The sequence below is a fragment of the Thalia democratica genome, unplaced genomic scaffold (genome assembly GCF_965202585.1).
Source record: "Thalia democratica unplaced genomic scaffold, ktThaDemo2.hap1.1 HAP1_SCAFFOLD_364, whole genome shotgun sequence".
Lineage (NCBI taxonomy): Eukaryota > Metazoa > Chordata > Thaliacea > Salpida > Salpidae > Thalia > Thalia democratica.
Genome location: NW_028139440.1, coordinates 1 through 72,089, shown reverse-complemented (window position 1 = coordinate 72,089; position 72,089 = coordinate 1). Strand labels below are relative to the sequence as shown.

The following is a 72,089-nucleotide window of genomic DNA, read 5'->3' as shown; positions in this document are numbered from 1 at the left end:
TTAAATTTATAAAAAAACTAAAAATTCACAGGATATCAAAGTTTTACTGATACTTTTAAAATTACATATCATTATAGTACAAAACACAAAAAAAAAATTTTATGTCCATTTCAAGAATTTTTGAAAAACAAAAACAATTTATTTTTTTTTCAAATAAAACTTCTGATGAAACTAATAAAATTGAAACATTATAATTATGAAAAACAAAAACTAAGATTCCTAGTTGATAGTTTAAGTTAATTCAAAATAATTTATGATTTGTTATAAGGATTATAAAAATAAAAGTTATCATTTCTTAAAACCGATACAAGGTCAGTCTGAGTAACCAATAAGAGTTTTAGCAGGGTTGCCACTTTTCATATAAAAGAAAACTTAATGACTTAAAACTGTTCTGAGCCATCTTGAGTTTTTGAATTCTTTTGAAATAGCTTAAATATATATATTTTGAAGTAGATAAAGTTGAAAATTTTAACAAAACTGACTATAAAATATCAGATTAAAACTAAAACAAACAAATCTCATTTGATATTTAGAACAGCGATTCTTAACCTGGGGTAAATTTCCTGTTTTCCGGGAAAATTTTTATCTTTAATCACAAGTTATTAAAGTAAGTGTTTTCAATTTTGTTTTAATTTATAAAATAGAATTAAACTGTTGATTTTTGTGGCTTAAGTAAACTCATTAAATTTTACCATTTTTAACATTTAAAAAGCTTAAACATTCAAAATTCAAGATTTTCTCTTCAAAATTAAACACTATTTTGTATATTAAGAGTAAATTTGTTAAACACCTTTAAATATAGGTAGGTTTTGCAATAGCGTTTTTAAAAGAGGTAACAAATAAAAAAATGTTAAGAACCACTGGAATTTTAAGATGAACACTGAACTGAAATTTTCTATAAATTTCAAATTATGCTGAGATTTTATTAAAAAAATAAACTGGTCTGGGTTATTCTTTTTTTTTCGAACTAGTTTAAGCTAGCCTGAATTATACCACCATTATATTTAATCATGAATTTTTTTAAGAATTCTAGCTGGCCTTAGTTATCCTGTGTGTATGGCTATCAAGCAAAATTTACATTAAACTAGCCTCGGTCATCTTAAGTTTTACAAAATAAATAAAGAGAAAGTCAAAAGCTGAAAAATTATTAAGCTAATCAACCATGACGACTAAAAATTATTATTATTACAATCAGTTAGATTTAATATTAAGAAATATGCTTTTAAAAGAAAAATCTGATTTATAAAAGCATCCGGAAATTTAACAAAAATATTAAAACTAGCTTAAGTTTTGCAAAAAAAAAAACCTTAGTCAAATTGTATTTTCAAGGAAAGTTTTACTGGTGTAAGTGTGTGGCAATCCTGATTCATACTAAAACTAAAACTGGATATTAACTGATTATTAACTGAGTTGATACTTTTATAAGTATAAATATTAATCTGAGTAAAAAAAAACAACAACTGTTTCTTTAAATTAGATTGAGACTATCCTGACTTTTGAGAAAAATAAAAGAAAAATAGTAAGCATAAGTTCAATAACTGAGAAATGTACAGTTAATTAAGAACAAATATCTTAAGATTTTCAAAAGAACTAAACAAATAGAAAACTATAGATAACTTAATAAAAAGTTTTCACATTAGAAACTAGTAAATTCTTCTAGCTGAAACTTTATTTTTAAAAATACTTAACTTACAAGCATAAGATTTGCATAAAACTTCAAAATAACCCAAGACAGCCATAACTTTTTACAAAACTTTCAAAATTTCAAAGTATATTTAGTGTTGGCAACTCTGTATTAAGGTATGCCTATATTTTCTATAGTTTTTATAAGTACTATTTAAACTCTATTTCCATATAAATATACTAATAAAATAACAATTTATAATTAGAAAATATATAATTATAAACAACTTCTATTGTATGAAATAAAATTTGTTACTTTGAATTTATATATTACTAATATGTATTTACAGAGAAAAATTTATGCACTTAAGAAGATTTTAAAAAATTTATTTTTCTTTTATTTTAAATATTTTTTTTCTTTATTGTAAGTATAACACTTGATATTAAGTTAAATTATTAAAGAAACTATTTTCAGTATTATGGAAGAACAGTTACTTAGTATAAAAGTTGTAAAATACTAGTTTATTTTGTTTAAATAAAGTAAAATTGATTTATTAAGCATAATATTGTTATTTAAAATAGTTACTTAAAACAATGAAATAATAAGCTTTAAAATTTAATTCATTTAAATTCCTATCATGATTGTAGGTTGATGAAGGACAAAACTTTCTCCATACTCAACCATGGATAATTAATGTGAGCATCTACATTTTTTTACTTGAAGATAATTACTTAAATAACAGTTGAGTTTTAGCCTCAAGTATTCTTATGATTTTATTTCTTGCAACCTACAAAAAATTTCTGTGTACACTAGTGTGCACCATTGTACATTTTCACGACCACTGGTTTAAGGTTAAAGGTATTTAATTTTCAAACTATTGTTAGATTAAATTAAAAAAAATTAAAGATATTTTATAAATACACCTAATTAATTTCAACTGATTTGTATCATTTCATCATAATTAATACAATTTTAATAAAACTTTTTTATCAGGCTTGTTAACTTTTTCAGACTAAAAAAGCATTAGCTTAAAAATTTATAATTATTTAAAAAATTGCATTAAACCATTATTGAAGATTATAATTAGAGATTGACTTTTCAAATGTAGATCGTATAGCTGAAGAAAGTACTGGATTACACTTATCAACTATAATATTTTATCAAAAAACGATCATCAGAAAAAGTACATTGATTGAATAACAATTTAAAAGCACCATTTTTTCAGTTTTGTTGATACTTTAATACTTGGTATTTAACTGTTCAAAATATAGGTTTAATCGTTTGCTAATAAAAGATCCTAGTGAAGTAACTTCACCGGAATATAAATAAAAACAAATTATACAGTAATCTTCCTTTATTCCACCAACATATGTTTCTGTGTAAGTATGTATGTTTGTATAAGACTTAATAATTACAATTATTATATAGTTTTATAAAAGTCGGATTTAATATTAAGTATTTTACTTATTATTAACTATTATCTGTGAAATTATTTTATCTTAATATAAAACATGTATACATCCACTTTATTCTATGCTTCTATTCTTTCATTACAGTAACTATTTTTTACAGAACCTAGTTGAAGTGTGTTGATTGGTTAACACACAGAGTACATGTTGGTGGAATTAAGGAAGATTACTGTATAATTGTTTTTATTTACTTAGTATTTATCAATTTATCAAGACTATTATCATCATTTTAATTAAAGTTAATTGTTTAGTTAAAAATTTATTTACAGTATAGAAACACAGATAACAAGATCAACTAGATATCATTAAAAAATAAATTACAAAAAGTATGTAGCTTATCTATTGTTGTCATAGAGAATTTAAATATGTAAAGTAGCTTTAACCTTTATTTTTTCATAAACTTGTTTTTTTTATTAAGTGACCATAGAAACTATCTAAAAAAGATCTGATTAAAACAAATATTTTGAAAGTATAGCTTATTTGAAAAATGTTTGAAACACAAAAAGGCCTATTTTAAGTTAGATATTACATTTAGTAAATATTTAACTCCACTTAAGAAAAACATACCTACAAACTAATTGAACCACAAATTAATTTATCTATAAAACATTGTTTCATTCAGAAAATCGACTAAACTCTTAATTCTGTATGTTCCTAAAAATTAAACTAAACATTCATGGAGACATTAAGGCTTAGTTTACAAACTATATTAAAACACTTATGAAAAATTGTAAACAAAACTTCAATAATGAAATGTGTTAAAATTTAATGTTTAATGTGGCTAAGGCTTATTAATAAAAACTAAAGAATCAATTTACCTACTAAATAAAATTGTGAATGCTAATTTTGATTAAAAAAAGATAGCTTAAGTTTACTAAAATGTATTTGTGATTGTGAAGAAAAGTGATGAACATCAGTAAAAAAGCTTAATATACTTTTAACAGTACCATAAAAGAATTTGCTGTTGGATGATTTGAATAATTTGAATAAATAAGGCATGAATGAAAAATTCAGTGAAAACTGACAAATAGTCTAACTACTAAGTTTAGTTAGAATTTTTATTTCAATATAAAAGAGTATCAACTTAAGTTTATAAATAAAGAAAAATAAAATGGACTTCAATAGTTTTAAAATTATCTAATAGTATACAAAACTTATTTAGATAAATTTTAAATTTTAATGTTAATCAAAAATGAAACAATATTAAACTTCAAAAAAAAAATTAAAACTTTTGTTTAAAAAATAGTACTTACTTATTCTAGAATTTTTGATTTACTCTATCAAGTATTAAAACTATGTTAAGATATTTCTATTAAAATGAATATTTTGGTAGAAAATGGTCTTTTTACTCAAATGAAAGACAAAGCAAAGAATGAACTTTTCAATAAACTAAATATAACAAGTTCCTAACAGAACCTTTACAAGTTTTTTTTTTCAGCAGAAGTTGTTAAGTATCTAGGTATATCACAAGGTTTATAAAGTAATTTTATTAAAAATTTTTTTTACAAAATCTCAGAATTTTTTTTTTTATAAAATTAATACATTATCCTAGTAAATGTTTGTTTTGACACCAATTAAAGCTATTTTATTGCAACTAGTGTTTTATATATTACGTTAAAGGTTCAGTACAAACCAATTAAACATTTTAATTCAGGGCTTCCCAAACTAGGTCAAGTGGCTCCCCTGGGTGCCATGAGCAGCAAAGGGGCCACAGTAATGGCCATGAGCAGTAAAAAGACCACAGGGGCCATTAGGTCATAGTTTGAAAATTACACTAGATATTCAAAAGTTGATGATGAACAACAAAAAAAAAGTCTTAGGCGGTTTAGATGGTAAATTTTAGAGAAATCTTGTTGGAGGGGGCCAGAGTTTTTTTATTTTCTTTAAAAGAGGAAAATCTTTGGAAGCCTTGACTTGATTTAAAAAACTCTTCTTACCAAGATTTATAGATAAATATTAAGCTGGTAGAGAAGGATTGTGCGTAAAGAAAAATATAAACTGACAATGCTTCAATAAAATTAAAAGTATTTTTTAAGTTTTTTGTTTTCAACATTGTGTCAACATTTTTAATTGATCTTAAAAAACATTAAATGATTTTGCAGCAAGCATGAAAAAGTAGTTTAAATAATCAAATAAAACGTACAATAAAAAAAATAAAGTAATAAAAATGGTAAACATAAAAATTTAATCAACTTTACAATGCTTGCTACAAAAGTTTGTAATATGTTTTGAGATCTATTAAAAAAGCTGACTCATTCTTTAAAACAGAAAACTTAAAAAAATACCTTAAATTTTATTGAAGCATTTTCACTCTATACTTTTCATCAGGTCCAATCCTTCTCTACCAGCCTAATATTTATCTATAAATCTTGGTAAGAACAGTTTTTTCAAATCAAGGTTTCCCCAATTTTTTCCCTTTAAAAGAGAAGAAAGTAAAAACGCTGTAGCCCCCTCTACAAGATTTCTCAAAAAACTACCAATAATTACGCCTAGGACTTTTTTTTTGTTCTACATCATCAACTCCAGAATATCTAGTGTAAGTTTCAAACTATTAATTCTTGACCCCTTATGGTACCCTTTGCTGCTCATGGCATCCAAATGGACCACTTGGACCAGTTTAGGAAGCCCTGATTTAAATTGTTTAACTGGTTTGTACTGAACCTTCAACATAATATATGAAACACTAGTTGCCATAAAATAGCTTTAATTGGTTTCTAACAAACATTTTCCAACATTATGTACCAATTTTATTTTTGAAAGACAAAAAAAAAAATTCTGAGATTATGTAACAAATTCGTAAAATATAGTTCTTAAAAAATTTACTTTATAAACCTTGTGATAAAATTAAACAGTTAACCATATCCGCTGAAGAAAAAAAAAATTGTAAAGTTTCTGTTAGGAACTTGTTATATTTAGTTTAGTGTAAAGCTTATTCCTTGCTCTGTCTTACAATTGAGTTAAAAGACCATTTTCTACAAAAGTATTCATTTTAATAGAAATATCTTAAAATAGTTTTTAAAATTGGAGAGAGTAAGAGAAAAATTCTAAATTTAGTAAGTACTATTTTTTAAACAAAAATTTTATTTTTTTTCTTTTAAAAGTTTAATATTGTTTCATTCTTGAGCAACATTACAATTCAAAATTTATCTAATTAAGTTTCGTATACTATTAGATAGTTTTTAAACTATCGAAGTCCAATTTATTTTTCTTTATTTATAAACTTTAGTTGATACTCTTTTAGTTTGAAATAAAAATCCTGACTTAACTTAGTAGTTAGATTATTTGTCAGTTTTCACTAAATTTTTCACTCATGCCTTATTTATTCAAATTATTTTCCCAAGTCAACAGCAAATTCTTTTATGGTACTGTTAAAAGTATATTAAGTTTTTTTTACTGATGTTCATCACTTTTCTTCACAATCACAAGTACATTTTATTAAATTTAAGCTATCTTTTTTTAATCAAAATTAGCATTCACATTTTTTTTAAGTTTTTAAATTGATTCTTTAGTGTTTATTAATAAGCCTTAGTCACCTTAAACATTAAATATTAACACATTTAATTATTGCTGTTTTTTCACAAGTTTTTATAAGTGTTATAATATAGTTTGTAAACTAAGCCTTGATGTCTCCGTAAATTTTTATTTTAACTTTTAAAAACATATAGAATTAAGAATTTAGTTAATTTTCTGAGTGAAACAATGTTTTATAGATAAATTAAGTTGTGGTTCAATAAGTTTGTAGGTATGTTTTTGTTAAGTAAAGTTAAAAATTTATTATAATTAGTATCTAACTTAAAAATAGGTCTTTTTGTGTTTCAAACATTTATCAGATAAGCTATACTTTCAAAGTATCTGTTTTGATCAGTTCTTTTTACATAGTTTCTATAAACATTTAATGAAATAAACAAACTTATGAAAAAATAAAGGTTAAAGCAATTTTTCATATTTATACTTTCTATGACAACTATAGATAAGCTACATATTTTTTGTAATTTTATTTTTTAATGATATCTAGTTCATCGTCTTATCTGCGTTTCTATACTTTAAAGAAATTTTTAACTAAACAATTAAACTTCTTGATAAATTGATAAATACTAAGTATTAAAGTATTAACAAAACTGAAAAAATAGTGCTTTTCAATTGTTATACAATCAATGTTACTTTTTCTGAAGATCGTTTTATGATAAAGTATAATAGTTGTTAGGTTTAATCCAGTACTTCCTTTAGCTATCAGATCTACATTTGAAAAGTCAATCTCTAATTATAATCTTCAATATTGGTTTTAAATGCAATTTATTAAATAATTAGAAATTTTAAAGCTAATGCTTTTTTAGTTTGAAAAAGTTAACAAGCTTGATAAAAATGTTTTATTAAAATTGTATAAATTATAATGAAATAATACAAATCTATTGAAATTCATTAGGTGTATTTATTAAAATCTTTAAATTTTTTCAATTTAATCTAACAATAGTTTGAAAATTAAATATCTATAGGCTAAACCAGTGGTGGTCAAAGTGTACAATTGTGCACACTAGTGTACACAGAACATTTTTTTTGGGATGCAGGAAATTTGTAGGTTGCATGAAATTGTTAGGATAAACATAAAAAATAATTTAAAGTTTTTTTTTAAATTTATTTATTTTAAGCGACAAACTTAAATATTTGAGTTATATTCGACTATGGTTTTAATTTGGCTTTTCATAAATTAGCCATTTTAATCATAAGACTATTCTTGTCTAAAACTCAACTGTCATTTAAGTAATTATCTTCAAAATAACTTCATTATTTTATTATTACTTCATTATTAGTAGTTACGATCTCTTCATTTATTTTCTGCAAACCAAAACATATAATAAGTCTGTTCTCGTCTAAAACTCAACTGTGATTCAAGTAAACATCTTTAAGTAAAGAAAATAAATGTGGAATCTCGCATTTATTGTCCATGGTTGAGAATGTAGAAAGTTCTATTGTTCATCAACCTACAATCATGATAGGGAGTTAAATGAACTAAATTTTAAAGCTTAAAATTTTCTTGTTTTAATTAAGTATTTTAAATTATAATATTATACTTAATATATTAAATTTACTGTTTTTCAATTAAATTATTTGACATTTTATACTTTTTACACTAAATAACTATTCATACATGATATTAAAAATAGTTTTTTTAATAATTTAACTTACAGCAAAGTTTAAGAAATTGTTTTTAATTTTTTTAAATGTTTAATAATTTTCTTTAGTTTATAAACTCTTCTCTTCAAATACATCTTAATAATGGCTAAATTCGTAGTAACGAATTTTAATTTTAAACAATTACAATTATTATTGATTATAGATGTCTAATTTTTTAATTTATTTTTATAGAATTTAAAAAATACGCATAAAGTTTATACAAAGTATAGACTTAGATTAATACAGAGTTGCCACACTTTAAGGCTTCTTTAAACTTTTTCAAAGGTTTTGTGAAAAATTTAGGCTGGCTTGGGTTTTTTTGAATTTCTTTTTAAAATATCAGGCTAGTTTATTACCTTTTTTTTAAATAAAATTTAAGCTAGTAAAATTCACTAGTTTCTGACTTAGAAAACTTTTTTGAAGTTATGTATAACTCTCTATATTTTTCGCTTTTTTGATTTTAATGACAATCTTAAGGGATTTATTCTTGATTAATTGTACACTTTTTATTTATTGAACTTATGTTTACTTTTTCATTTTTCCAAAAGTCCGGATAGTCTCAATCTAATTTAAAGAAATATTTGCTGTTTTTTTTTTACTCTGATTAATATTTATACTTATAAAAGCAGTAACTCTGTTAATAATCAGTTAATATCTAGTTTTAGATTTTAGTATGAATTAGGGTTGTTACACACACATACCAGTAAAATTTTTTTTAAAAATACAATTTGACTAAGGATGTCTTTTTTTATTTTTCAAAACTTAAGCTAGTTTTGATATTTTTCTTAAATCTCCGGATACTTTTATGACTCAGATTTTTCTTTGAAAAGTGTTTTTTAATATAAAATCTAACTTTTCCTGTTGTAAAAAAGTAATTTGAGATGTTAAGGGTTGATAGGTTTAAAGTTTTTCAGCTTTTGTCTTTCTCTATTTTTCAAAATCTTAAGATGACCCAGGGTAGTTTGATGTAACTAGAATTAAAAAAAAGAATCATGATGAAATATAATGCTTGCCTTGGTTCAGAATATTTAAAAACTTAAACTAGTTTATAATAAAAAAATAATAATAGCCAAGGAAAAGTTTAAAAAAAAAACTCAGCAAAATTTGACATTTATAGAAAACTTGAGTCCAGTGTTTATCTAAGAGTCCAGTGGTTCTTAACCTTTTTTCATGTTTTACTCCTTTTTAGAAGGCTATCGCCAAATTTACCTATAATACACAAAATAGTGTTGAAATTTGAGGAAAACGATATTGAATTTTTGATGTTTAGGCTTATAAAATGTTAAAAAAGGTAAAACTAATTGAGTTTATTTAACCCAAAAAAATCAACAGTTAAATAATTATTTATAAATTAAACTAGAAATAAAAAACACTAACTTACATAACTTGTGGTTTATAATGAAAATTTACTCTTTAAAACAAGGAACTTTACCCCAGTTTAAGAATCACTGTTCTAAATATTAAATGAGATTTGTTTGTTTTAGTTTTAATGTTCTGATATTTTATAGACAATTTTGTTTACAATCTGAATTTTCATACCTTATCAATTTAAAAAATACATATTTAAGATTTTTTAAAGAATTTCAAATACTCAAGATGGCTCAGAACAGTATTAAGTCATTAAGTTTTCTTTTATATGACAAGTGGCAACCCTGCTAAATTTGTTATTGGTTACTCAGACTTACTTTGTTTTGGTTTTAAGAATTGCACAAATTTTATTTATACTTCTATAACAAATCATAAATTATTTTGAATGTATTTTTGTAGTAATAATTATTGTAGTAAAAAAGTAGTAAAAATTTAATATCCTGTAAAATATGAAATTGATTGTTAGTGATTTTATAAAGTTTATTTTAAAACAATCAAAATTTAATTTCTATTTCAAATGTATCCAAATACTTTATTGATCTTCAAATTTATATTAAACCTAAAAACTTTAAATAAAAATATTTAACTGTTATACAATTCAAGAATTTATGCGAAGTTTTATTCTGTATTTTGAATAATATAATTTAGTTTGAGGTACAGTAACCTCTCGCTTATTTACGCACATTGTGTCCACAGAAAAACTGCGTAAAGATGTGAGAGATCGTAAAGAAACGAGAGGTACCAAATATACTCACTATAATGGCTGTTTTTTAATATTGCTTCTAGTTAAAAGAAGACTGGGCACTTTCCCACTTTTAACCATTTGTTTACTTCATTTATAAATATAAAAACAACAGATAAAACTATACATATATTAAAAAAAAGATTTGAATTTCTATAAAATAATAGTAATACGATTAGAAATATTTTTACTATTTTAATAATAAGTAGAAATTACCTTTATCTTTATTTATATGTGACATTTATATTCTATTCTACTTAGCAAATTCAATTTATAATTAAGCATTTCTTTACAATTATAAAATAGTTTTATTAATATATAGGGCAAGACTGCTGTTTTTTTTCTTTGTGTTTTAAATTCTCATTAATTCATTATACTTTCATTATGAAACACAGTCGGGTTTATTTCAGAATTTTGATTTAATCTCTTATTGTTAACAAAATTCTGATACACTGAGGTATAACTAAATACTTATCAATTAGTAAAGGAACAAAAATTTACAAAGTCTAAAGATATAGTGAGGTGTGATAGCATTCAAAAACATATTTTAATTTAAAAATATACATTAAACCTAATTTGTGCAATATTAAAAAAAAATAAAAATTTTAGTTTATAACTTTTATAGAATTCTGAAATGCATAACTAAACGAGAGTGCGTAACTTCACGAGTGCGTAAAGATCCGAGAGGTTACTGTATTATAAGATTTGAATTAAAACTCAGACTGTTAAGGATATTTTATTAATCAGGTCAAGTTTAGATTTTTTTCTAAACTTAAAGCCTTGTTTTTATTTAAAACCTTTTTTGCCTTAAAAATATTATTAAAATTTGTCTATATTCTTTTTCTATCTGTATTGATTTAAATTTTTCTTTTTTTTTAGTTTATTTCTATTTTATTTTCACTGTTACCACTTACCCTTACCCACGGTCAGTAAGCTATTTATTTATTTTTATATAATGCTATAATATTTTTTCATAATAGTTTTTCTTTTAATTATAATTTCTATTAGTTATCATTTTTATTTTTTCACTATCATTGTTATTCCTAACCCTTACCCCTGGTCAGTAACTTTTTTTTTTCGTTTTGAATATAAATCTTTTTTAGCTTTTGTTTTTAGTTTTATTTTCTTTTTTTATTTATATTTATATTTTTTGTATTTTAGTACTCTCTTGCAAAATGTTTTTCGTGCAAAACTGATCCTTGGTGCAAAATCGTTTTCGTGCAATTTTGGTCCTTCGCGCAATTTCGTGCCCTCGTGCAATTTAGTCCCTACGTGCAATTTTGTTCTCGTTCAATTTAGTGCCCTCGTGCAATTTGGTCTTCGTGCAATGTAGACCCGTTGCCAATTTTAGTGTAAAATACCTACCTAAACTTACTTCTAACTTTAAATGTACTTATTTATATTTCTAATGCAAACTTAAAATATTTAGTAAAATTCTGCACAACTTTTCCACTGCTAAGTCTTAATCTAAATATTTTTAAAATTTCATTTTAGATTAAAAGTAGGTAAAGACAACTAATTCTATAAAAATCAGATTGTCAAACACTAAAACTATTCATAATGACTTTAAGGCTAGTTATATTATATATAACTATTTGTTTCTTAATTTAAAGCAATGTAAAACTTTTTCAAAAACATAATGGTGACATAGGTTTAATATTTTAAATATGAATTCAGATTAGTTTTCATACTTTTGCTTTATCTGTGGCAATTATTAAACTTCAAACAATTTTCTAAGTTTTTCAAAGTTTTTTTTTGATATTTTAGTTGTTTAAGTTGTTTTACATTTAGTTTTATTAACTTTTAACTCATGGAAAACAAAATTGTTTCAAATTTTGGCTAACTTAATGAATTTTAGACTGGCTTTTTACTTCATAAATGAATTATTAATGATATTGAGTTGATTTAGTTTAAAATTTAGTTTATTTATAACCAGTTTTATTAGAAACCTTTATAATTAATGACTTTGATTTTTTGTTTAGATTAGAAGGGACTCGATTTTGACTCAAAGAAGTGGCAACAGTATATATTCAGTTATACTATAAACTTATATACTTAAAATAAAGTAATTTGAGTTAGTTTAGAAAAAAATCTTAGAATATTTTTGGTTGAAATAACTTAATTTTCAACTTTTAATTGTTATAAAAAGAAGATGTGATGGTCTTTTTCGACCTTGAACTTAATAGAGTACATAATATAGTACATTTATTAAAAATAACAACTTAAAGTAATATTTTACTCAAATCAACAAAATACTTTTTTTTTAAATTTAACTGGACTTTGTTCTTTCTTTTTTGTCGAACATCTATGTAAAATACATAAAGTATTAATAAAATGAAGTTGAAATATTTCATGTATGTGTCTAGTTATTAGTGAAACATTTGAGATTATTAGGTATTTATTAGGGTGAGCAGAGATGTGTATATTTAAACTTGTAAAAGGAAATCCATATTAATGCTGTAGAAATAAAATTGCATAAAGAAAGAGAACTGAATGATAAAATTATTATAAATTTCAGCTTCAGTTGATATAGTTGAGGTATTTGATCAGATATATTTGATCTTTCAGTTGATACTAGTTTAATATAGTTGATGTATTTGATTTTTCAGTTGATAATAGTTTGATATAGTTGATATGGCTCTCAGCTTTCAGTTGATGTAGTTTGATTAAATGTTTAAACAAGTTTAGTTAATTGTTTCTAATCGTAAAAATGTATTTTCAAATCAACTAAAAGTGTTTTCGTATTCCTACCCCTAGTCGTTCTTTTAAATTAGATCTTTGTCTGCACATAATTTTTCTCTTAAGTTCAGTGTACACAAACTTTAATATGCTTGACGGTTTAGGATATGTGTAATTAGACTAATTTCTTTTTATTGTTTAGATCAGTGGTCGTCAAGCTTATCAATAAAAGTTCTACTTTCAATTTTTGTTTAGATATTAAACTTGTAATATAAAAGTTTTACAAATGACTTAAAACTAACTTATTATAAACAGTGAGCTAAATATATAGATATATAAAATGTCAACTTTTGAAACCACAACTGGCAACATTAAAGCCTCGAGCGCACCTGGTGTTAAAAAAATAAAAACTACGAACTCTGAGAACCGTGAACTTTGTGAAGAGTTTCTCAGGAACTTCGATGAAAACGAAACTTCCGAAGAAGAAATTGTGAAAAGTTTCAAAAGAAATGCAGTTTCGTGTTTTGATGAAAGTGCATTGAAAATTTTCTCTGATTTTTTTCGTACAGGTAAAGAGTTTTTTACTCTCTGTTAAGTTTTGTGATAGTTTTTTTTGTAGAAATAGAAAATATACTTTTGATAGTTAGCATCTCTATCTACTTTCAATAACTTCTGTTTTTTTTTTTATTAAACTAGTTAAATTAGAAATAACTAAACTTTTGTAGGCAATGCAAAGTTATCCAACGAAAATTTCTTCAAACTTTACAAAGTCGCAAAACTCTTCAATTTTGCCAATGCAAAGCAAAACTTTCTCGACTCATTCAAGATCAATCTGAACATTAATAATGTTTGTTTCTACCATCAGTTTTCCAACATTGCACAAAACAAACAAATTCAAAAGTGCACTTTCGACTTCATAACAAGGTGGTTCTGCTACTTGGCCGAGAATAAAATGCTGGACGGTTTGAGCTTTGATCTCTTTGTGAGGATCTTGTCCAGTTCAGACTTGAATATCACCTCGGAGCTTGAGGTAGCAAAAGCTGTGAACAGTTGGATTGAACACGATCCAAAATCAAGAAGCAAGCTCGCAATAGATACGGTGAAAAAAATTCGTCTGCCTCTGCTCTCAACTGCTGCCTTAAACACATTGTTAGATGCTGAATCATTTTCAAAATGTGCTGAGAGTAAGAGGCTTATACTTAAGGCTATCAGCGATAAAACTATTCTGAGTCTTAACCCGAGCTCTGTGGACTGTCGAGTGAGACATTGCGCTCAGGATAATTTCGAGGTGGCGTTTTGCAGCAATAAGTTCCGTACCTATAGCGTGTTCAAGCTCGATAAGAAAAACTACTCGTCCTTTACTGAGATCGCTTGTAGAGATGAAAATATTGACGTGTCTTCTGTTGAGTTCGTGAACGGGATCATATACTTCTTGGGTTACGATCGCTTTCTTGATAGTTTGTCGGTGTGGTCTTACTCAGTTTTGACTGGATCCTGGGAGCATGTAACGTTTTCCGATGATTCTTTGATAAACTGCGATGATTTTTCAATTTGCAGTTTGGCGGGAAAGATTTACATTTTAGGGGGAAAACTCCGTAAAGCGTCAAGAATCGTCAGGGGCCGTCATCAACCTGACCTATCAGGAACCAACTTTGTCCTTTTTGATCCCAGCACCAAAAGTCTTAGAAAGCTGGAAGACACCAAACACAAGAGGAAGATAGCCGTGTCAACCGTATTCAACGGGAGAATTGTCACCTCAGGAGGTTTCGATCATCCGAGATCCGTTGAAGCGTACGATCACTGCGCAGGTGAGTGGTCACGTGACATGCCCGACATGATGGAGCGAAAACTTTCTCACGCCTTGGTGAGCATCGGGAGCAAAATGTACGTGATCGGTGGAGCGGAAAGTTGCGAGGTTTTTGATCTCTACAGCGGGAAGTTCGCTCTTCTTCAAGCTCCGTGGCCTAAGAGGACATGTTTCATCCCTAAGTGCGTGGTGAATGGCAGCAAGATAATAGTGGTTTCTAACAAATTTGATTTTTTTCGAGTTGTTTTCAAGTTCGTTGTTTTCGATTCAGGCAGATCAAAATGGGAGAAGGAAGTTAGTTTCGAGCAACTCGAGCTGGATAGTAATTGTTATCACTGTGTCAAATATCCCAAACTCAATATTTTTCAGGAAACTTTATAATGTGATTTTTTTTTATGTATTGTAGTGCTAGATAAATTATTGATGAAAATTTCAACTTGGTTATATTTCTTTTGAATAAGTTTGTAAAGCTTAACTCAAAAAAGTATGCAAAAGATATCATTTAAAAAAAAACTTACTAAAAGTATGTAGTTTATTTATATAACAAATAAGGATATGTAAAATAGCTTCTAATTTTTTATTTTACAAACACGTTTTTTTTTGTTATATGTTCATAGAAACTATCTAAAAATGAACTGATCAAACTAGATACTTTAAAAAAGATTTTAACTGAAAAAAGGTTAAAACAATAAATACTAATTTTTTAAGTTAGATACCAATTAAAGTAAATATTATCATTACTTTAGAAAACCATACCGACAGACTTTTTGATTTACAAGTTTAAAAAAATAATGTCTCACGCAATAAGTTTTTTCTATAGCAGCTTTAAATGGAAAATTTATTAAACAATGTAAGTGTCTAATGTCCCGAACAAAACGTTAAAAGGTATCCGTGGTGTGCGACTTGATAACATCAACTAAAAGGTTTTATTGTACACTAGGTCATTGGAACGAATACTTTTGAGTGGTTTTTTCATCGTTTCATAAGATATCAATTTCATTTCAACTTTTGATTTTACAACAATTAAAAGTAATATCAAAATTTCATTGGTTTATGTTTCTTTTTCTAAATAACATAAGGTACGATTTGAAGGGAACCGCTCATTTCCAACAAGCGATTATTTCCCACCTGGTCAAAAACGAGAACCGCTTACCGACCAAGGGTAAGGGTTTGGGGTAATGGTAATAAATAAACAAATTGTAAATAAATAGCTAATAAAAAATAAAGGAACAGATAAAAAATAAGAAAATATTGTGGGGGAATTGATCGGGTGGAAATTTTCGATATACCGATTTCAATTACATAATTTATTGTAACTGACATATACGAAGTGCAGATTGAATTTATAAATTTTATTTTTGAGTGTACAAGTATATTTGCATTCACAAACTTTATGTAACTTAGTAAAGAGTATCAATGCAGACATGACATTATGAATTTTAAATTAGTTTCAATATCAAATATAAATTTTTAATTATTTTGTGCTAAGTGTAAAAATATCACGAGAAAAATATTAAGCTAATGTTCTTTTAAGTTTATTAGATGAAAAGTTAGCAAAAAAGCACGATAAAATATATTTACACATGTTAACTTTCTGCTTAATAAATGTTTTTAGTAGGTAATCTACTTATTTTTTTCAAAATTCGTAAAAATTCTTTTTCAAAACACGCCCCTGGTGTCAAATGAAATACCTAATAATATTAAAGACAGGGAAACCTTTGATCTAATATAGGGTTTCTCTTTTTTTGGAAGGCGCCTAAAAAAAACCAAAAAGTTATGGCACCCTTTAACAAAAATTCTCATTATACTAATGTTGTATAAGACTTTTTTATGCTCCTCACCTTCAACTCGAAAATATCCAGTGTAAGTTTCAAATTATCGCCCCTTTTCATCTTATGGACCCTAAATTTCAAATACAGTCCACTTTCGGAAACTCTGATCAGAGAGTAACTTTACTGAAAGAACCATTAATATATCTGTAAGTTGTATATATTTTATTATTTTTAATTTTATTCTAACATGACTTAAAATAAAAATGTCGGCTGTAGTTGTAAGGTTTTTGAAATGTTTTCATTCATAACATTATGTAAATGAGGAAAAGTGAAATAATACAGCAAAATGTTAAGAAAATCTACACCCTAACCGAATATATAAAAAATATTTCTCAAAAAAATTATATATTTATATAAAATTAAGAACATTAGCCAATCAGAAGCGACCTTAGAACTGCAGCCGCTAAAGTAAGCATTTACTTATGATAGCTTGTTTTGGCAGTTGGATTCTTTATTTCTAATAAAAAATTTATTTATTAAAGTTATATGTTTCACTAGTCTGTTGACTATATATAAAATATTGGCAAAACTTTTTGTTTGAGTTTTTGTAGAAAACTGGAACTTAGAGGTAAAATATAAAACTATATTTTTTCTCTTAAGAGCAATAATTTAAAGTAGTTATTGATTTATAATAGATAGAGTTGATATAGTTTCAAAATTTATCTTCATGTTAACACTAGTAGATGAACTTAGTAAAAATATTTAAAAAACTTTTTAGTAGATACTAAGTTTTTACATTGTATTCCTAAAGCTCAACTTTATTAAAAGAACAGGTGATGTTTTAAACTTTTTTTGTTTCAAAAGTTAATTAGCACAATTATTAATGATAGGTGTTAATACTTATAGGTATTGTTATAAAAACTTAAAACGTATTTTAATCATTAGTTCCTTAAAAATAACTTATTTTACTTATATGTAATGAGAATCATGTGAAACTCAAGTTTTACCTAAACTTTAATTTTTCATTTAAAACAAATAAGTTATATAACTGTGAGAGGTTTTATTTTTACCTTAAAGTTTTACCATATCTCGATAAAGTGACGTTTTCCCCTGTGTTTAATTTGGCTTTTTATAAAATGGCCATTTTGGTCATAAGACTATTCGAGTCTAAAACTCAATTGTCATATTTAAGTTCATAATGTTGCTAAGAAAACATTTTCAAGTAAAGAAAATATGTGGATGCCACATTTATTGTCTATGGTTGAGTATGGAGGAAGTTTTGTTTGTCATCAAACTACAATAATGGTAGGGAATTAAATGGATTAAACTAAAGGGCTAATTTTTTCTTGTTTTTAGTATTTTTTCTCAAATTATTATATTTCAATTATTTAATCAATTTAACTAATTTTAAAAATTTAACTAATATTTTATACCTTTTAAACTAGATAACTATTGTTACATTATAATATAAATAGTTTCTTTAATATTTTTACTTAATATTAATTACTATACTTAAAGCAAAGTTTAATAAATTATTTTCAATAAAGTATGTAAACTCTTATCTACAAATACATCTTGATAATAGCTAATTTTTTTTAACAAACATTAATTTAAATAAGTTAAATTATTAATGACTATTTATTTTTAATGTTTTTTTGTGTTTATACAGAATTTGAATAGTACGTATAAAATTTATACAAAATATAGGTTTAGATTAATACAGAGTTGCCACAAACTAAGGTTTCTTTAAACTTTTTAAAGCTTTTGTGAAAAATTAAGACTGCCTTAGATTTTTCTGAATTTCTTTTTAAAAATATCAGGCTAGTTAGGAAACTTTTCTAAAATAAATTTAATCTAGAGAAATTTACTAGTTTCAGATTTTGAAAACTTATTTTTATAGTTATTTATAACTTTCTATCTGTTCAGTTCTTTTGATTTTAATGAAAATCTTAAGAAATTTATTCTTGATTAACTGTACATTTCTCAGTAATTGAAGTTATGTTTACTGTTTTCTTTTTATCCAAAAGTCAGGATAGTCTCAATCTAATTTAATGAAATATTTGCTGTTTTTTTTACTTAGATTAATATTTATAATTTTAAAAATAGTTACTCTGTTAAAAATCAGTTAATATCCAGTTTAAGGATTTAGTATGAATCAGGGACGCCACAAACTCATACCAGGAAAACTTTCCTTAAAAATACAATTTGGCTAAGGATGTCTTATTTTTTATTGTTCAAAACATAAAATAGTTTTGATATTTTTATTAAATCTCCGGATACTTTTATGACTGAGATTTTTCTTTGAAAAGTGTTTTTAAATATTAAATCTAACTTTCCATATTGTAATAATGATAATTTGAGATATTAAGGAGTGATTAGGTTTATAATTATTTTACTTTTTGCCTTTATTTTTATATAAACTTAAGATTACCCAGGCTAGTTTGATGTAACTCATGCTTGATTGCCATACACTCAAGATAAGTAAAGCTAGTTAGAATAATTTTTTGAACTTTTGATGATAAATTGTAATGATGCTATAGTTCTGGCTTTAAGAAAGGCACAACTTTTATTTATAAAAGGTCATAAACTATTTTTAATTTAACTTAAACTATTCTTTATTCCTTATTCTTAAATTATTTCTTATTACTATAATGTTTTAACTTTATTACTTTTATGAGAAAGTTTATAATATAAGAACTCACAATAATAATTGTTAACTATTTATTTTTAGCAAAAGTTCTTGAAATTGACTTAAAAATAGTTTTATGTTTTGTACTAAAATGATATGTAATTTAGAAAATACCAAGTAAAACTTTAATTAAAATATGAAATTATTTTTTGGTGTTTTAGTTTAAGTTTGTTCTAAAATGGTGAAAATTATTTTTTTGTTTCAAGTGTTTCCAAATTTTTATAGTTCTTCAAATGTTTTAATAACCTAAAAACTAGAATAAAAAACTGTTAGCTTTTATTCATTTTAAGTATTCAAGTGAGTTTTTATTCTGTTATTTGAATAATGTAAGTTAGTTGAGGTATTTTGAGATTCAAATCAAACCTTAGACTGTTAAGGGTATTTTAGTAATCAGGTTAAGTTTAAAATTTTTTATTCTAAATTTTAAGCTAGTTTTTTGAATTTAAAACCTTTTGAGCCTTAATAATAATATTTTCAGGCATATTAGAAATATTTTTATTTTTTTATATATAGCTCAGGATAGTTTAAGAATTTCTGAAAATCTCAGTACTTTTTTCAAATATTTAAATGATATAAGGTTGATTAAGTCTAAATTTTCGTTTATATATAACTAGTTTTGTTAAATAGCTAGATTTTTATTAATTTTGATTTTTTGTTCAGGTTTGAAGGAACTCAGGGCAGTTGTAGTCACTCGAAAGAGTTTATTTTCAACCCAAAGAAGTGTCAACAGTGTACTTTTAGTTATAAACATAAAACTAAGTCATTTAAAACAAACTTATAAAAATCTTTTTTTTTTTTATTTTCATGTCTGAAATAACTTAATTAACAAAATTGTTTAAAATAAAGAAGTGATAATCTTTAACAACCTTGAACTTTATGAAGTAAAAAATTTAGTACATGAAATGAACAATAACAGCTTCAAGTAATATTTTATATAGAGCAACAATGTACATACTTGAAAATTAACTGATATTTGTTTGTTCTTTCTTTTTTGTTCAACATCTATGTTAAATACAGAAAATAATAATAAAATAATGTTAAAGTTAATTGAAAATTTAATGTATGTGTTTAGTTCTTAATAAAACATTTGATAGAATTAGGTATTTATTAGGGTGAGCGGAAATGATTTTATTTAAACTTGAAAAAGGAAAGCCAAATTAATGCTGTAGAAATAAAATTGCATAAAGAAAGAGGACTGATTGATAAAGTTGTTATATATTTAAGCTACAGTTGATATAGTTGAGGTACTTGATTAAATATATTTGATCTTTCAGTTGATGTTAGTTTGATATAATTGATGTATTTGATCAGTATATTGGATCAATATATCAGTCGATATGTTTGATTTTTTAGTTGATATTAGTTTGATATAGTTAATATGGCTCTCAGCTTTCAGTTGATGTAGTTTGATTACATGATTAAAGTTTAGTTAATTGTTTGTAAGAACGTATTTTGAAATCAATTAAAAGTGTTTTCGTATTCCTGCCACTAGAGGCTCTCTTAAATTAGATTTTTGGGTGCACATAATTTTTATTTGCAGTTCAGTGTGCACAGGTTTCTATTAGCTTGATGGTTTAGGCTATGAGTAAATAAAATAAATTAATTTTGATTTTTAGATCATAGGTCGTTAAGCTAATAAATATAATTTCTACTTTCAAAATTTTTTTAGGTATTAAACTTGCAATATAAAAATTTACAAATGACTTAAAACTAACTTATTATCTACAGCAACCTAAAATAAATATATGAAATGTCAATTGTCGTCAAGCTAATCAATATAATTTTTACTTGTATTTTTTATTAAACATCATATATACAGTTTTACAAATGACTTAAAACTAACTTATTATCGACAGTGAACTAAAATATATATATAAAAATGTCAATTTTTGAAAGCACAACTGGCAACATTAATGCCTCGAGCGCTACTAGTGTTGGAGAGATAAAAACCACGAACTCTGAGAACCGTGAACTTTGTGAAGAGTTTTTCAGGAACTTCGATGAAAACGAAAATTCCGAAGACGAAAATGTTGTGAAAAGTTTCAAAAGAAATGCAGTTTTGTGTTTTGATGAAAAAGAATTAAAAAACTTCTCTAAATATTTTTACATACGTAAGAACTTTTTTTAATCGCTCTTAAGTTTCTTGATGTTTATTTAATAATTATAAAAAAGATATTCAATTATTAGCACGCATCTCTAATTAGCTTTATTAATGTATGTTTAATTTAGTTAAACAATAAAAATTTAAATTAACTAAAATTTTCTAGGAAATAAGAAGCTAATCAAAGAAAATATTTTTAAACTTAACAAAGTGGCAAAACTCTTCAATTTCGTCAATGCAAAGCAACATTTGCTCGACTTGTTGAAGATTGACCTGGATATTGATAACGTTTGTTTCTACCATCAGTTTTCCAAAATTGCCTACAACAAGAAAATTCAAAAGTGCACTTTCGACTTCATAACAAGGTGGTTCTGCTACTTAGCCGAGAATAAAATGTTGGACGGTTTGAGCTTTGATCTCCTTGTGAGGATCTCGTCTAGTTCAGACTTGAATATCACCTCGGAGCTTGAGGTAGCAAAAGCTGTGAAAAGTTGGATTGAACACGATCCAAAATCAAGAAGCAAGCTTACAATAGGTCTGGTGAAAACAATTCGTCTACCTCTGCTCTCAACTGCTGCTCTGTATACAATGTTAGATGCTGAAACATTTTCAAAATGTGCTGAGAGTAAGGGGTTTATACTCAAAGCTATCAGCGATAAAACTGTGCAGACTCTTGACCCGAGCTCTGTCGACTGTCGAGTGAGATATTGTGCTCAGGATAATTTTGAGGTGGCAATTTGCGGCAGCAAGTCTGTTGCACCCAGTACACATACCTATCACCTTACTAATGAAAACACTCGTCGTACCTATAGCGTGTTCGAGTTGGAAAATAAGAACTGCTCGTCCTTCACTGAGATCGCTTGTAGAGATGAAAATATTGACGTGTCCTCCGTTGAGTTCGTGAACGGGATCATATACTTCTTGGGTTACGATCGCTCTCTTGATAGTTTGTCGGTGTGGTCTTACTCAGTTTTGACTGGTTCCTGGGAGCATGTAAGGTTTACCGATTCTTTGATAAACTGTGGCAATTTTTTAACGTGCAGTTTGGCGGGAAAGATTTACATTTTAGGTGGAAAATTGTACCGTAAAGCGTCAAGAATCGTCAGGGGCCGTCATCAACGTGACCTATCAGGAACCAACTTTGTCGTCTTTGATCCCAGCACTAAAAGTTTCAGGAAACTGGAAGACACCAAACACTTCAGGAGCGGAGCCGCGTCATCCGTATTCAACGGGAGAATAGTGACGTCAGGAGGATTCGATCATCCGACATCCGTTGAAGCGTACGATCACTGCGCAGGTAAATGGTCACGTGAAATGCCCGACATGATGGAGGGAAAAAGCGGTCACGCCTCGGTGAGCATCGGGAACAAAATGTACGTGATCAGTGGAGCGGAAAGTTTCGAGGTTTTTGATCTCTTCAGCGGGAAGTTTGCTTTTCTTCAAGCTCCGTGGGTTGAGAAGAATTTTTTCTTCTGTCAGTGCGTAGTGATTGGCAGCAAAATAATAGCGGTTTTTAACAAGTTTGATTATGTTGTTTTCGATTCAGAGGGATTAAAATTGGAGAAGGAAGTTAGTTTCAAGCAATACGAGCTGGATACTAATTGTTATCACTGTGTCAAATATCCGAAACTCAATATTTTTTCGGAAAATTTTTAATGTGACTTTTATTTGATGTATTGTAGTGCTAGATAAAGTATTACTAGAATTTCGACTTGGTTTTATTTCTTGTAAATAAGTTTGTGAAGCTTAGCTGAAAAAATTTTGCAAAAGGTATCATTGAAAAAAAAAACTTACTAAAAATATGTAGTTTGTTTATATAGAAAATAAATATATATAAAATATCTTCTAATTTTATATTTTACAAACACTTTTTTTTTCGTTATATGTTTATAGAAACTATCTAAAAAAGTACTGATCAAACTAGATACTTTAAAAATAGACTTTAACTGAAAAAATGTTAAAACAATAAAAACTAATTTTTTAAGTTAGATACCAATTAAAGTAAACATTATCTTTACTTAAGAAAACTATACCGACAGACTTACTAATTCACAAATTAAAAAAAAATAATGTTTCACACAATAAGTGTTTTCTATAGTAGCTTTAAATGTAAAGTTTTTTAAACAATGCAAGTGTCTAATGTCCCGAACAAAACGTTAAAAGGTATCAGTGGTGTGCGACTTGATAACATCAACTAAAATATTTTATTGTACACTAGGTCATTGGAACAAATACTTTTGAGTGGTTTTTTCATCGTTTCATAAGATATTAATTTCATTGCAACTATCAATTTACAACCATTAAAAGTAGTATCATAATTTCATTGGTTTATGTCAACATGCGATCATTTCCCACCTGGTCAAACCAGAGAACCGCTTACTGACTAAGGGTAAGGGTTTGGGGTTACGGTAATACATAAATAATAAATAAATAAATAATAAAAAATAAAGAAACCGATAAAGATATTAAAAAAAAAATTGTGTGGAAATTGTCAGTATACCGATTTGAAATACATAATTAAATGTAACTGACATATACGAAGTGCAGATTGAATTTATAAATTGTATTTTTGAGTGTACAAGTATATAGCATTCACAAACTTTATGTAAATTAATAAAAAGTCTTAATACAGATATGCCATCATAATTTTCAAATTAGTTTCAATATTAAATATAAATTTTAATTATTTTGTGCCAAATGTCAAGATATCACAAGAAAAAAATTAAGCTAATGTTTAACTCTTTTAAGTTCATTAGATGAAAATTTAGCAAAAAAGCACAACAAATCTCTTTACACATATTAACTTACTGCTTAATAAACGTTTTTAGTAGGTAATCTTCTTTTTTTTAATCAGTCATAAAAATTGTATTTTGAAACACGCCCCTGATGTCAAATGAAACACCTAAAAACTTTTAAGACTAGGGAACCTTTGATCTAAGACAGGGTGTCCCTTTTTTTTTTGAAGGCTCCCAAAAAGCTATGGCACCCTTTAACAAAAATTCTCATAATACTTATGTTGTAGAAGACCTTTTTTGCTCCTCACCTTCAACTCGAAAATATCCAGTGTAAGTTTCAAATTATCGCCCCTTTTCATCTTATGGACCCTAAAATTCTAATATAGTCCATTTTCGAAGTTCAGATCAGAGAGTAACTTTACTGAATTGACAATTAACATATCAGTAAGTTGTATATATTTTGTTATTTTTAATTTTATTATAATATGACTTAAAATAAAAGGGTCGGCTGCAGTTGTAAGGATTTTGAAATGTTTTCATTCATTAAGTTATGTAAATGAGGTAAAGTGATATAATACGGCAGAATATTAAAAACATCTACACCCTAACCGATTATATAAAAAAATATTTCCTAAAAATATTATATACTTAATTAAAAATAAGAATATTAGGCAATCAGAAGCGACCTTAGAACTGCAGCCGCTAAAGCAAACTTTTACTTATGATAGTTTGTTTATGCAGTTGGATTATTTATTTGCAATAAAAAATTTTAATTATCAAAGTTATATGTTTCACTAGTCTGTTGACTATATTTAAATTGTTGGCAAAACTTATTGTTTGAATTTTTGTAGAAAATTGGTACTTAGAGGTAAAGTATAAAACTAAATTTTTGTACATAAGAGCGTAAATTTAAAGTAGTTATTGATTTATAATAGATAGGTTTGGAATAAATTCAAAATTTATCTTGATGTTGATTCTAGTAGATGAAATTAGTTAACATATTTTAAATTTTTTTAGTAGATACTAAGTTTTTACAATGTAATCTTAAAACTCTACTTTATTAAAAGTAAAGGTTATGTTTTAAATTTTTTGTGTTTAAAAGTTAAACAGCACAATTACTAAAAAAACGAGTTAGTATTTATTGTTATAAAAACTGAAAATATATTGTAGTCATTAGTTCCTTAAAAATAATTTATTTTACTTATAGGTAATGAGAATCGTGTGAACCTCTTAGTTTTACTTAAATTTTTATTTTATATTTAAAACAAATAAGTCTTACAGCTGTAAGATGATTGAGTTTTACTTTAAAATTTTAACAAATCTCAATTAAGTGACCTTTTCCTGATGTTTAATTTGTGTTTTCATAAATTGGCCATTTTAGTCATAAGACTATTTTCGTCTAAAATTCAATTGTCATATTTCAAGTTCACAATGTTGCTAAGAAAACATTTTCAAGTAAATAAAAAATAAATGTGGAATCTTACATTTATCGTCGATAGTTGATTATGGAGAAAGCCTTGTCCGTCATCATGCTACAATAATGAAGGAAAGTCAAAATTATTAAATTTTAAAGCTTAATGTATTCTTGTTGTAAGCAAATTCTTTTAAAATTATAATCTTATGCTTAATAAATAAATTTTACTAAATTTCAAATAAATTATCTAATTTTTTATACTTTTTACACTAAATAACTATTCTTACATGATACTAAAAATATTGACTTTAATAACTTAAGGGCATAGGGGGTCCACCTTAATTTTACAAATTGATCTTATTTTATAGTTTTATCTGAGCTATCAGATATTTTTAATCGCTTCAAAAAATTCAAAGTAATTTTTGAGATATGAGCGATCAAAGTTGGTGACCTCAATAGGTTCCTAATTAAAGGCGCAAACTAAAAACGCAAAAAAAACCTTTTCATTAAAAATCTATCTCCTTTTTCATTTTTTGAGCAATCTTCTTTAAATTTTTACAGAAAGTGTATTATTAGATTTTATGCAGGGATTTTTTTTAAATTGAAAATAAACATTTTTAATAAAAAAACTACCCATTTTTTTGATTTATAAATCTAAAATATTTATTTTCTTATATTTTTAAAATTCCAGTATTAAGAGTATTTTAAACTATAAAAGAAACGTTTCCTCAAAGTTTGAGGTCTCTAGCTCAATTAATGAAGGAGAAGATAGATTTTTAGTGATTTTTTAAATTTCCGAAAAAATTAACCCCGAAAAATTTTCAGTTCATATGTTTGTATCGGAAAATTTTTATAAAAAATACAATCACTCAAAAGTTAAATAAAATCTTTTAGTTGTATGAAAACTAGCTTGTAGTTTGTACTTGAAGCTTTTAAATAAGATCCAGGGTTATTTTTAGTAAAAAAAAATTCGCATCCCCCTATGCCCTTAACTTAGTATTAAGTATTATACTTACTTATATTCTATTTGAATAAAATTTATTCAAGCACTGACGAGGTCTTTGACCGAAACTTAGTTTGCAAAATAAATTTTTTGAAAGAATAAATATATTACTTCTCCTCCAGCAGTTGAGATCTCTCTATTTGTTTTCTTAAAACCAAAACATATAATATAGTATTATACTTACATCAAAGTTAAACAAACTATGTTCAATTTTAAACAATGTTTTAGAATTTTGCAAAGTATATAAACTCTTATCTACAAATACATCTTAATAATAGATAAATTCATAGCAACATATTTTAATTTTAAACAATTAAAATTATTAATGATTATAGATGTCTAATTTCTTAATGTATTTATATAGAATTTGAATAGTACGTATAAACTTTATACAAAATATAGGCTTGGTTAAAACAGAGTTGCCACACATTAAGACTTCTTTAAACTTTTTAAAGGTTTTGCGAAAAATTTAGGTTGGTTGGGTTTTACTGAGTTTTTTTTTTAATATCAGGCTATTTAGGTACCTTTTCTAAAATCAAATCTAAGCTAGTCTAATTTACTAGTTTCTGATTTTGGAAACTTTTTTCAAAGTTATGTGTAACTTTATATCTCTTCATTTCTTTTGATTTCAAAGAAAATCTTAAGAAAATAATTCTTGATTAACTGTATATTTTTCAGTTATTTAACTTATCTTTACTATTTTCTTATAAAAATCTGAATAGTCTCAATCTAATTTGATGAAACAGTTGTTGTTTTTTTTTACTCAGACTAATGTTTTTACTCTTAAAAGTGGCAACTCTGTTAATATTTAATTCTATGTTTTAGTTTGAATCAGGGTTGCCACACACTCATACCTGTAAAACTTTCATTAAAAATACAATTTGACTAAGGAAAAGATGTCTTTTTTTTATTTACAAAACTTTAGCTAGTTCCTCCAAATGCTTTTATGATTCAGTTTTTTCTTTGAAAAGTGTTTTTTAATATTAAATCTGATTTGATTAATATCTAATTTGATGAAACATTTGCTGTTTTTTTATTCAGATTAACATTTATACTCTTAAAAGTAGTAACTCAGTTAATAATCATTTAATATCCAGTTTAGGTTTAAGTATGAATCAGGGTTGCCACACACTCATACCAGTAAAAGTTTCCTTAAAAACTTGGCCAATGTTTTTGGGATGTCTTTTTTTTTTTTTGCAAAACTTAAGCTAGTTTCAATATTTTTGTTAAATTTGTGGATGATTTCATGACTCAGATTTTTCTTTTAAAAGTATATTTCTTAATATTAAATCTAACTTATTGTAATAATAATAATTTTTAGAGGTCATGGTTGATTAGCTTTATAATTTTTCAGCTTTTGACTTTCTCTTACTTTATTTTGTAAAACTTAAGATGACCGAGGCTAGTTTGATGTCAATTATGCTTAGTTACCATAAACACAGGATAACTAAGGCCAGCTAGAATTCTAAAAATAAGTTCATGATGAAATATAATGCTGGTATAACTCAGGTTAACTCAAAGTAGTTGGAAAAAAAAAACTTAGAATAACTCAGGCCAGTTTAATTTTTTTAATAAAAAATCCAGCATAAACTAAAGTTTACAGAAAACTTTAGTCCAGTGTTTATCTAAAGAGTAAAGTGTTTATCTAAAGGTTCTTAACTTTCTCATGTGTTACTCCTTTTTAGAAGGGCATTGCCAAATTTACTCCTTTTTGAAATATAAGTATAAAATTTACCCATAATGTACAAAATAGTGTTAAATTTTTAGGAAAAAAATCTTGATTTTTGGATGATTAGGCTTATAAAATGTTAAAAACGGTAAAACTTAATGAGTTTATTTAACCCAAAAAAATCAACAGTTAAATATTTATTTATAAATTAAAACAACAATTAAAAACACTAACTTACATAACTTGTGGTTAATAATGAAAATTTACTTTGAAAACAAGGAACTTTACCCCAGATTAAAAATCGCTGTTCTAAATCTTGAATGAGATTTGTTTGTTTTAGTTTTAATGTTCTTACGTTTTATAGCCAATTTTGTTTATAATCTGGATTTAAACACTATCTACATAAAAAATACATATTTAAGATTTTTTAAAGAATTTCAAATAATCAAGATGGCTCAGAACAGTATTAAGTCATTAAGTTTTCTTTATATGACAAGTGGCAACCCTGCTAAAGCTGTTATTGGTTACTCAGACTAATTTGCTTTGGTTTTAAGAAAGCCACAACTTTTATATATATTCCTTATAAAAATTCATAAATTATTTTGAACTAACTTAAACTAACAACTAGGAATCTTAGTTTTTGTTCTTCATAATTTTAATGATTCAATTTTATTAGTTTTATCAGAAGTTTTATTAAAAAAAAATTATTGTTTTTGTTGTGCAAAAATTATTGAAACTGACATAAAAATATTCTTTTGTGTTTTGTACTATAATGAAATGTAATTTAAAACTTCAATTTAAATAAAACTTCAATATCCTGTGAAATATGAAATTAATTTTTATTGTTTTCATAAAGTTTATTTTAAAACAATCAAAATTTACTATCTTTTTCAAATAAATCCAAATATTTTATAATTCTTTAAATTCTTAATAACCTAAACACTTGAAAGAAAAACTGTTAGCTTTTATTCATTTTAAGAATTTATATGTACTTTATTATGTAGTTTAATTAATATAAGATAGTTTGAGGTAGTTTGAGATTTGAATTAAAATTTAGACTGTCAAGGATTTTTTATTAATTAGACTAAGTTCAGATTTTTTTTACTTACAGCTGAGTATTTTGAATTTAAAACGTTTTTTGCCTTAAAGATAATGTTTTAATTTGTTTATATTATGCCTCTCATATATCTATTATATTTTAGGTGTTTGAGCTTCATTAATAATGTCTTCTTTCAGTATTTGGCCCTTACTACTATCTTAGTAAAAAATTATTTTGTCTCAAAAAGTAGCATTGCTGATATTAGTACAAAATAACTTTATTTTAGTTGCAAATTATTTAAATGTCATTTTTACTTAAATTTTCTAGCAACTAGAATTTTATTTAACTTATTTTATTATATTTTGCAACAATTTCAAAATGTTTAAAAACAATAACAAGCTTCAAACAATTACAGGATTATATTTAATTTAGGTAGGTAGCTGTCTAATTTGCATGAGTGTATAAAATTGCAGAGAGGACAAAATTGCAGAAGTGCACAAAATTGCACTAAGATACATTTGCACGAAGACACTTTTGCACGGTTCATTTTGTTTTCTTTTAATGTCTGTCTTAATTTTTTTCTTTTTTTTCTGGTTTATTTATTATTTTTACTTTCACTGTCACCCTTTACTCTCGGTCGGTAAGTTTTTTATTTATTTATTGTTTTTAGATTTTAAATTTAATTTACAATTTTTACTATCACTGTTACCCCTAATCCTTGGTCGGTAGCTTTTTCTTTTTTTTTTATTAGTTTTCATTTAGTTTTTTTTTCTAAATTTTTTTTATTTTTTTGTTCATTTTTCTACTCTTGTGCAAAAATGTTACTCGTTCAAAACTGACCCTTGGTGCAAAATCGTCTTCGTGCAATTTTTTGCCCTCGTGCAAATTTGGCTTTGTTCAATTTTGAGCACTCATGCAATTTTGTTCTCCTTCAATTTAGTTCCTCGTGCAACTTGGTCTTCGTGCATTTGAGACCCGTTCCTAATTTTAGTATATAATACCTCTTCTAATAATTACTTCTAACTTTAAATGTGGTTCACTTAATGCAAACTTGAAAGACTACTTAAAACTCTGCACAACTTTTCCACTGCTAAGTCTTAATCTAATTTTTTTAATATTTTTTTAAGATTAAAAGTAGGTAAGGACAACTAATTCAATAAAAAACAGGATTGTCAAACACTTAACTATCCATAATAACTTTTGGCCAGTTGTATTATATATAAATATATATTTATTAAATTAAAACAATGTAAGAACTTTTTCGAAACACTATGGTTACATAGGTTTTTATTCTTTAAATATGAATTAAGACTAGTTTCCATTATTTTGCTTAATCTGTAGCAATTATTAAACTTAAAGTACTTTTTCTCAGTTGTGTACTTTAAAACTTTTTTTTTTTAGTTGTTTAAGTATAAGTTGTTTTACATTTATTATTAATAACTTTTAATTTATGGCGAAAAAACTTGTTTTAACTTTTGGCTAACTTAATGAATCTCAGACTGGCTTTAACTTCAAGAATGTTTTGAATGATATTTAGTTGATTTAGTTTAATATTTTGTTTGTTTATAACCAGTTTTATTAGAAACCTTGATATTTATTGACTTTGATTATTTGTTTAGATTTGAAGGAACTAACTTTTGACTCAAAGAAGTGGTAACAGTATATATTCAGTTATACTATAAACTTATATAGTTAAAGTAAAGTAATTTCAAATTAATTTAGAAAAAAATGTTAGTACATTTTTATGCTTAAAATAACTTAATTTTCAACTTTTAATTGTTATAAAAAGAAAAAGTGAAAATCTTTTACAACCCTGAACTTAATAGAGTGCAAAATTTAGTACAAGAAATTAACAATAACAGTTTCAAGTAATATTTTACTCAGATCAGCAATATACTTTTTTTTTATTTAACTGGACTTTGTTCTTTCTTTTTCGTTCAACATCGATGTAAAATACAGAAAATATTAATAAATAATGTTAGAGATATTTTATGTATGTGTTTAGTTCTTATTGAAACATTTAGAGTACTAGGTATTTATTAGGGTTAGCAGAGATTAATTAATTTAATTTATATTTAAATTTGTAAAAGGAAACTCATATTAATGCTGTAGAAAAAAAAGGCATAAAGAAAGAGAACTGCATGATAAAATTATTATAAATTTAAGCTACAGTTGATAAATCTGATGTATTTGATCAGTATATCGGATCAATATATCAGTTGATGTATTTGATCTTTTAGTTTATATTAGTTTGATATAGTTGATATGGATCTCAGCTTTCAGTTAATATTAGTTAGATTACATGTTAAATTAAGTTAAGTTAACTGTTTCTGATATTAAGAATGTATTTCAAAATCAATTAAAAGTGTTTACGTATTCCTACCACTAGAGGCTCTCTTAAATTAGATCTTTTGATGCACATAACTTTTATTTGCAGTTCAGTGTGCACAGGTTTCGAAAAGCCTGACGGTTTAGGCTATGTGTAATTAGACTAATTTCTTTTTTTTTTGTTTAGATCAGTGATCGACAAGCTTATCAATATAATACTTTACCTTCAATTTTTTGTTTAGATATTAAAATTGCAATATAAAAGTTTTACAAATGACTTTAAACTAACTTATTATCAACAGTGAACTAAAATAAATATATAAAATGTCAACTTTTGAAAACACAACTGGCAACATTAATGCCTACTAGTGTTGGAGAGATAAGACCAACGAACTCTGAGAAACGTGAACTTTGTGAAGAGTTTCTCAGGAACTTCGATGAAAACGAAAATTCCGAAGACGAAAATGTTGTGAAAAGTTTCAAAAGAAATGCAGTTTTGGGTTTTGATGAAAATGCATTGAAAAGTTTCTCTGATTTTTTTCGTATAGGTAAAAAGTTTTTTCTATTCTCTTTTAATTATATGATGGTTTTTTCGTAAAAATAAAGAATATACTTTTAATAGTTAGCATCTCTATCTAGTTTAATTAACTTCTGTTTTTTTTTAATAAACTAATAAAATTAGAATTAAATAAACTTTTGTAGGTAATATGAAGTTATCAAACGAAAATTTCTTTAAACTTTACAAAATGGCAAAACTACTCAATTTCGACATTGCCAAGCAACATTTGCTCGACTCGTTCAAGATTGACCTGAATATTGACAACGTTTGTTTCTGCCATCAGTTTTCCAACGAAACTCAAAACAAACAAATTCAAAAGTGCACTTTCGACTTCATAACAAGGTGGTTCTGCTATTTTTCCGAGAACAAAATGCTGGACGGTTTGAGTTTTGATCTCTATGTGAGGATCTTGTCCAGTTCAGACTTGAATATCACCTCGGAGCTTGAGGTAGCAAAAGCTGTGAACAATTGGATAGAACACGATCCAAAATCAAGAAGCAAGCTTACATTAGGTTTGGTGAAAACAATTCGTCTACCTCTGCTATCAACTGCTGCTTTAAACACATTGTTAGATGCTGAAACATTTTCAAAATGTGCTGAGAGTAAGCGGGTTATATTCAAAGCTATCAGCGATAAAACTATTCAGAACCTTGACCCGAGCTTTGTGGACTGTCGAGTTAGACATTGTGCTCAGGATAGTTTTGAGGTAGCAATTTGCGGCACTAAGAACCGTAACTATCACGTGTTCAAGTTGGAAAATGAGAACTGCTCCTTCGTCACTGAGATCGCACGTTTTGATGAAAATATCGACGTGTCCTCAGTTGAGTTCGTGAACGGGATCATATACTTCTTGGGTTACGAATATTTTCTTAACAATGTATCGGTGCTGTCTTACTCAGTTTTGACTGGATCCTGGGAGGAATTGAAGTTTCCCGATTGTTCGTTAAACTGCAGCGATTTTTCAACCTGCAGTTTGGCGGGTAAAATATACATTTTGGCGGGAAACGCGCTACGTAACGTATCAGGAACCAACTTTTTCGTTTTTGATCCCAGCACTGAAAGTTTCAAGAAGCTGAAACATACCGAACGTTCCAGGAAGGAAGCCGCATCATCCGTATTCAACGGGAGAATAGTGACGTCAGGAGGATTTGATCATCCGACATCCGTTGAAGCGTACGATCACTGCGCAGATGAATGGTCACGTGACATGCCCGACATGCTGGTGGGAAAAAGAAGTCACGCTTCGGTGAGCATCGGAAACAAAATGTACGTGATCAGCAAAGTAGAATGTTGCGAGATTTTTGATCTCTTCAGCGGGAAGTTTTCTCTTCTTCAAGCTCCTCAACTTAAGGAGAAAGTTTTTAGCTGTCACTACGTAGTAATTGGTAGCAAAATAATAGCGTTTGCTGGCAGCTATGAATATGAATGTGTTGTTTTTGATCCGGAGAAATCAGAATGGGAGAAGAAAGTAAGACTATGTTTCAGGCAAATTGGACTTTCTGGTAGTTACCACTTTGTAAAATATCCAAAATATATTTGTCCTTCGTTTTTTTACCATGTTAAATAAACTTACTGCTGAAATTAGCAAAGGTCTAACATTGTTGCCCTTAATGTTTCTTACGTTATTTAAATCAATAAAGTTACATTTTTTTTGAAGTTTGACATGTCCTGGACATGACTTTAAACTTTATTCTGGTGTATGACTCAATAACCGAAAGGTTTTTTCGTACACCAGATCCTTGGACCAAGTGTTTGAGCGTTTTTTGTTTTCGTTCAATAAACATCTTGAATAGCGCCATACAGCTTTTCAAACTTCAACTAACTGTGGAAACTTTTTCTACAATTGACTACATATAAAAAGTTAATTACTATTTTTACTCTGTAAAAATAGTGTTACAAAATATAATTATAGCTTTTAAACAAAGGATAATGTTATTTAAAAAAACAATGTTGGAACCCCTAATAAACTAACTAAAAATTTATTTTCTTCATTTATCAAGATATTACTAGTATTTGATAAATTAGAAGAACAATATAAAATAACTTTATATAAACATAAATGTAAAAGACGTTTGGGAATCTGTTCAATTACAACTCTATTTTTAATTGCTGTTTTACTAAAATTAGCAAAAGTTTGCTTAACTCAAATTTTTTTTTTACAATAACCGAGTTTTAGCAAAACTTTAGTAAATGGCATTGAAACTTTTGAAATAAAATTTTACTATTTAAATTGAAAAAAGTGAATAATGATTATTTGTACAAGTATAATAGATTTGTTAACTTTATGTAACTTTGTTAATAGTATTAGTACAAAAAGCTCCCACAAGTTATAAATTCATTATGACATCACATATAAATTCTATTTTTAACTCAGTTTCCGCTTTTAGCAAGTGTAACAACAGCAAGTTACAAAATTTTAGCTTTTTTTGATTTCTTATAACTTAATTATTTAAAATTTTACTAAAAAGTATAACAAAATCTAAAATTAAGTTTCTGCTTTATAAACGTTTTTAGTAAGTAATCTACTTTTTTTTTCAAGAGTCGTAAAAGTTGTTTTTTAAAACACGCCCCTGATGTAAAATAAAAAACCTAATAACTTTTAAGACTAGGGAATCTTTGATCAATTACAGGGTCTCCCTTTATTTTTGAAGGCTCCCTTAAAGAAACCAAAAAGCTATGGCCCCCTTCAACATATTTTTTCAAAATACTTATGTTAAATACACCTAACATCTTTTTTTCTGGTCTTTATCATCAACTCCACAATACCTAGTGTTAGGTTTAAATTATGGCCTTGCGGCTCCCTTTCACAGCTTACGAACCTCTAACTTTCTGAAGTTTTACCAAAATATCTAGTATAAGTTACAAAACTACTCTTAAACACGCCAAGACCTACTTTTGCTTTTTACCACCAAACTCAGAATAACTAGTGTAAGTTTCAAAATATTGCCACCTTTGAGCTTATAGTCCCCTAAATTCTCTAGGAAACCCTGATCTAAGAGTTACATTACTGAAAGAACAATACCAAAAAGTTTAATGAGGATATTATTTTAAACATGATTTTAAAGAAAGCTTATACTTATGGTTTCTAATTTGTGCTGTTGGTTTCTTAATTGGCAAATTTTTTATTTATTTATAAAAGTTATACGTTTCACTAGTCTGTTGATTAAATTTTAGCATGTTTTATATTTGAATTTTTGTAAAAAATTGGTATTCAGAGGTAATAAATAATATTAAGTTATTGTATTTTACAGCTGAAATTAAAAGTTGCAATTGATTTATAATAGATAGGTTCGGTATAATTTCAAAACTTTTCCTCTTTTAATGTTGACACTAGTAGATGAATCTAGCTATAAATTATTTAGAAAAAAACAAGTTTTTATAATTTAAATTTTAAATTTAGTTTGTTTAAAAATGTGGTAACGTTTTAATTATATTTTATTTCAAAAGTAAAACAGAAATTAATAAAACTAGCTATTATTGATATGTATTCTCAAAAAGGTTTTGAAAATGACTTAATTAGTAGTTCCTTAAAAATAATTCATATTACTTACAGGTTAAAATAAGTGAATATCATGACTGATTTATACTGTTAGTTTTATTTACAATTAAAACAAATAAGTTATACAGCTGTAAAAGGTTTTACAGTTTTACCATATCCAGGGTTCGTGCGTGAATTTTTTTTTTCATTTAGCCTGACTGAGACCAATTTAGCCTGACATTCATTCAAAGTAAGGAAAATTCCCTTTAGAAGTCATTTTAGGTATTGGCAGGTCTTGATTAGTACTGTTGTAGTCTCCGACTTCAACCAGCTTTATTTGGAAAATATTTTGAGCTTTAACAATCTGCAAAAAACAACTCATAGCTTTATTACAATTCAATAAAATAAGACTGAATTGTCAAAAAGGTGATTGACCTCCCTAAGCCCTTAACATAACAAATTCAGTGGTAAGTTTTAAAATAAGTGTTATATCTAATCTATTACTAGTGTAAAAATTTAATATATATTACTAAACACCATTGTTCAATTTAATTAAGCACTAAGTAAACCATTATAACCAGAAGATTTATAATAAAACGACGTGCATTGACGTGTTTTATTAAAATTTAAAATGAAACGCTTACACGAGTATTAAAATAAGTAAAACATGTTTATTTTTGACTAATTCTTAATATTGATACATAATTATAAGTCCTAAACTCTAAAAAAATATAGTGATTGTTGACGTCGTTTCCGATTTAAAAAGCTTATACTTAAGTAAAAAAAAACATTTAATGTTTTGTTCCTGTAAAGAAAAAAGAATCGTAACTAAAATTTGTACTCCCACAAAACTTAGTACTTATATCTTAAAGCTAGGTTTTAGTGTTGTGAATATCTCTAATGACTTTAAACAAACAGTAAAATATATGAATAAACTGCTAAGAATTTTAATTTAAAAAGTATTTAGTATAAAGCCTTTAAATTAGAAATTAAAACAGTTCAACCAGCTAAGCTCTGAAAAACATAGCTGTTGTAAACAAATTCAAACAAAGATCTAAGTTGTTTAACTAAACTGTAATGTTTAAACTATATTTTTTTATGAATTTTCATAATTATGACGTATAAAATCTACTCAAAATAAAAAAATTAAGATTCTTAAAAATTTTTAGAGATTCAACAAAAGATATTAAGCATTTATTTTTACAAATACTGACTGATTTTGTCTTTAATAACTAAATCATTATTTAGAAATAAATTCACATTTTAACAGGGTTGGTGCGCGAAATTTTTTTCATTTAGCCTGACTGAGATCAATTTAGCCTAACAACTTTTCAAAGTGAAAAAAATACCCTTTAGAAGTCCTTTTAGGTATTGGTGGGTCTTGATTAGTACTTTTGTAGTCTCCGACTTCAACCAGCTTTATCTCAAAATATTCTCAGTTTTAAAAATCTGCAAAATGCAACTCATAGCTTAGTTACAACTCAATAAAATAAGACTAAATTGTCAAAAAGGTGATTGACCCTCCCCTAAGCCCTTAACATAAAAAAATCGGTGATAAGTTGTAAAATAAGTGTTATATCTAATCTACTACTAGTGTAAAAATTTAATACATTTTACTAAATACAATTGTTCAATTTAATTAAGCACTAAGTAAAAACATTATAACCAGAAGATTTATAATAAAACGACGTGCATTGTCGTGTTTATTAAAGTTTAAAATTAAACGCTTACACGAGTACTAAAATAAGTAAAAATGTTCTTTATAGTATTTTGACTAATACTTAAAATTGATACATAATTGTAAATCCTAAACTCTAAATAAATACAGTGATTGTTTACGTCATATCAGATTTAAAAAGCTTAAACTTAAATTAAAAAAAAACCTTTAATGTTTTGTTCTTGTAAAGAAAAATGAATTGTACCTAAAATTTGTACACCCACAAAACTTAATACTTATATCTTAAAGCTAGGTTTTAGTCTTATGAATATCTCTAATAACTTTAAACAAACAGTAAAATATATGAATAAATTGCTAAGAGTTTTAATCTAAAAAGTATTTAGTATAAAGATTTAAATTAGAAATTAAAACAGTTCAACAAACTAGGCTATGAAATACATAGCTGATATAAACGAGTTCAAACAAAGATCTAAATTGTTTAACTAAACTGTAACGTTTAAACTGAACTTTTTTTATGAATTTTTAAAATTATGATGTAAATAATCTACTCAAAACAAAATAATGAAGACTCCAAAATTTTTTTTAGAGATTCAACAAAAGATATTAAGCATTTATTTATACAAATATTGACTGATTTTGTCTTTTAACACTAAATCTTTATATAGAAATAAATTCACATCTCAATTTGTTCTAAAAAAAATTCTCAATTATTTTTAATCAAAAATTTTCAAGCATTTGAACTAAGAAAAACTGAGATTCTCAAATTATAAAATGAAAAACTGATTAAACCTGACGTTTTTTAACTGTTTTAAAAAAAACTGATTTAGACTGATTTAGCCTGACGCGCACGAACCCTGTTTTAATTTGATCTTTAAAAGTTTTCTCAATTTTTTTTAATTAAAGATTTTCAAGCATTTGAACTCAGAAAAACTGAGATTCTCAAATTTTTGAATAAAAAACTGATTTAGCCTGACGTTTTTCAAGTTTTTTCAAAAGAACTGATTTAGCCTGACGCGCACGAACCCTGCATATCTCAAAAAAGTTTTGGTTAATGCTTTTTCTCTATATCAAAAGTGTTTCAGTTTATTGTTATATAAATGATGATATTAAGAATATGTTTTATTATAAATAATATAAATGACTTGATAAATATTCTCTAAAAATTTACTTTTATTACTTACTGGTAAAAAGAACTGAGAAAAAATAAAAATATAAAACTAATAAATATTAAAAAGTAATTTATATTACTTACAGGTTGAAAATATGTAAAACTCATAGTTTACATTAGTTATACTGTTAACATTATAATAAAAATAAATATAATATACAGCTGTAAGAGGTTTATTGATTATTCGGATACATAAAAAACATTAAAAATAAAATCATGCAAAAAAAATAAACACCAGCAAATAATAACACGATAAAAGAAAAATAAAAAAATTGTCAACTGTTTAAAATATTCAATAAGTTATGATTTAAAAAAATTTGCTTCCAAAGGACTTTTTATCAAAATTGGACCTAATTGAAATTTTATGCTGAAAATAGTTTTTGTTTTTTTGTTTAACAAAAAATAATATTCGTATTAAGTTCATTTTGGCAGAAAAAAATATGTTCAGTCCAAAATTACAAAAAATTTATACGTAAAACTCGCATTAACAAGTACTTGTTTTCGTATTTTGTAATTTACTAAAAAGTTTCAGTCAATGAAAAAAAAAAAAAAAAACAAAACAAGTTCAGTAAAAGAGGTTAATCTAAGGCGTTTTAAAAAGCACCCGAATAAAAAAATAAAAGTGAAAATCAATTAAATTTAAAATCATGCTGAAATTAGTCAATAATTTCGTGGTAAAAATAATAAAAATGTGTTGCTTCTTTTTTTTACTTGCATTTTACTTTTTTTTATGTTAACGTGCGCAAAAACAGGCTGAAAATTTATATATTTTTTTTTAAGTTTTTTACTTTTTTTCAAAAATATGTTTTCATAAACATTTCAATAAAATACGAATCAAGCGAATTACAACTTCTACACCCTCATTCATCGTTACCCATGAGTTTTTCTTTTAATGACGAAGTAAATCATGGGTGTTTTTTGTGATTATGACGTCATCAACAAACTCACGTCAGAATCAAAATATTTCTGCGACGTTAGAAAAACTTGTGTTTTAGTTACATACTATAAAATCCTAGTAGTAGTTTTACATAGCGACGTCGAAATTACACAATTATAACATCACGTATTATGACGTCACTCGAAACTGTACACCAGTATTTTGGTGTCTTCAGTCTGGTGAAAAGCTATTATGACGTCACTCGAAATCGTACACCAGTATTTTGGTGTCTTCAGTCTGGTGAAAAGGTATTATGACGTCACTCGAAATCGTACACCAGTATTTTGGTGTCTTCAGTTTGGTGAAAAGCTATTATGACGTCACTCGAAATCGTACACAAGTATTTTGGTGTCTTCAGTCTGGCGAAAAACGTATTATGACGTCACTCGAAATCGTACACCAGTAGTTTGGTGTCTTCAGTTTGGTGAAAAGGTATTATGACGTCACTCGAAATCGTACACCAGTATTTTGGTGTCTTCAGACTGGCGAAAAGGTATTATGACGTCACTCGAAATCGTACACCAGTATTTTGGTGTCTTCAGTCTGGCGAAAAACGTATTATGACGTCACTCGAAATCGTACACCAGTATTTTGGTGTCTTCAGTCTGGCGAAAAACGTATTATGACGTCACTCGAAATCGTACACCAGTATTTTGGTGTCTTCGGTCTGGTACCTGCTGCCCACCGCGCACACCAGCTTGGAGGAGGAAGCGGAAATCCTCCAAACGACTCCTCCGCTGCCTCGGGATTCCAACTCGACTACGTTTCTTATCACCTGAAAATTTATTTAATTATTATTAATATAATCAGGATTGCCAGTATTTTTTTGAGAAATTTTAAGTTTAAAGTTAAGTCTAAAAACTGTGTCGAGTAGTAAAAGAACATTGAGAGATTTAATGTATTTTTTAATAAAACAAATTTTATGACAATTTTTTTTCCATATGTTGATATATGTTTTGTATATAATCTAGATAAACACGTGAATACTCTTTAAAATTCTAGACTTATTTTAACTTTTCTCAAATACCATGTTTTTCGACAACCCTTTTACAAAATATTATGGTTCAATATAAGCAATGTAATAACAAATATAAATTACTTGTCCGGTTTTAGCGTCCCACAATTTAACAGTTCCGTCATCAGATGAAGTAACAACGAATTTTCCATGAAGTTGTAGTGACGTCACTGCCGATTCGTGTTTACTGTCTCCTGTTAGAATGCTTAATTTTTATATATGTACATATACCTATTTAAAAAGTATAAATTTAAGCGTTTGTTAACAAAAAATCCTTGTGAAACAAGTTTACTGGAATATATAATAAAACACACAGAAAAATATGTCGGTACAGTATAAGAAGGATACTGTATAATTTGTTTTTATCATACATATATATAAACTTAAATTTTATTTATCTATACTAATCATATTTATGTTTTGAATCTCCTGTAATGACTTATTTATTCTTTTATTATTAGTTATACATACTGTTTAAGTGAATTAAGAGTTTCAGCGCTGATTCAAGTTTACTATCCCTGTGATTAATGATTTTTTTATTAATTACAAGCATTGCTGTTCAGGGTTGCAACTCTTTGGAGGCAAAAAATTTCAGCTTTAAAAATTCAAACTAACCTTAATGGTCCTAAGTTTGTGGAAAACCTGAATGTTTTTATCAATCCAAAATATTTTGTTGTTAATGAAAGTGGATTGTGAGAAATCATTATTTAAAAAATATTCATATAAGTAATATTGGTTGACTAAATATAAACATAACCATTCTATATTTTCTAATAAAAGTAACAAACCCTCCAATGTAGTCAAACATTTTCCAGTGAGTATGTTCCATATCTTAACGGTAGAATCAGCATTTCCAGACACTAATATGTTATCTTTCAGTTGCATACCACTTGTTAGTGATTGGTGACCCAACAATTGGTGCAAACATCTGCCTGTTGGTCCAATGTAGTGTTTAAATAAAATATTAATGTATTATAAATAAAATACAATGCAGTTAAATATCTATCTGAAGACAATTATTAATTAGATCAATTAAAAAATAATTAAATACATTTAGAAGCTTCCCAAAATTTCATTGATAAGTCAATTTTATAAAATAAATATTTATCTATTAATTTATTTATTAGTTCATATTTTACCTGTAGAAGCATCCCAAACTCTATATGAAGTGTGAATTTTATAAACTAAAATATACATTTATCTTTTAATTATTCTATTAGTTTATATTTTACCTGTAGAGGCGTCCCAAACTTTAATTGAAGTGTCCAAAGATCCACTTACTATGTACCTCCCGTCAAACTGTGGATATAAGTAGTTTAAAAATTTAATAGATATTTAATAAAAAAAAGTTATGAAAAATTAAAGAGCAGCGAGTTTAAGTTTAATTTTTAACACTACCACAAATTCAAATCGTAACCATCATGAAACTCATCATCATCGTCTTCTTCCTCAAGCACGTGGTCCACGACGAACTCTTCCTCGTCAGTGTCCAGGACGTGGATCACCTCGCTCCTGTTCAAGTTCTCCACCTTCTCCTTCACCAGCATCTCCTGCATCCTCACCTTGACGCACATTAGTAACTATTAAAAAGTAACCACTAAAAAATGACATAAGTAACTACGCAAATATAAAATTAGACAGTAACATGTTTACACCTGCAAGACACTAAACAATTTATATTCTAACTACAGATTAATGATTATTATTTGTTCAAATAAATGTTCAAATCTTATATATCTTATTACAAAAGATTATTTGAATCAAAAATTTTTTAATTCAATTAGTATTGGATTAAAACAACAACTTGTTTAACACGTATAAAAACAAATACGATTTTTGGAAATAAAATAATGATAAAAGATTTGCAGACACTAAACCCTGGGAAACATCACTTTAGACAATACATTGATATGTATTAATCTTTTATTACTAATTATTGTTATTTCAAGCTAGCTACCGCCCAGGGACTTAGCACAAACCGCGACGGATTTTTATAATTAGCTTTACAAATATTCGATGAATTTTGTTTTGACTTAAAAACATTGCTTATCTAATAATTAATTCTTCACAGTTTTGATACCTTTCCAAGATTTTTTTGTTTGTTTAAATTTTTTAAGTTACGGTGGCAAAGAATTTTTTCTATTAAATCTGGTCCATTACTAATTAAAAGCTAAAAAATTTGATTTTGATCCAAGTACAAACAAAAATAATGTTAACTTTGATGAATATTAAAAACTAAAACCAAAAATTCAATTTATACTTTGCAGGTAATTAAATCAATAAACAGAAATTTGAAAGGAAATTGACCATTGTAGGTAGTTTTAATAAATACTAAAAAATTATTGAATTAAATAAATAAAAACTTACAAAGAATCAGCGGTTGTTAATAAATTAAAAAATATTAAATAAAATAACAAACCTGTAAAGAGTAAACTCTATTATTGTGCTCGTGAAGGGAATGGGTGCAAGTTTCAGTGTTCGGGTCCCAAACCTTGACGATGAAATCGTACGCTCCACTGACCACGCGGTTGCCTTCGTAACAGACGCACCTGACGGCCGCTAGGTGGCCGACCAGCTGGTGGGTGCACGTTCCCATGGTGACGTCCAACATTCGCAACGTTGCGTCACGTGATCCCGATACCACTCTGTTGGGTTGGGATTAATTATATGTTGTTAATTAGTAAACTGTATACCAGGGTTTCCCAAACTTTTTTTATAAAACTGCCAATTTAAGAATTAAAGAAATTGTATAGCTATTGCCCCTCCAACTAGACTACACAAAAACTACCATTTAAGACTCCTAAGACCTTTTTTTGTTTTTCTCTCCATCTGCAACTCAAAAATGTCTAGTGTAGGTTTAAAATCGCCCCCCCCCCCCCTTACTAATTATTGCCCCCCAATTTACTCAAATCGCTCCCATGGTTTACATTTTGTTTAAGCATTGTACAAAGATTTTTATTAGTTCTTTATTCGTTTAAAAAGAACCTTGTTTATTAGAGCTTGGTGGAAATAAAAACTAAACAAATATTTTAATAACATAAATGTTCGAAAAGTTTTTTTAATATTTTTCAATCAAGTTTTTGCCCGTTGTTAATTATATCAGCTCAGCATGATAATAAATAAAACAAAAAGAAAAAAAAGGTTCACTTACTTTAACCGCATAAGTTCTTATTTTTAATAGTGGCCAATGTAAATTAACTTTTAAATAATTTATCACCATATCAATTCTAAGTAGATCGAAGTACTTAACAATTCGACTATACTATATAACTGTTAGTTTTAGAAAAAAATCTTTTTTTATAAACCACTTTAGCAGTATAAGCAATTTAATAAAAGTTTTGAAGACTTCATCATTGCGTATAATGACAACTTTACAGGAATAAACTTGTATGTTTGTTTGTTTAAAAATTAAACGACACTTTATAGTTTTAATCTTTTTACACTAAAATACCTTAAGCTATAGCTTTGTGTTGAGTATTTAAAGGACTTTAAATCTATAATACTAGTTGTTAGCAACTATCTTATTATCAATTAACCAGGCCAATTAAAAAAAATGTACCAATAAATCTCAAATTAAGGTTCAGTCAGACTATAAACTATAAGCATTGTATGAACTTAATTTGCTTTGCACCTTATTTTGAAATATAGTTATTAGCTATAATTCAGATTATATAACTAACCAAAATTACACATTTGTAGAAAGATCTAAAAAGTATTTTTGAGAACTAAGAAGTTTAAACAAATTGAATACTAAAGTTACTAATACTAAATACTTAAGTTCTTATATTAGCGTATACTTTAATTATAAAATGATGTATTAAGAAGTTTCTTGATTCAGATTATAAAACTAGTTAATTACACAAGTTCTAAAAAAAGTTTAATTAAATAAATATCTCACGGATAAATTAAAGCTGCTAAGTTGTGTAAAAATCTCGTTTGTTTCATAAAAATCTAATTTGTTCGCAATAATTAAAAAAAAAAATTATATCTATTAGCTGTGTCATTATACCAAAAACGTGATATTACTGTATTATTAAATCCTTACATTAGCGTATATTTAAAATGTTAAATGATCTAATTACATAGTTATTAAATGGTTAAATACAATTAAAGAAAAACATTAAAGGTTCTAACTTGGTTTTTTAGCTTTCTAAAAACTTTTTAAAACTTGCATATGTTACTGAACTAAGATTTTTTAAAAAGCGCTTAGAAAACAAATTAAACGCCATACAATTTTTAAAATACATATAGAACGATTAAACAAAATTTTTATTTGTGGTATTAAGCTAAACATTAAAATATAACAAATGATATAATTAAAATGATTAGAAAAATTTAAAAAAAATTAAAAAGTCATGAGACTACTGCCTATTTTGAACAGACATTACAAACAAAGTGTTTAAAAGTAAATCTTTCAATAAACATTGGAAAGCATCTAAACTGTATTTTAGTCTTTTTATGTGCTCTGATAAGTATTAAACTGTTTTTAAATTAATTTCTAAATTAATAATCAAATATAAAATAATTCAAAACAGTCTATGTGAAACTCTGTAGTCTTATCCTTATTAAATGGTGGCCGCTGGTTTTTTAGAAATTTTCCAGGTTTTTTGGTCTACTTTTAGTTTAGAGATAAATTAAAATTTAAAAAATGTGTAAAATAGTATTAAAACACTGAAAACATACTGTAAAGCTACTTTCTGTGTGTTTTTCAATAAAATAATATCTAGTGACGACAATTTTTTTTATGTATATTACAGATTTTTCGGGTCAAATCAAAATTTTACTAGTTTTAAATTGAAAGTTGATTGAAATAACAGATTTTTTAAATATTTCTCTTGTTCCAGGTTTCCAGGTTTCAGAACGCAGCCTTGGTGCCTAATCAGTCAAACGAAACGTAAATTAAAACTGAAACATCTGTTTGTTGAAATAGATGCCACGAAGTTCTTTATAACTGAAGGTCAGTCGTGACCATAAAAGGCACTCATATTTGCTGAGTCAGCATAAAAAGTAGATGAGTTTGTTGTGGAAGATAGCTCAATCTGAGTTTAATATTGTTTTGAAACTATTAATTGAATACTATTTGTTTATATTTTTTTTCTTTGTATGAGTAGTAGAAAAAATATTTTGCTTCATCAACAAGGTAAAAGTTATAGTTTATAGTGATCAAGGAAAATTGCTGATAAAAATTTCACCTTCACCAATCATTCTTTATCTCAAAAGTTTTGCCTATATAATCTTTGGTTGAGATGTAGAAACAATAGAAAAATACTATTTAAATTAAAAAAATAAGTGGAATTTAAATAACGTAAGAAACAATGAAGGACCACAATGTTAGGCCTTTGCTCATTTCAATAGTAAGTTTATTTCATGCGGTAAAATAATCGAATCACAAAAAAAAACGATCAAAGAATAACACTAAATTTTGGATATTTAACGCAGTGATAATCATGATACAGCCCAAGTTGCTTGAAACTAACATCCTTCACCCATTTTAATCCCTCTGAATCCAAAACAACATAATCAAAGTTGTAAAAAACCGCTATTATTTTGCTTCCTATCACCACGCACTGACAGATGTTAAATTTATTCTCAACCCACGGAGCTTGAAGAAGAGCAAACTTCCCGCTGAAAAGATCAAAAACCTCGCAACTTTCGGCTACACTGATCACGTACATTTTGTTTCCGATGCTCACCGAGGCGTGACCGCTTTTTCCCACCAGCATGTCGGGCATGTCACGTGACCATTCATCCGCGCAGTGATCGTACGCTTCAACGGATGTCGGATGATCGGATCCTCCTGACGTCACTATTCTCCCGTTGAATACGGATGACGCGGCTCCCTTCCTGCAACGTTCGGTATTTTCAAGCTCCCTTAAACTTTCAGTGCTGGGATCAAAAACGAAAAAGTTGGTTTCTGATCCCGCCAAAATGTAAATCTTTCCCGCCAAGCTGCAAGTTGAAAAATCTTCGCAGTTTATCGAACAATCGGGAAACTCCACTTCGTCCCACGATCCAGTCAAAACTGAATAAGACCGCACATACACATTGTCAAAAAAACACTCGTAACCCAAAAAGGTATATGATCCCATTCACGAACTCAACTGAGACCACGCGCATATCTTCATCCATGCGCGCGATCTCAGTGACGAACGAGCGGTCCTCATTTTCAAGCCTGAACACGTGATACGCGTCACGGAAGCAAGTAATACCAGACTTACTGCTGCAAATCGCCACCTCGAAATTATCTTGAGCACAATATCTCACTCGACAGTCCACAGAACTCGGGTCTAGACTCAGAATAGTTTTATCGCTTATAGCTGTGAGTATAACGCCCTTACTCTCAGCACATTTTGAAAATGTTTCAGATTCTATCAATGTGTTTAAAGCAGCAGTTGAGAGCAGAGGTAGACGGATTTTTTTCACCAAGCCTAATGTAAGCTTGCTTCTTGATTTTGGATCGTGTTCAATCCAACTGTTCACAGCTTTTGCTACCTCAAGTTCCGAGGTGATATTCAAGCCTGAACTAGACACGATCCTCACAAAGACATCAAAGCTCAAACCGTCCAGCATTTTATTCTCGGCCAAATAGCAGAACCACCTTGTTATGAAGTCGAAAGTGCACCTTTTAATTTGTTTGTTTTGGGCAATGTTGGAAAATTGATGGTAGAAACAAACGTTATTAATGTTCAGGTCGATCTTGAACGAGTCGAGCAAATGTTGCTCTGCATTGGCGAAATTAAGTAGTTTTGCCACTTTGTAAAGTTTGAAGAAACTTTCTTTGGATAACTTCGCATTACCTACAAAAGTTTATTCAATTCAAATTTTATTCGTTCAATAAAAAAAAAGAAGATAATGAAACTAGATAAAGATGCTAACTATTGAAAGTATATTTTCTATTTCTACAAAAAAAAAAACCATCACATAACTTAACAGAGAGTAAAAAACTCTTTACCTTTACGAAAAAATTCAGAGAAACTTTTCAATGCACTTTTATCAAAACACAAAACTGCATTTCTTTTGAAACTTTTCACAACATTTTCGTCTTCGGAATTTTCATTTTCATCAAAGTTCCTGAGAAACTCTTCACAAAGTTCACGGTTCTCAGAGTTCGTGAGTCTTATTTCTTCAACACTAGATGCGCTAGAGCATCCAATATTGCCAGTTGTGGTTTCAAAAGTTGACATTTTTATATATTTATTTTAGCTTGCTATCGAAAATAAGTTAGTTTTAAATCATTTGTAAAACTTTTATATTGCAAGTTTAATATCTAAACAAATATTAAAAGTAGAACTTTTATTGATAAGCTTGACGACCAATGACATAAACAATAAAAAGAAATTAATCTAGTTACACATAGCCTAAACCATCAAGCTAATCGAAATCTGTGCACACTAAAGTGAAAATAAAAATTATGTGCACCCAAAGATCTATTTTAGGAGAGCCTTTAATGGCAGGAATACTAAAACACTTTTATTTGATTTTAAAATACGTTTTTACGATTAGAAACAATTAACTAAACTTATTTAAATATGTAATTAAACTAATATTAACTGAAAGCCGAGAGCCATATAAACTATATCAAACTATTATCAACTTAAAAATCAAATACATCAACTGATATAATAATCTGATATACTGATAAAATACATCAACTATATCAGATTAATATATACTTATCAAACTATTATCAACTAAAAAATCAAATACGTCAACTGATATATTGATCCGATCTACTGATCAAATACATCAACTATATCAAATGTCAGCCTTATATCAACTGAAGCTGGAATTTATAACAACTTTATCATGCAATGTTAATGCACTTTTCATTTCTACAGCGTTAATATGGATTTCCGTTCACACAATTAAATAAAGACACCTCCGTTTATCCTAGTAAATTCCAAGTACTATCAAATATTTCATCAAGTGCTAAACACAACAAAAACATTTCTAATATACCTGAAAATATTATTATTAAGGCTCAAAAGGTTTTGAATTCAAAAACCTAGCCTTAAAGTTTAGAAAAAAAAATTAAACTTAATCTGATTACTAAAAAATCCTAAACAGTCTAAGGTTTGATTTGGATCTCAAAATACCTCAACTAACTTACATTATTAAAATTACAGAATAAAAATTCACTTAAATATTTAAAATGAATAAAAGCTAATATATTTTTATTCAAGTCTTTAGGTTATTAAAAAATTTGAAGAACTATAAAAATTTTGAAACACTTGAAACAAAAAAATTACTTTAATTATTTTAGAACAAACTTTAACTAAAACAATAAAAAATAATTTTATATTTTAATTGAAGTTTTGCTTAGTATTTTCTAAATTACATATCATTATAGTACAAAACAAAAAATATATTTTTAAGTCAATTTCAAGAATTTTGCAAAAAATAAACAGTTAACAATTATTATTGTTAGTTCTTATATTATAAACTTTCTGATAAAAGTAATGAAGTTGTAGCAATATAGTAATAAAGAATAATTCCTAGTTAATAGCTTAAGTTAAATTCAAAATAGTTTATGATTTTATATAAGGAGTATAAATAAAAGTTGTGCCTTTCTTTAAACAAAAACAAAGTCAGTCTGAGTAACCAATAACAGTTTTAGCAGGGTTGCAACTTGTAATATAAAAGAAAACTTAAGAAATTAAAACTGTCCTGAGTCATCGTGAGTTTTTGAATTATTTTAAAATATTTAAAAAAAACTTATTTTTAAAAATTTAGATAGGGTTTTAAAAATCAGTTATCAAATTAAATTGGCTAAAAAATGTAAGAATATTAAAACTCAAACAAACAAATCGCATTCAAGATTTTGTTTCTAGATAAAAACTTGAATGAAATTTTCTAAAAATTTGAAATAATGCTCAGTTTTCTATAATAAAAAATCAAACTGGCCTAAGTTTTTTTTTTAATTTCAGACTAGTCTAACTTAGCCAGAACTATAGCATCATTACAATTTATCATCAAAAGTTCAAAAAATTATTCTAGTTAGCTTTAATTATTTTGAGTGTATGGCAACCAAGCATGAGTTACATCAAACTAGCGTGGGTAATCTTAAGTTTATGAAAAAGAGAAAGGCTTAAGCTAAAAAAAATATATAACTAATCAACCCTTAATATCTCAAATTATCATTATTACAATATGAAAAGTTAGATTCAATATTAAAAAAAAACTTTTCAAAGAAAAATCTCAGTCATAAAAGTATCCGGAGATTTAATAAAAATATCAAAACTATTTTAAAATTTGAAAAATAAAAGAAAGACATCCTTAATTAAATTGTATATTTAAGGAAAGTTTTACTGGTATGAGTTTGTGGCATCCCTGATTCATACTAAAACTTAAAACTGACTATTAACTGATTACTAACAGAGTAACTACTTCTAAGAGTATAAATATCAATCTAAGTAAAAAAAACAGCAAATATTTCATTAAATTAGATTGAGACTATACTGACTTTTGGATAAAAATAAAAAAATTAATATAACTTCAATAACTGAGAAATGTACAGTTAATCAAGAATAAAACCCTTAAGGTTTTATTAATATCAAAAGAAATGAACAGATAGAAAGTTATAAATAACTTTAAAAATAAGTTTTCAAAAACTGAAACTAGTAAATTTCTCTAGATTAAATTTATTTTAGAAAAGTTACCTAACTAGCCTGATATTTCTAAAAAGAAATTCAGAAATACCTAAGGCAGTCTTAGTTTTTCACAAAACTTTTAAAAAAGTTAAAGAAGCCTTAGTTTGTGGCAACTCTGTATTAATCTAAACCTATATTTTGTATAGATTTTATATGTACTATTCAAATTCTATATAAACATAAAAAAAAATAAAAAATAAACAGTCGTTAATAATTTGACTTATTTAAAATTAATAATTGTTACAAAAAAATTAGCTATTATTAAGATGTATTTGTAAATAAGAGTTTATATACTTTATTGAGAATAAATTGTTAAACTTTGCTTTAAGTATAGTACTTAATATTAAGTAAAGTTATATTATAATGTAAGAATAGTTATCAAGTGTAAAAAGTAAAAAAACTAGCTAATTTATTTAAAATTAGTAAACTTAATTTAATAATTAAAATATAATAATTTGAGAAAAGTTACTAATCACAAGAAAAAAATTAGCCCTTTAGTTTAATCCATTTAATTCCCTACCATTATTGTAGTTTGATGACAAACAAAACTTCCTCCATACTCAACCATAGACAATAAATGTAGCATTCACGTATTTTCTTTACTTGAAATTGTTTTCTTAGCAACATTATGAACTTAAATATGACAATTGAGTTTTAGACTCGAATAGTCTTATGACCAAAATGGCCATTTTATAAAAAGTCAAATTAAACACAGTTGAAAACGTCACTTTATCGAGATATGGTAAAACTTTAAGGTAAAAGTAAAAGCTCTCACAGTTGTATAACTTATTTGTTTTAAATGAAAAATTAAAGTTTAGGTAAAACTTGAGTTTCACATTATTCTCATTACCTATAAGTAAAATAAGTTATTTTTAAGGAAATACTGATCAAAATACGTTTTAACTTTTTATAACAATACCTATAAGTATTAACATGTATCATTAATAATTGTGCTAATTAATTTTTGAAACAAAAAAACTTAAAAACATCACCTGTTCTTTTAATAAAGTTGAGCTTTAAGATTACATTGTAAAAACTTGTTATCTTCAAAAAAAAATAAAATATGTTAACTAATTTCATCTACTAGTATCAAAATCAAGATGAATTTTGAAACTATACCAAACCTATCTATTATAAATCATTAACTACTTTAAATTTACGCTCTTAAGTCAAAAATATAGTTTTATATTTTACCTCTAAGTACCAGTTCTCTACAAAAATTCAAACAAAAATGTTGCCAATAATTTAAATATAGTCAACCGACTAGTGAAACATATAACTTTGATAAATAACATTTTTTATTACAAATAAATAATCCAACTGCATAAACAAGCTATAATAAGTAAATGCTTGCTTTAACGGCTGCAGTTCTAAGGTCGCTTCTGATTGGCTAATACTCTTACTTTTATTAAATTATAACTTTTTTTAAGGATTGTTTTTATATATTCGGTTAGGGTGTAGATGTTTTTTATATTCTGCCGTATTATATCACTTGACCTCATTTACATAATTTTATGAATGAAAAAATTTCAAAAACCTCACAACTGCAGCCGACCCTTTTATTTAAGTCATGTTAAAATAATATTTAAAATAATAAAATATATACAACTTACTGATACATTAATTGTTCTTTCAGTAAAGTTACTCTTAGATCAGAGTTTCCGAAAATGGACTATATTAGAAATTTAGGGTCCATAAGATGAAAAGGGGCGGTAATTTGAAACTTACACTGGATATTTTCGAGTTGAAGGTGAGGAGCACAAAAGGTCTTATACAACATTAGATTATGAGAATTTTTGTTAAAGGGTGCCATAGTTTTTTGGTTATTTAAGGGAGCCTTCTAAAAAAAAAAGAAAAACCTCTCTTAGATCAAAGATTTACCAGTCCTAAAAGTTTTTCATTTGACATCAAGGGCAAGATTTGAAATACAATTTTTACGAGTTTTGAAAAAAAAAGTAGATAACTTACTAAAAAACGTTTATTAAGCAGAAAATTAACATGTGTTAAATATATTTTGTTGTGTTTTTTTGCTAAATTTTCATCTAATGAACTTAAAAGAGTTAAACATTAGCTTAATTTTTTTCTTGTGATATCTTTACATTTAGCACAAAATTATTCAAAATTTATATTTGATATTGAAACTAATTTAAAGTTTATGATGGCATATCTGCATTGATACTCTTTACTAAGTTACATGAAGTTTGTGAATGCTAGTATATTTGTACACTCAAAAATACAATTTATAAATTCAATCTGCACTTGTATATGTCAGTTACATTAAATTGTGTAATTGAAATCGGTATATCGAAAATTTCCAACTGATCAATTCCCCCACAATATTTTCTTATTTTTTTATCTGTTCCTCTATTTTTTATTAGCTATTTATTTATAATTTGTTTATTTATTACCATTACACCAAACCCTTACCCTTGGTCGGTAAGCGGTTCTCGTTTTTGACCAGGTGGGAAATGATCGCTTGTTGGAAATGAGCGGTTCCCTTCAAATCGTACCTTATGTTATTTAGAAAAAGAAACATAAACCAATGAAATTTTGATATTACTTTTAATTGTTGTAAAATGAAAGTTGCAATGAAATTAATATCTTATGAAACGATGAAAAAACCACTCAAAAGTATTTGTTCCAATGACCTTGTGTACAATAAAACCTTTTAGTTAATGTTATCGAGTCGCACACCACGGATACCTTTTAACGTCTTGTTCGGGACATTAGAAACTTACATTGTTTAAAAAACTTTCCATTTAAAGCTACTATAGATAAAACTTATTGTATGAAACATTATTTTTTTAAACTTGTAAATCATAAGTTATTCGTTATGGTTTACTTAAGTAAAGATAATGTTTACGTAAATTGGTACCTAACTTAAAAATTTAGATTTTTATTGTTTTAAACACTTTCAATTGAACTCTATTTTTAAAGTATCTAATTTTATCAGTTCTTTTTAAACAGTTTCTATATACATACAAACAAACAAACAAGTTTATAAAATAATAAAGGTAAAAACTGTTTTACATATATTTGCTTTCTATAAAAATAAACTACACATTTTTTGTAAGTTTTTTTATGATATCTTGAGCATACTTTTTTCAGTTAAGCTTAACAAACTTATTTACAGGAAATAAAACCAAGTTGAAATTTTCAGTTATACTTTATCTAGCACTACAATACAAAAAATAAAAATCACAATTAAAAAGTTTCCGGAAAAATATTGAGTTTGGGATATTTGACACAGTGATAACAATTAATATCCAGCTCGTTTTGCCTCAAACTAACATCCTTCTCCAATTTTAATCCCTCTGAATCGAAAACAATGAAATTAAAATCTCGATGATTGTGGCTAGAAACCACTATCATCTTGCTGCCAATCACCACGCACTTAGAAGTAAAAAATTTCCTCTTAACCCACGGAGCTTGAAGAAGAGCAAACTTCCCGCTGAAGAGATCAAAAACCTCGCAACCTTCCCATCTACTGATCACGTACATTTTGCTGCCGATGCTTACCGAAGCGTGACCGCTTTTTCCCTCCAGCATGTCGGGCATGTCACGTGACCACTCACCTGCGCAGTGATCGTACGCTTCAACGGATGTCGGATGATCGGATCCTCCTGAGGTGACAATTCTCCCGTTGAATACGCATGACGCGGCTCCTTCCCTGGAGTGTTTGGTGTCTTCCAGTTTCCTAAAACTTTTAGTGCTGGGATCAAAAAGGACAAAGTTGGTTTCTGATAGGTCACGTTGCTGACGTTTTCCTCCTAAAATGTAAATCTTTCCCGCCAAAGTGCAAGTTGAAAAATTATCGCAGTCTATCAAAGAATCATCGGGAAACGTTACATGCTCCCAGGATCCAGTCAAAACTGAGTAAGACAGCACCGACAAACTATCAAGTAAATCTTCGTAACCAAAGAAGTACATGATCCCGTTCACGAACTCAACGGAGGACAAGTCAAAACTTTTATCTATACGTGCGATCTCAGTGAAGGACGAGTAGTTCTTCTTATCGAGATTGAACACGCGAAATGTAGGGTACTTATTGCTGCAAAGTGCCACCTCAAAATTATCCTGAGCGCAATGTCTCACTCGACAGTCGGCAGAGCTCGGGTCAAGATTCTGAACAGGTTTATCGCTGATAGCTTTTAGTATAACCCCCTTACTCTCAGCACATTTTGAAAATGTGTCAGCATCTAACAATGTATTCAGAGCAGCAGTTGAGAGCAGAGGTAGACGAATTGTTTTCACCAAACCTAATGTAAGCTTGCTTCTTGATTCTGGATCGTGTTCAATCCAACTGTTCACAGCTTTTGCTACCTCAAGTTCCGAGGTGATATTCAAGTCTGAAGTGGACAAGATCCTCACAAAGACATCAAAGCTCAAACCGTCCAGCATTTTATTCTCGGCCAAATAGCAGAACCATCTTGTTATGAAGTCGAAAGTGCACTTTTGAATTTGCTTGTTTTGGGCAATAATGGAAAACTGATGGTAGAAACAAACGTTGTCAATGTTCAGGTCAATCTTGAACGAGTCGAGTAAATGTTTCTTTGCATTGGCGAAATTAAGTAGTTTTGCCACTTTGTAAAGTTTGAAGAAATTTTCGTTGGATAATTTCGCATTACCTACAAAAGGTTATTAAATTTAAATTTTAATAGTTTAATAAATAAAAAACAGAAGTTATTGAAACTAGATAGAGATGATAACTATCATAAGTATTTATTTTATTCTACAAAAAATACATCACAGAACTTAACAGAGAGTAAAAAACAGAGAGTTAATCATCATATGATTAACAGAAAGTAAAAAAAAAATCGTTTTACCTGCACGAAAAAAATTCGAGAAACTTTTCAATGCACTTCCATGAAAACACGAAACTGCATTTCTTTTGAAAGTTTTCACAACTTCGTCTTCGGAATTTTTGTTTTCATCGAAGTTCCAGAGCAACTGTTCACATAATTCATGGTTCTCAGAATTCGTGGTTTTTATTTTTTTAACACCAGGTGCGCTCGATGCTTCAATGTTGCCAGCTGTGGTTTCAAAAGTTGACATTTTTATATATTTATTTTAGCTTGCTGTCGATAATAAGTTAGTTTTAAATCATTTGTAAAACTTTTATATTGCAAGTTTAATATCTAAACAAATATTGAAAGTAGAACTTTTATTGATAAGCTTGACGACCACTGATCTAAACGATAAGTAGAAATTAATCTAATTACACATAGCCTAAACCATCAAGCTAATAGAAATCTTTGCACACTGAACAGCAAAGAAAAATTATGTGCACCCAAAGATCTGATCTAAGAGAGCCTCTAGTGGCAGAAACACGAAAACACTTTTAATTGATTTTGAAATACATTTTTACGACTAGAAACAATTAACTAAACTTAATTAAATATGTAATCAAACTGATATTAACTGAAAGCTGAAGGCCATATCAACTATATCATAATAATATTAACTGAAAAATCAAATACATCAACTGATATATTGATCCGATATACTGATCAAGTACATCAACTATATCAAACTAATATCAACTGAAAGATCAAAATATCTGATCAAATACCTCAACTATATCAATTGTAGCTTAAATTTGTAATAGTCTTATCATGCAGTCCTCTTTTTTTATGCAATTTTGTTTCTACAGCATTAATATGGATTTCCTTTTACAAGTTTAAATAAACACATTTCCGCTTACCTTAATAAATACCTAGTACTCTCAAATGTTTCACTAAGAACTAAACACATACATGAAATAATTTCAACATTATTTTATTATTATTTTCTGTATTTAACATAGATGTTGAACAAATAAGAAAGAACAAACTAAGTTCAAATAACTTCAAAAAGTATGTATACTGTTGATTTGAGTAAAATATTACTTGAAGCTGTTATTGTTCATTGCATGTACTAAATTTTGTACTCCATTAAGTTCAGGGTTGAAAATAACCATCACTTCTTCCTTTCATAGCAATTAAAAGTTTAAAATTAAGTTATTTCAAGCAAAAAAAAGTTCTAATATGTTTTTATAAATTAATTTCAAATTACTTTATTTTAAGTATATAAGTTTATAGTTAAACTGAATGTACATTGTAGACACTTCTTTGAGTCAGAATTGAGTCCCTTCAATACTAATGTATTAAGATAACTGGTTATAAATAAACAAAACATTAAACTAAATCAACTGAATATCATTTACAACCATCATTATTAAAATAAAAAGCCTGTCTTAGATTCATTAAATTAACTAAAATTGAAAACAATATTGTTTTCCATAAATCAAAAGTTAATAAAACTAAATGTAAAACAACTTAAACAACTAAAATATCAAAAAAAAAATTGAAAATACACAACTTAGAAAATTTTTTTGAAGTTTAATAATTAATCTTGGAAACATCCCCGTTCTAAAAACTGGCACCAATTAGACCTTATCTTAGTGAGACGCCATCGTATTAACGATGTTCTGTTAACTAGATCACATCAAAGCGCAGACTGCAACAGCGATCATTCTTTGGTCTGCTGTAAAATGCACATCTCAAAAAAGTTCATGCACAATTCAAACAATTTAGCTCGTAAAGTTCGACTAAATGTAGGTGCAATGCGGGACAAGGAAAATATCAAAAAGTTCTCAACTCTGATGCCATCTGTCTCTTCGTCGGACACATCTGCTTCTGAGTCTTTGTCTAGGATCGAAAAAAGTATATATCAGAATGCTTTTGAAACTTTTGGAAAGAACAAACATGCCAACAAAGACTGGTTCGAAGAAAATATCAATATTTTATCTCCTCTTTTAAAGAAAAAGCGACAGGCTCATGTTGATTATCAACGTGACCCAAGTAACACGTGTCTTAATAGACTTCGTGAAGCCAGAAAAAATTTTCGGAGGGCAGCTAGAAAATGTGCTACTGAGTTTTGGTTAAAGGCTAGTGCCCGTATTCAGGCTGCTGCTGACAGAGGAGATACCAAATCAGTCTACGAAGGAATAAGAAAAGCAGTTGGACCAACAAAGAGGTCAATATCACCTTTGTTATCTGAGACTGGTGAAATCTTACACAGTAGGAATGAACAGTTGAGTAGATGGGTTCAACACTTTTCCCTTCTGTATTCTACACAGAATATTGTTACTAATGATGCCCTTAACAGAATGGATAGTCTACCAATGATGGATGACCTGGATAGCGTACCAACTACTGAAGAACTCAGTAAAGCCATTGATATGATGGCTCCGTGGAAAGCTCCAGGTAGTGACGGCAAACCAGCGGACTTGGTCCGCAATTGTAAGTCATGCTTGTTACCTCATTTACATGATATTTTAGCCAAATGTTGGAGAGAAGGTATAGTGCCACAAGACATGCGTGATGCTAAGATCATAGTCTTATATAAAAACAAGGCTTCCAGATCGGACTGCAATAGTTACAGGGGAATTTCTCTTCTTGCGATTGCTGGTAAAGTTTTTGCAAGAGCGGTTCTTCCTCGTATTCAGAAGCTGGCTGAAAGAGTATATCCTGAGTCTCAATGTGGATTTAGGTCTAAAAGATCTACCACCGACATGATTTTTTCTGTACGTCAGTTACAAGAGAAATGTAATGAGCAGAACATGCCTTTGTACATCGCTTTCATTGACCTCACTAAAGCCTTTGACTTGGTAAGTAGAGAAGGACTATATGCTATACTGCTGAAAATTCGATGTTCTCCAAAATTATTCAATATTGTGAAGTCTTTTCATACAAACACAAGGGCAACCATTCAATATGATAGTAGTGTATCTGATTCATTTGAAATCAAAAGTGGGGTAAAGCAAGGCTGCGTACTTGCTCCAACTTTGTTTGGAATCTTCTTTCCGATGCTATTAAAGCATGCTTTTAATTCATTAACTACTGGAATCAAGCTTCATACAAGAACTGACGGACACCTTTTCAACCCTTCAAATCTAAGAGCTAAGCGAAATCTGAAGAAAGTCACCATACGTGATCTTTTATTTGCTGACGATGCTGCACTCGTGGCTCACTCTGCCCAAGACCTGTAGACACTGCTGAATCAGTTTTCTTCGGCATGCTCGGATTTCGGCCTTACTATAAGCCTTAAGAAGACTAAAATTCTAATTCAAGGAACAAATATTTTACCATCAATCAAGATCAATTGTAAGGATATCGAGAATGTAGATAACTTTGTATACCTTGGCTCAAATGTTGCGTCAAACGCATCATTGGACAAAGAAATAAATAGTCGCATTGGCAAAGCATCAGGAACTTTCGCTCGCTTGACTGCAAGAGTTTGGGATAACCAAAAGCTAAGCATTCGAACAAAGGCTAACGTTTACCGTTCCTGTGTCTGCAGTACTCTGCTTTACGGTAGCGAGACATGGACGTTACCTAGCGTACAGGAGAAGAAAATCAATACCTTCCACCTACGATGCTTTCGTCGCATCCTTGGAATTACATGGCAGCAAAAGATCACCAATGAGGAAGTATTGAGACGTACTGGTCTTACCACTATGTACTTTACCCTCAGTCAGCGCAGGCTTCGCTGGCTCGGTCATATCCTGAGAATGAATACTGAGCGGATCCCAAAGTTTCTATTGTATGGCGAGTTTGTCGTTGGCAAACGAAATCGAGGACGTCCAAAATTACGTTTTAAGGATGTATGCAAGCGCGACTTAAAAAGCTTGAACATTGGAACTGATGATTGGGAGTTGCTTGCAAATGACCGTGCCAAATGGAGATCAACTATACACAAAAGACTGCAAGAAAGAGAAAAGGAATATTTTAGAAAAACGAAGAAGAAGATGAAGAAATAAGAAGCAGAATAAATTTAATTGATTTTTTTTTTTAACATGTAATTTTTTTATTTTTTCTTCTCTGTGCACAACACGCATAGCCGATCTCGGCTGATAGCGGGCCTTATTATTATTATTATTATTATTATTATTATTATTATTATTATTATTATTATTATTATTATTATTAATAATTGCCACAGATAAAGCAAAAATATGAAAACTAATCTGAATTTATATTTAAAATATGAAACCTATGTCACCATAGTGTTTTTGAAAAAGTTCTTACATTGCTTTAGTTTAAAAAATAATATATATATAATATAACTAGTCTTAAAGTTTTTATTAAGTGTTTGACGATCCCGTATTTTATATAATTAGTTTTGCTTACCTGCTTTTAATTTTAAAAACAAGTGAAAATATTTAGATCAAGTTATGCTAAATTTTAATAAATCTTTTAAATTTGCGTTAAAAATATAAATAACCACATTTAAAATTAGAAGTAATTTTGGGTAAAGTTGTTCACTAAAATTGGTAACGGGTGTAAATTGCACGAAGACCGAATTCCACGAGGGTACAAAATTGCACGAAGACAATTTTGCACTTAGAGTCAGTTTTGCACGAGTTAAATTTTTGCACGAGAGTAAAAGATACAAAAATAAAATAAAACAAAAAGGAAAAGGAAAAACTAAAAAGAATTGATAAACAAAAAAAGTTAATGACCGAGGGTTAGAAGTAACAGTGATAGTAAAAATAAAAATATAACTGATGAAAGTTATAAAAAAAAGCTACCAACCGAGGGTAAGGGTTTAGGGTAACAGTGATAGTTAAAAATATATAGATTTAATTAAAAAATTTAAAAATAAAATAAATAAAATACCGACCGAGGGTAAGGAGTAACAGTGAAAGTAAAGAAAATCCAATAAACTAAAAAAAAATAATTAAAATTTATACAGATATTAAAAACAAAAGTAACCCGTGCAAAATTGTCTGCTCGTGTAAAAAAGTCTTCGTGCAATTTTGTACACTCGTGCAAATTAGACAGCTATCCACTAAAATTTATGTTTATTATGTTTTATTTATGTTATCCACTAAAACAATCTATAATTGTTTGAAGCTTGTTATTTTTTTAAATATTTTTTTATTTTTGCATAATATAACAAACTAAGTTATATAAAATTGTAATTGCAAAATATAATAAGTAAAAATGACATTTCAATAACTTGCAACTAAAAAAAAGTTATTTTGTACCAATATCAGGAATGCTACTTTTTGAAAAAAAAGTCTTTTATTAAAATAGTAGTAAGGGTTAAATACTGAAAGAAGATATTGTTAGTGAAGCTCAAGAACCTAAAATATAAAAGATTTTTAAGAGGCATGATATAAACAAATTAAAACATTATTTTCAAGGCAAAAAAGGTTTTAAATTCACAAAGCTAGGCTTTAAGGTAAGAAAAAAAAAAGTCTTAACATGACCTGATTAAATAAAAATTTAAAACAGTCTTAGTTTTAATTTAAATCTCAAAATACTTCAAACTAACTTATATTATTAAAAATACAGAACAAATGTTAACATAAATTCTAAAATTGAACAATAATTGACAATTTTTGCTTCAAATATTTACATAAAGTAAAAATTTGAAGAACTATAAAATATTAAGACACATTTGAAACAGAAAATAAATTTTGGTTGTTTTAAAATAAACTTTATAAAAACACTAAAAACTGATTTCATATTTTACAAGATACTGAAGTTACATAGCAATATAGTACAAAACACAAAAAAAAATATGTTTTTGAGCCGATTTCAAGAATTTTTTGAAAATATAAACATTAAAAATTTTTTTAATAAGTCTTTTGATAAAACTAATAAAGTTGAAACATTATAGTTATGAAGAATAAAAACTAAGATTCCTAGTTGATAGTTAGAGGTAAATTTAAAATAATTTATGATTTATCATAAGGAGATTAAATAAAAGTTGTGCCTTTCATAAACCCAAAACAAAGTCAGTCTGAGTAACCAATAACAGCTTTAGCAGGGTTGCCACTTGTCATATAAGAGAAAACTTAATGACTTGAAACTGTTCTGAGCTATCTTAAGTTTTTGAATCTTGAATATGTATTGTTTTATGTAGATAAGGTTTGAAAATTCAGATTTTAAACAAAATTGGCAATAAAAATATAAGAATATTAAAACTAAAACAAACAAATCTCAATCAAGATATTTAATGTAGTGTTTTAAATTGTTGTTTTAATTTATAAGTAAGTATTTAACTGTTGATATTTTTAGGTTAAATAAACTCATTAAGTTTTACTATTTTTAACATTCAATAAGCCTAAACATGAAAAAATCAAGAATTTTTTCCTCAAAATTAAACTGAATTCTGTATTTTATGGGTAAATTTGGTAATTACCTTTCAAAAATAGGTAAGTTTGGCAATAGCCTTCTATAAAGAAGTAACACATGAAAAAGTTGAAGAACCACTGGACTCTTTAGATGAACACTTGACTGAAATTTTCTATAAATTTCAAATTATGCTGAGTTTTTTATTAAAAAAAATAAACTGGCCTGGGTTAATCAAAGTTTTTTTTCAAACTAGTTTAAGTTAGCCTGAATTATACCAGCATTATATTTAATCATGAAATTTTTTAAGAATTCTAGCTGGCCTTAGTTATCCTGTGTGTATAAAAACCAAGCAAAACTTACATTAAACAAGCCTCGGTTATCTTATGTTTTACAAAATAAAAAAAGAAAAAGTCAAAATCTGAAATATTATAAAGCTAATCAACCATGACGACTAAAAAAAATTATTATTATTACAATCAGTTAGATTTAATTTTAAAAAATATACTTTTAAACCTGATTTATGAAAGCATCCGGAAATTTAACAAAAATATTAAAACTAGCTTAAGTTTTGCAAAAAAAAGACATCCATAGTCAAATTGAATTTTCAATTAAAGTTTTACTGGTATAAGTGTGTGGCAACCTTGATTCATACTAAAACTAAAACTGGATATTAACTGATTATTAACTGAGTTGATACTTTTATAAGTATAAATATTAATCTGAGTAAAAAAAAACAACAACTGTTTCTTTAAATTAGATTTAGACTATCGTGACTTTTGAGAAAAATAAAAGAAAAATAGTAAACATAAGTTCAAAAACTGAGAAATGTAAAGTTAATTAAGAACAAATATCTTAAGATTTTCAAAAGAACTAAACAAATAGAAAACTATAGATAACTTAATAAAATGTTTTCACATTAGAAACTAGTAAATTCTCCTAGCTAAAACTTTATTTTTAAAAATACCTAACTTACCAGCATAAGACTTGCATAAAACTTTAAAATAGCCATAAGCAGCCATAAATTTTTACAAAACTTTCAAAATTTCAAAGTACCTTTAGTGTTGGCAACTCTGTATTAATCTAAGCCTATATTTTCTGTAGGTTTTATAAGTACTATTTAAACTCTATTTCCATATAAATATACTAATAAAATAACAATTTATAATTAGAAAATATATAATTATAAACAACTTCTATTGTTTGAAATAAAATTTGTTACTTTGAATTTATATATTACTAATATGTATTTACAGAGAAAAAATTATGCACTTAAGAAGATTTTAAAACATTTATTTTTCTTTTATTTTAAATATTTTTTTCTTTATTGTAAGTATTACACTTAATATTAAGTTAAATTAATAAAGAAACTATTTTAAGTATTAAGAAAGAACAGTTACTTAGTATAAAAGTTGTAAAATACTAGTTAATTTTGTTTAAATTAAGTAAAATTGATATATTAAGCATAATATTGTAATTTAAAATAGTTACTTAAAACAATAAAATATTAAGCTTTAAAATTTAATTCATTTAATTCCCTATCATGATTGTAGGTTGTTGAAGGACAAAACTTTCTCCATACTCAACCATGGACAATAAATGTGAGCACCTACATTTTCTTTACTTGAAGATCTTTACTTAAATAACAGTTGAGTTTTAGCCTCAAGTAATCTTATGATTAAATTTCCTGCAACCCACAAAAAATTCTGTGTACACTAGTGTGCACCATTGTACACTTTATCGACCACTGGTTTAAGGTTAAAGGTATTTAATTTTCAATCTATTGTTAGATTAAATTTAAAAAAAATTAAAGACTTTTTATAAATACACCTAGTTAATTTCAACAGATTTGTATCATTTCATTATTATTGATACAATTTTAATAAAACTTTTTTATTATGCTTGTTAATTTTTTCAGACTAAAAAAGCATTAGCTTTGAAATTACTAATTATTTAAAAAATTGCATTTTAAACCATTATTGAAGATTATAATTAGAGATTGACTTTTCAAAAGTAGATCTTATAACTGAAGGAAGTACTGGATTACACTTAACAACTATAATAGTTTATCAAAAAACGATCATCAGAAAAAGTACATTGATTGAATAACAATTTAAAAGTACCATTTTTTCAGTTTTGTTGATACTTTAATACTTGGTATTTAACTGTTCAAAATATAGGTTTAATAGTTTGCTAATAAAAGATCCTAGTGAAGTAACTTCACTGGAATATAAATAAAAGCAAATTATACAGTAATCTTCCTTTATTCCATCAACATATGTTTCTGTGTAAGTATGTATGTTTGTTTAGAACTTAATAATTACAAATATTATATAGTTTTATAACAGTCGGATTTAATATTAAGTATTTTACTTATAATAACTATTATCTGTAGAAATTATGTTATCTTAATGTAAAAAATGTATACATCCACTTTATTCTATGCTTCTATTCTTTCATTACAGTAATTATTTTTTACATAACCTAGTTGAAGTGTGTTGATTGGTTAACACACAGAAACACATGTTGGTGGAATTAAGGAAGATTACTGTATAATTTGTTATTATTTACCTACTAATTATCAATTTAACAAGACTATTATCATTATTTTTAATAAAGTTAATTGTTTAGTTAAAATTTCTTTACAGTATAGAAACGCAGATAACAAGATCAACTAGATATCATTAAAAAATAAATTACAAAAAGTATGTAGCTTATCTATTGTTGTCATAGAGAATTTAAATATGTTAAGTAGCTTCAACCTTTATTTTTTCATAAACTTGTTTTTTTTATTAAGTGATTATAGAAACTATCTAAAAATGAACTGAACAAAACAGATACTTTGAATGTATAGCTTAACTGAAAAATGTTTGAAACACAAAAATACCTATTTTAAGTTAGATATTAATTAGAGTAAATGTTTAACTCCACTTAAGAAAAACATACCTACAAACTAATTGAACCACAAATTAATTTATCTATAAAACATTGTTTCATTAAGAAAATCAACTAGATTCTTAATTCTATATATATCTAAAAGTTGAAATAAAAATTTATGGAGAGATCAAGGCTTAGTTTACAAACTATATTATAACACTTATAAAAACTTGTAAACAAAACTTCAATAATGAAATGTGTTAAAATTTAATGTTTAATGTGGCTAAGGCTTATTAATAAAAACTAAAGAATCAATTTACCTACTAAATAAAATTGTGAATGCTAATTTTGATTAAAAAAAGATAGCTTAAATTTAAAATAATGTATTTGTGATTGTGAAGAAAAGTGATGAACATCAGTAAAAAAGCTTAATATACTTTTAACAGTACCATAAAAGAATTTGCTGTTAACTTGTTATTTAATTTGAATAAATAAGGCATGAATAAAAAGTTTGATATAAACTGACAAATAGTCTAACTACTAAGTCAAGTCAGGATTTTTATTTCAAAATAGAAGAGTATCAACTTAAGCTTACAAAGAAAAAAATTAACTTCAATAGTTTTAAAATTATCTGATAGTATACAAATCATAATTTGATAAGTTTTAAAGTTTAATGTTGCTCAAGAATGGAACAATATTAAACTTCTAAAATAAAAAGATTTAAGTATATGTTTGAAAAATAGTACTTACTACTTCTAGAATTTTTGATATACTCTATCAAGTTTTAAAAGCTATGTTAAGATATTTCTTATAAAATGAATATTTTGGTAGAAAATGGTCTTTTTACTCAATTGAAAGACAAAGCAAGGAATGAACTTTTCAATAAACTAATTGTAACAAGTTCCTAACAGAACCTTTACAATCAGCGGAAATTGTTAACTATTTAAATTTATCACAAGGTTTATAAAAAAAATTTATCAAAAACTGTATGTTTACAAATATGTTACAAATATCACAAAAATACAGCTTTTTTAATCTTCATAAATAAAATTAGTTCATAATTTTTGACAATGTTTGTTAGAAGCCAATTAAAGCTATTTTATTGCAACTAGTATGTCATATATTATGCTGAAGGTTCGGTACAAACCAAATAAAAAATTTAACGCAGGACTTCCAAAACTAGGCCAAGTAGTCTCCTTGGAGGCCATGAGCAGCAAAGGGTACCACAGGGGGGCATGAATTAATAGTTTGAAACTTACACTAGATATTCTGGATTTGATGATGAAGAGCAAAAAATCGTTTAAGGCGCTTTTAATGGTAATTTTTAGATAAATCTTGTTGTAGGGGGCCATAGTTTTTTTACTTTCTTTTAAGGAAAAAAATTTAGGGAACCCTGATTTGAAAAAAACTGTTCTTAACAAGATTTTTAAATAAATAGTTAGCTGGTAAAAAAGAATGGGACGTAAAGAAAATTATAAACTGAAAGTGCTTCAATAAAACTAAAGATCTTTGTTAAATTTTCCAACCAACATAATTAAATAACCTTTTAAATAATTAAATAAAATGTATAATAAAATAAAAATTAAATTTAAAAAAATGGTAAACTTAATAATTTTAATAACTTTACCATGCTTGACACAAAAACTTGTAATATCTTTTTAAGGTCTATTAAAAAGCTGACTCAATCTTTAAACCAGAAAACTTAATAAAATACTTTTAGTTTTATTGAAACATTTTCACTATATTTTTCTTCAGGTCCGATTCTTCTCTACCAGCTTAATATTTATCTATAAATCTTGGTAAGGAATAGTTTTTTCAAATCAGGGTTTCCCAAATTTCTTAACAAGATTTTTAAATAAATAGTTAGCTGGTAAAAAAGAATGGGACGTAAAGAAAATTATAAACTGAAAGTGCTTCAATAAAACTAAAGATCTTTGTTAAATTTTCCAACCAACATAATTAAATAACCTTTTAAATAATTAAATAAAATGTATAATAAAATAAAAATTAAATTTAAAAAAATGGTAAACTTAATAATTTTAATAACTTTACCATGCTTGACACAAAAACTTGTAATATCTTTTTAAGGTCTATTAAAAAGCTGACTCAATCTTTAAACCAGAAAACTTAATAAAATACTTTTAGTTTTATTGAAACATTTTCACTATATTTTTCTTCAGGTCCGATTCTTCTCTACCAGCTTAATATTTATCTATAAATCTTGGTAAGGAATAGTTTTTTCAAATCAGGGTTTCCCAAATTTTTTCTCACTTCGAAGTAAGTAAAAAAGCTAAAGCCCCTTTCACAAGATTTCTCTAATAATTACCATTAAAACCGCCTAAGACCTTTTTTTGCTCTTCTTCATAAAATCCAGAATATCTAGTGTAAGGTTTAAAATTATGAGCTCATGGCCCCCTGTGGTCTCTTTAATGCTCATGGCACCCAAGGGGGCCACTTGGCTGAGATTGAGAAGCCCTGCTTTGAATTGCTTATTTGGTTTCTAACAAACATTATCGAAAATTATGTACCAATTTTATTGTTAGAAAACAACAAAAAACTATATTATTCTGAGATATTGTAACAAATTTGTAAAAATACAGTTGGTAATAATTTTACTTTATAAACTTTGTGATAAACTTAAATAGTTAACAATTTCCGCTGAAAAAAAAGTTTGTAAAGGTTCTGTTAGAAACTTGTTATATTTTGTTTATTGTATAGTTTATGCCCTTGCCTTATCTTTCTATTAAGTAGAAAGACCACTTTCTACCAAAATATTCATTTTAATAGAAATATCATAATACAGTTTTCAAAACTTGTTTAGGTCAATTCGAAATAACTAAAAATATTTAGTACTATTTTTGAATATTCTTTTTGTTTTTTAATATTAAAAGTGTAATGTAATTTCATTCTTGAGCAATATTGTTATTCAAAACTTATCTAATTATGTTTTGTAAAGAATTAGTAAATTTTAAAGGCAACTGTCAAAGTTATTTTTTTTTATTTGTAAACTTAAGTTTATATTATTTTTAATGTAAAAGAAGAATTACGATTTGACTTAGTAGCAAAATTATTTGTTGGTGTTCATTCAGTTTTTTATTGATACCTTATTCATTTAAAAAATATAACAAAATACATTTCATTTTTCATAGATTTCTTTTAGTACTTTCGTAGTAAGGCTCATCAGAAATAGTATCTTACTAAGGTAGAATGAATACAAATTGAAATAAAACCATATTGTAGTTTAAAGTTTTAAAATATAAAATGACGTAATAATCGAATGTTAAAAAAATAACTAAGTGCTTATGCTATGTACATTTGGTATACTGATAAAACTCGTTAGAATGAAATTAATGTAAAATAAACAAGCGATAAAAACTAAAACTATACTTTAAATTTACTTAATATAAGAATTTAAAAAGTTTAGTTTGGTAAACGAACTTTTTCCAAACTAGTCTTTTTAAATCCTTATCTCTATTATGTAACAACTGAACTGAAATACTCTTGATATAGAAAATGATTATTAACCAAAACTTTTTTAAGATATTGTAAAATTGTACTGGGTAAAAGTAAAACCTTTTACAGCTGTTTAATTTATTTGTTTTGAATGTTAATAAAACTAACAATTTAGATAAGGGGTCGGCGAATTGCGGGCCAAATGCGGCCCATAAAGTAAAACCTTTTACAGCTGTTTAATTTATTTGTTTTGAATGTTAATAAAACTAACAATCTAGATAAGGGGTCGGCGAATTGCGGGCCAAATGCGGCCCTTTAAGTCAAAACCTGCGGCCCGCGAGCTCCTTTTCACCAAAAAATATACATTTTAAAAACAATAAAAATTGTAATTTTTGTGATAAAAACTTACATTTAGGATCTTAATTTAATAAATAATCTTTATTTATGGTCTAAAATCAATTAATTTGTTATATTTTTGATCTTAGATAATATTTTTCTACTGACTACTAGAATTTTTTAGATAAATGCGGCCCTCAAAGGTTTTTTCTAAATAGTGCGACCCGCGAGACACATAACGCTGCCGACCGTGATTTACTTCTTTAAAAACTATAAGATCTACGTATTTCTCTTTACCTGTATTTAAAATAAATTATTTTTTTGAACTATTGATTGTACATTTTCAAAAAATCACACATTAATCATAACTCATTTTATTAATTACTGTTCCGTTTTACTTTTGAATATACTTAATACGTCCCATAATTATTAAACAAACTAAATTTTTAATTTACATTATAAAAACTTGTTGTTTTATATAGAATTTATAGCTAGTTTAATCTAGTAGTGTCAACATTAAAAGAGGAAAAGTTTTGAAATTATACAAAACCTAGCTATTCTAAATCAATAGCTACTTTTAATATAAGCTATAAAGTACAATAAATTAATATTTGATTTTTAATTTTAAATCTAAACATCAACTTTCTACAAAAGTTTAAATATAAAACATACTAATATTCAGTCAACAGACTAGTGAAACGTATAACTTTTATAAATAAAAAATTTGCCGATAAAGAAACCAACTGCACAAATTAGAAACCACAAGTATAAGCTTTCTTTAAAATCATGTTTAAAATAATATCCTCATTAAAATTTTTGGTATTTTTCTTTCAGTAATGTAACTCTTAGATCAGGGTTTCCGAGAGAATTTAGGGGACTATAAGCTCAAAGGGGGCAATATTTTGAAACTTACACTAGTTATTCTGAGGGGATGCACGACTGTTCCAATTCGTACAAATCAAATTTCGACAATTGAAATTCTTAAAAAACACTTGAAAGGGCCACAAGTAAAAAATAATATAAATTTTTTAAAATATAAATAATACATACATAGGTCCTACAAATATCTACGAGCCTTTTTTTTTTTTTTTTGCAAAACATTAAATAATTTTTGAGATATGGCTTAAAAAAAGTAAAAAAATAGTTAATTTTAGTAATTTTCGAGTACATTAGAAATATTTAAGATTTTGCAAAAAAGAAAAAAGTTGCTTGTAGATATTAATAATAACTAGAGATGCATTTTTTTATTTTTTTCAAATTTACCTTACTTCTTGAGATATAATCTTTTATTTATTTTTAAGAATTTGAATTGCCATGTGACCATTCTGAGGTTGGTGGTAAAAAAACAAAAGTAGGTTTAGTCGTGTTTAAGAGTAGTTTTGTAACTTATACCAGATATTTTGGTAAAACTTTAGTAAGTTAGAGGTTCGTAGCCTGTAAAAGGGGAGCCACGAGGCCATAAAGCTTACTTTATATATTCTAGAGTTGATGATAAACATCCAAAAAAGATCTTAGGAGTATTTTACATAAGTATTTTGAAAAAATATGTTGAATGGGGCCATTGCTCTTTGGTTTCTTTAGAGAGCTTTCACAAAAAAAGGGAAACCTTGTAAATGATCAAAGATTCCCTAGTCTTAAAAGTTGTTAGGTATTTCATTTTACATCAGGGGCGTGTTTTGAAAAACAACTTTTACGACTCATAAAAATGTAGGTTACTTACTAAAAACGTTTATAAAGAAGAAACTTAATTTTAGATTTTGTTATACTTTTTAGTAAAATTTTAAATAATTAACTTATAAGAAATCAATAAAAGCTAAAATTTTGTAACTTGCTGTTGTTACACTTGCTAAAAGCGGAAACTGAGTTAAAAATAGAATTTATCTGTGATGTCATAATGAATTTATAACTTGTGGGAGCTTTTTGTACTAATACTATAAACAAAGTTACATAAAGTTAACAAATCTTTTATACTTGTACAAATAATCATTATTCACTTTTTTCAATTTAAATAGTAAAATTTTACTTCAAAAGTTTCAATGCTATTTACTAAAGTTTTGCTAAAACTCGGTTATTGTAAAAAATAGATTTGAGTTAAGCAAACTTTTGCTAATTTTAGTAAAACAGCAATTAAAAATAGAGTTGTAATTGAACAGATTCCCAAACGTCTTTTACATTTATGTTTATATAAAGTTATTTGATATTGTTCTTCTAATTTATCAAATACTAGTAATATCTTGATAAATGAAGAAAATAAATTTTTAGTTAGTTTATTAGGGTTTCCAACATTGTTTTTTTAAATAACATTATCCTTTGTTTAAAAGCTATAATTATATTTTGTAGGACTATTTTTACAGAGTAAAAATAGTAATTAACATTTTATATGTAGTCAATTGTAGAAAAAGTTTCCACAGTTAGTTGAAGTTTGAAAAGCTGTTAGGCGCTATTAAAGATGTTTATTGAACGAAAACAAAAAACGCTCAAACACTTGGTCCAAGGATCTGGTGTACGAAAAAACCTTTCGGTTATTGAGTCATACACCAGAATAAAGTTTAAAGTCATGTCAAGAACATGTCAAACTTCAAAAAAAATGTAACTTTAGTGATTTAAATAACGTAAGAAACATTAAGGGCAACAATGTTAGACCTTTGCTAATTTCAGTAGTAAGTTTATTTAACATGGTAAAAAAACGAAGGACAAATATATTTTGGATATTTTACAAAGTGGTAACTACCATAAAGTCCAATTTGCCTGAAACATAGTCTTACTTTCTTCTCCCATTCTGATTTCTCCGGATCAAAAACAACACATTCATATTCATAGCTGCCAGCAAACGCTATTATTTTGCTACCAATTACTACGTAGTGACAGCTAAAAACTTTCTCCTTAAGTGGAGGAGCTTGAAGAAGAGCAAACTTCCCGCTGAAGAGATCAAAAATCTCGCAACATTCTACTTTGCTGATCACGTACATTTTGTTTCCGATGCTCACCGAAGCGTGACTTCTTTTTCCCACCAGCATGTCGGGCATGTCACGTGACCATTCATCTGCGCAGTGATCGTACGCTTCAACGGATGTCGGATGATCGAATCCTCCTGACGTCACTATTCTTCCGTTGAATACGGATGATGCGGCTTCCTTCCTGGAACGTTCGGTATGTTTCAGCTTCTTGAAACTTTCAGTGCTGGGATCAAAAACGAAAAAGTTGGTTCCTGATACGTTACGTAGCGCGTTTCCCGCCAAAATGTATATTTTACCCGCCAAGCTGCAGGTTGAAAAATCGCCGCAGTTTAACGAACAATCGGGAAACTTCAATTCCTCCCAGGATCCAGTCAAAACTGAGTAAGACAGCACCGATACATTGTTAAGAAAATATTCGTAACCCAAGAAGTATATGATCCCGTTCACGAACTCAACTGAGGACACGTCAATATTTTCATCAAAACGCGTGATCTCAGTGACAAAGGAGCAGTTCTCATTTTCCAACTTGAACACGTGATAGTTACGGTTCTTAGTGCCGCAAATTGCTACCTCAAAACTATCCTGAGCACAATGTCTCACTCGACAGTCCACAAAGCTCGGGTCAAGGTTCTGAATAGTTTTATCGCTGATAGCTTTGAATATAACCCGCTTACTCTCAGCACATTTTGAAAATGTTTCAGCATCTAACAATGTGTTTAAAGCAGCAGTTGATAGCAGAGGTAGACGAATTGTTTTCACCAAACCTAATGTAAGCTTGCTTCTTGATTTTGGATCGTGTTCTATCCAATTGTTCACAGCTTTTCCTACCTCAAGCTCCGAGGTGATATTCAAGTCTGAACTGGACAAGATCCTCACAAAGAGATCAAAACTCAAACTATCCAACATTTTGTTCTCGGAAAAATAGCAGAACCACCTTGTTATGAAGTCGAAAGTGCACTTTTGAATTTGTTTGTTTTGAGTTTCGTTGGAAAACTGATGGCAGAAACAAACGTTGTCAATATTCAGGTCAATCTTGAACGAGTCGAGCAAATGTTGCTTGGCAATGTCGAAATTGAGTAGTTTTGCCATTTTGTAAAGTTTAAAGAAATTTTCGTTTGATAACTTCATATTACCTACAAAAGTTTATTTAATTCTAATTTTATTAGTTTAATAAAAAAAACAGAAGTTAATGAAACTAGATACAGATGCTAACTATTAAAAGTATATTCTTTATTTCTACGAAA

General features: G+C 27.2%; 5 protein-coding genes across 5 annotated transcripts; 3 read left to right on the top strand and 2 right to left on the bottom strand.

Moving 5' to 3' along the window:
• Nucleotides 1-13,394: 13,394 nt before the first annotated feature.
• Nucleotides 13,395-16,040, top strand: LOC145846259 (kelch-like protein 7). The gene is made up of 3 exons (XM_082953136.1): nt 13,395-13,623; nt 13,780-15,155; nt 15,954-16,040. The coding sequence occupies exons 1-3, from the start codon at nt 13,395-13,397 to the stop codon at nt 16,038-16,040; spliced, it is 1,692 nt and encodes a 563-aa protein (XP_082809262.1).
• Nucleotides 16,041-21,201: 5,161 nt separating this feature from the next.
• On the top strand, nt 21,202-23,079 carry LOC145846257 (kelch-like protein 21). The gene is made up of 2 exons (XM_082953135.1): nt 21,202-21,361; nt 21,590-23,079. Exons 1-2 carry the CDS (start codon nt 21,202-21,204, stop codon nt 23,077-23,079), a joined length of 1,650 nt encoding a protein of 549 aa, XP_082809261.1.
• A 9,278-nt stretch (nt 23,080-32,357) lies between these two features.
• On the top strand, nt 32,358-33,737 carry LOC145846256 (ectoderm-neural cortex protein 1-like). The gene has a single exon (XM_082953134.1). It carries the CDS (start codon nt 32,358-32,360, stop codon nt 33,735-33,737), a length of 1,380 nt encoding a protein of 459 aa, XP_082809260.1.
• Nucleotides 33,738-52,506: 18,769 nt separating this feature from the next.
• On the bottom strand, nt 52,507-55,151 carry LOC145846255 (kelch-like protein 7). The gene is made up of 3 exons (XM_082953133.1): nt 54,947-55,151; nt 53,388-54,724; nt 52,507-52,593 (listed from the first exon to the last, which is right to left on the bottom strand). The coding sequence occupies exons 1-3, from the start codon at nt 55,149-55,151 to the stop codon at nt 52,507-52,509; spliced, it is 1,629 nt and encodes a 542-aa protein (XP_082809259.1).
• Nucleotides 55,152-70,365: 15,214 nt separating this feature from the next.
• LOC145846261 (ectoderm-neural cortex protein 1-like) lies at nt 70,366-71,934 on the bottom strand. Its single transcript, XM_082953138.1, has 2 exons — nt 70,654-71,934; nt 70,366-70,386 (listed from the first exon to the last, which is right to left on the bottom strand). Exons 1-2 carry the CDS (start codon nt 71,932-71,934, stop codon nt 70,366-70,368), a joined length of 1,302 nt encoding a protein of 433 aa, XP_082809264.1.
• Between the last annotated feature and the right edge of the window lie 155 nt (nt 71,935-72,089).

Coding starts and splice junctions, on each gene's coding strand:
- LOC145846256 (XM_082953134.1), top strand. CDS start 32,358: ATGGCAAAACTACTCAATTTCGACATTGCCAAGCAACATTTGCTCGAC.
- LOC145846261 (XM_082953138.1), bottom strand. CDS start 71,934: ATGGCAAAACTACTCAATTTCGACATTGCCAAGCAACATTTGCTCGAC. Junction 70,387..70,653: donor AATCAGAATGGGAGAAGAAA/GTAAGACTATGT, acceptor TTCGTACACCAG/ATCCTTGGACCAAGTGTTTG.
- LOC145846257 (XM_082953135.1), top strand. CDS start 21,202: ATGTCAATTTTTGAAAGCACAACTGGCAACATTAATGCCTCGAGCGCT. Junction 21,362..21,589: donor AGACGAAAATGTTGTGAAAA/GTTTCAAAAGAA, acceptor AAAATTTTCTAG/GAAATAAGAAGCTAATCAAA.
- LOC145846255 (XM_082953133.1), bottom strand. CDS start 55,151: ATGTCAACTTTTGAAACCACAGCTGGCAACATTGAAGCATCGAGCGCA. Junction 54,725..54,946: donor TCATGGAAGTGCATTGAAAA/GTTTCTCGAATT, acceptor AACCTTTTGTAG/GTAATGCGAAATTATCCAAC. Junction 52,594..53,387: donor GATTAAAATTGGAGAAGGAT/GTTAGTTTGAGG, acceptor TACGATTTGAAG/GGAACCGCTCATTTCCAACA.
- LOC145846259 (XM_082953136.1), top strand. CDS start 13,395: ATGTCAACTTTTGAAACCACAACTGGCAACATTAAAGCCTCGAGCGCA. Junction 13,624..13,779: donor CTCTGATTTTTTTCGTACAG/GTAAAGAGTTTT, acceptor AAACTTTTGTAG/GCAATGCAAAGTTATCCAAC. Junction 15,156..15,953: donor GATCAAAATGGGAGAAGGAA/GTTAGTTTCGAG, acceptor TACGATTTGAAG/GGAACCGCTCATTTCCAACA.